At 41.9% G+C, this 71,603-nt stretch overlaps 5 protein-coding genes across 11 annotated transcripts in view; 1 reads left to right on the forward strand and 4 right to left on the reverse strand.

Moving 5' to 3' along the window:
• Positions 1-3,663: 3,663 nt before the first annotated feature.
• Positions 3,664-20,092, reverse strand: LOC111272095 (uncharacterized). 2 transcript variants are annotated; one of them, XM_022853308.1, is made up of 8 exons: positions 20,023-20,092; positions 10,165-10,197; positions 8,732-8,953; positions 8,055-8,429; positions 7,427-7,629; positions 5,180-5,472; positions 4,376-4,492; positions 3,664-3,910 (listed from the first exon to the last, which is right to left on the reverse strand). In XM_022853308.1, exons 2-8 carry the CDS (start codon positions 10,177-10,179, stop codon positions 3,849-3,851), a joined length of 1,287 nt encoding a protein of 428 aa, XP_022709043.1. In that variant the 5' UTR covers positions 10,180-10,197; positions 20,023-20,092; the 3' UTR covers positions 3,664-3,848. The 2 variants fall into 2 exon arrangements, with proteins under 2 accessions (XP_022709043.1, XP_022709044.1); XM_022853309.2 differs by lacking the exon at positions 20,023-20,092 and adding an exon at positions 13,535-13,756.
• Positions 20,088-48,473, forward strand: LOC111272096 (centrin-1). Of its 6 annotated transcripts, XR_002687315.2 has the most exons (7): positions 20,090-20,314; positions 21,275-21,518; positions 21,653-21,703; positions 22,669-22,771; positions 23,171-23,423; positions 45,079-45,227; positions 47,407-48,473. XR_002687315.2 is itself a non-coding variant. In XM_022853314.2 (5 exons), the coding sequence occupies exons 2-5, from the start codon at positions 21,336-21,338 to the stop codon at positions 23,332-23,334; spliced, it is 501 nt and encodes a 166-aa protein (XP_022709049.1). In that variant the 5' UTR covers positions 20,088-20,222; positions 21,313-21,335; the 3' UTR covers positions 23,335-24,489. The 6 variants fall into 6 exon arrangements, 4 of the variants coding, with proteins under 4 accessions (XP_022709049.1, XP_022709045.1, XP_022709046.1 ...); XR_015315606.1 differs by lacking the exon at positions 47,407-48,473 and having other exon boundaries at positions 45,079-45,468; XM_022853314.2 differs by lacking the exons at positions 45,079-45,227; positions 47,407-48,473 and having other exon boundaries at positions 20,088-20,222; positions 21,313-21,518; positions 23,171-24,489.
• Positions 24,797-51,799, reverse strand: LOC111272094 (uncharacterized). The gene is made up of 3 exons (XM_022853307.2): positions 49,345-51,799; positions 30,306-31,029; positions 24,797-29,893 (listed from the first exon to the last, which is right to left on the reverse strand). The coding sequence occupies exons 1-3, from the start codon at positions 49,705-49,707 to the stop codon at positions 28,833-28,835; spliced, it is 2,148 nt and encodes a 715-aa protein (XP_022709042.1). The 5' UTR covers positions 49,708-51,799; the 3' UTR covers positions 24,797-28,832.
• Positions 51,800-54,200: 2,401 nt separating this feature from the next.
• Positions 54,201-71,603, reverse strand: part of LOC111272093 (uncharacterized) — a gene marked incomplete at its 5' end in the record, with an annotated part of 22,834 nt that continues 5,431 nt past the window's right edge. The window contains 17 exon segments of the mRNA XM_022853305.1: positions 54,201-56,026; positions 56,228-56,377; positions 56,623-56,850; positions 57,115-57,194; positions 57,320-57,441; positions 57,660-57,788; positions 57,999-58,222; positions 58,630-58,818; positions 59,066-59,269; positions 59,821-62,151; positions 62,400-62,439; positions 62,659-62,760; positions 62,920-63,079; positions 63,351-63,519; positions 64,059-64,133; positions 65,786-65,954; positions 66,247-66,442. Coding sequence (XP_022709040.1) covers positions 55,908-56,026; positions 56,228-56,377; positions 56,623-56,850; positions 57,115-57,194; positions 57,320-57,441; positions 57,660-57,788; positions 57,999-58,222; positions 58,630-58,818; positions 59,066-59,269; positions 59,821-62,151; positions 62,400-62,439; positions 62,659-62,760; positions 62,920-63,079; positions 63,351-63,519; positions 64,059-64,133; positions 65,786-65,954; positions 66,247-66,442 — 4,687 coding nt within the window.
• Positions 69,690-70,832, reverse strand: LOC147751898 (mitochondrial pyruvate carrier 2-like). The gene has a single exon (XM_086973161.1). The coding sequence runs from the start codon at positions 70,682-70,684 to the stop codon at positions 70,307-70,309; it is 378 nt and encodes a 125-aa protein (XP_086829287.1). The 5' UTR covers positions 70,685-70,832; the 3' UTR covers positions 69,690-70,306.

The following is a 71,603-nucleotide window of genomic DNA, read 5'->3' on the forward strand; positions in this document are numbered from 1 at the left end:
AGCGCGCTTCGTTAACCTTACTTACAGGCTAGGAAAGCTAAATTGTTTCATGTAAGACCACCATTAAACACAGTGGATTCTACAAAAAGGCATATATAATATCTATTATATAGTATCTACCAAACATTATACAATACCGACGTTATATGTATATATCTTGTGACGATCCAATTTAGAGACAGAGATATAGTGATACTGAAGATATGAAGAGCTGTACGACCCTTAGACCGATATGCTCGTTCTGGTATGGTAGTTTTTGCGCTTGCGACAGGTATGACGATCCATTCTTGAAGTCATTACTGCAGCGTATGGCTATAATTGTCAGAAACACGAAAAATACCACTAAAATGCCTAAATAGTTAGGAAAAATAGGGGGCCATAAAGCGAGATCAACGTAGGCCAACCGCAATTTGCTGTGAATTGTTATGTAGTAATGTGTATCATGCTTTTTTTTTTTTTTTAATTTTACTGGTGTTCCTTAAAACGCGTTATACGAAGCAACGCCTGTGATGACGACTGCGATCGCGAAGAATTATACGTTTTCCTCTATTGACTGAAAATTAAAAGTCCCTCACGTAAATTGGGAACAGGCCAGTGCAACGTCACTACCGGCAAAATAATCGGACTTAATCCATGAATGAGTGCAGGGGGTTGGGAAAGGCTGCCGCACATCTATAGCGATGAACTGGACACTTGCACTGGCCAGCGCGGTCGGCCTTAGGTAAATTTACAGACTAAGACGAAATAAATGTCATTATACTTTCAAAATTATGAATAATGATATTAAGTACAATTATAGTGTCATTTTATGACTTCGAAGTTTTTTTACAACAAGACACACTTGGTGACACAACTTTTTTTGAGTTCGACTGTAGAGCTTGTCTTGAGAGTGAACTAACCTCTAAGTTGTTCTCATAACCGACTAGTTTACGTTGGCAGCGAAAATGAAATCTGTAAAAACGTTTTATATACACTACTAATTTGATTATTAAACGTTAATATAATTCGTCAGTACTCCCAGTCAGAAGCCCAACTGTTACCGTTATTACGGTATACAGCTGGGCTTCGTGTCATCTGCTGCAAGTGCTCTGAACACGAATGAAGGCAGCTTTCCGGTACATAATGGGCTGACGGGCCGCTGGGTCGCGACGACATCTTTATCGTTAGCACTGGCTTTGTCTCTCGGGTATTTTCGGGAAGCGAACTCGCGGTCGCCTCGGGTCTGCGACTTAACGTCCCTCAACTGTCTGCTTTTATCGTATACGAACGAAAAAAAGGATAAACCAGCATTCACTTAGGAACTGAATGCCAATATTCAAACAGAGACAGGGTGGTACGTTTCAATCTGTTGGTGAAAATTCTTTAGCATTTAGAAAATTTTTTTGTGCCAACTAAGCTTACGAACGGACAAAGTGGGTCGAAATTGTAACTCACACGCAAACGAGAAGAGACCAGTGAGAAACAATCCGTTCATTTCCTTAAGGGCAAAATAAGTACAACTGAGAATATTGGAATACTTCATAGAATATAGAGTATTAATGTGTGTATAGGGCTCAAATCAATAGGCTTCATTTTCAAATACAATTAAATTGATTTTTAATATATTTACAACTTAGCTTCTGTCTAGTTAAGTATGCTATTTAGTGGTTAATGAAGAACTTACACCTTATCTATATAATTAATTAGAATATCAAAAATCAGCCTAAAAGCGGTATAAACACAACTAGCGTTCCAGTTGGATATTATGGACAATCCTTCGAGTTTTTAGATATATTTTATAAGCGAAACAAAAAAACCTGAGCGGTACTAGATTGAGGTTACAATTTGCAGGAGGAATGACGGGGCGTTCATGGTATCATAGCCGTAAACACTGACGATCGATAATATGCTCGTTTGCTCACTTGAAGAAGGCTCTTTTTATATACAACTTCCGTGAACGTTTTAGCTTCGCAGACAGACAAAAGTTTCAATGTGAAACTCGTATGTAATCGTCTTAATAACACTATAACGTGGCCCAATCTGATTTTGGTCGCTCATAATAATACGTTCTACTCGGAAACTTAGCTCTGTGCTGTGACGATTCGGGTACAAAAAATCTAGTAATTAATAAAGTGGCTTTTAAAACTTGCTAGAATATATGGAAAAAAAAAGCCGAATATGTTAGGAATCAATAGTTGAATGCGCCAGAAATCATAAAAAATAATCAACAGTGTCTCTAGAATTTAGAAAAGTCCTTATACGACCAGCAGATATTGACTGGTCACATTTGCCTCTCTACTTCACCACAGAATGGCGGGAAAAACAATGAAAATATTTGAATATTTGGTGTATACATGATACGCGCGAGAATATATGAACCTTAAAAACTTACCATACATATACATATACATATAACTTCAAAGTTTAACGAGTGAAGGGCATATTTCTCACATCACTAAATAGTCCACGATCGACTATCAATCGTATCAACTGATCGCAGGGACGTGTTTTAATGACAAATAATTAAAGTTTATTCATAGCAATGTCCGTCAGGTATCTCTACAGGGGCGACCACAATTTCATATTTGTTGCTGCGGATCTTATTGTTTCATCGGTATTTGTTTCATGATATAAATCAGTTCTTCTATTTGAACGTACGAAATGGTCGAAGTATGTTCTTCAGTGCTGCTCACTTAATCGAAGTGAGATTTATCATTACAAGCCTTACATCAGCCATCTACTTCACTTACTTGGAGTGGTTCTGCCACAACTGATACGAGACACGTCCAACGCAGGAACAGAAGTTTTAGAACGTATTGGTTAATCAGAACTTCTCTTTTCGCACTAACTTCACAAGTTGGTGCCATTGGTTATACTGAGGATAGTCCTAGCCCTTAAAGGTTACGAACGAATCATGTTTTCAAATAGACATTTAGTTTGCTGGTTGACTTTAACACTTCACTCTGCTTCGAGTAACTTTCTATCATTTATCGGATTTTATTCGCTTTAAAAGTAACAACAAAAAAAAAAGCTGTAAAACAATATAATCGTCAGAGCAAGCTGCCTAACGATAATGGCAGCTGGCGTGCGTAATTTAGACCAAGAAAATGACTCTGCGTACATACATTTCGAGAAAAGGTCTAGCCGTTAGCAAGATAAGGCTCGTTCTAGTAAACGCAAAATTTCTAGGGTATATCGTATAGCAGTTGTGTTGATAAAGCGCTTTTCGCCGTGACGTTTGAAGCGAAACTTTTTCAATAGATTCCCGTATTAAATATTTCTGCAATTGTTCTTCGTTTAGGTCAAACTGGTCTCATCCTAGCTAATTTCGCACAGTTATAACATGCTTTGAGGCACAGTGATATCTCTGGACTCCATTGTACACGATCACTGCGAGGACAGCAAACAAATCAACTATCTGAAATCTACCTGCTATGCGTTTCTGCTGAGTAAACGATTCCCCTTCAAATACGCTCTTCTGACAAACGTATGAAACGCTTGCCTTCGGTATAAGGAAGTTGATTATGGTATCGGCCCACCCCGTGACCATGACTCCTGCACGATACTATGTAACTTGTATAGGAATAATCGAAAATATGGGGTGATGTAACAAATCTCATGATGAGGTTTCTTCGCCAGTAACACGATAGATTTTTAAGGTTGATGGAAATGAAGAGAACTGAGTCGCGGGTAGCATTTGGAGAAAATTTCATCGCCCAATAACCTTTATTTGTCGATTTCCGCAAAATACAGGAAAATAACGGGCTATATCTATGTTCTTTTCAGTGAGGCATTCTTATATATCAAAGGCACACACATTGTTGTGAACAATAGTCTCCATTAGGCAATCGCTCTGGGGTGATTCGTTTTCAGATAGTGGGTCCATCACCGTTTCCACGAAACCACGCGTTTTTGACCGGCTGCGCCAGCTCTAAAATATTATATATATATACATATATATTACTATGTAAAACACGAATCAAGTAATACTGTTTACAAGTTACATAAAAAAACTTGCTCTTAGGCCTTTTTGTTTACATTTTTATTAGAATACTCTTTCCATTAACACCCTAGACATCTAAACCTATCAAAATGACAGTATCGGATAAAAACAAAACAGTAGATGTACACTAAAAAGTATATGAAAGATTTTTTTTGTAATACCAAAGTGATTTACTATTTATCGGTATGTTTTTTTTTTTTTTTAATGAAAAGCCGTTGTTTTCTGTTTAGAATGAACGAAGTTATTTCTTTTTTTAATCGTTTTGTGGTACGTTCAATTCGCTAAATATGACGCACAATCACCGATTTGTTCGAGTTTATCGGCCCAGACTTTATATCAGGTTTGATAGCACGTAAACCGAAAATAAAGGTGTGATAAATAAGCAGTACGTACCGTAATGATCAGTCAAAGGCGTAGCATCGCCAAGGTCGACTATAAGGTGCTGAGAACGATCGCCTGATAATATCAACGGTTTTTCGCTGATCACCATTGGCAGCGGAAGGGAATGACCTGCAGAAAATAGGCCGACGACCGAAAGTGGCGACAAAGTATTAATTAGCTTGAGTGAATAAATTACGGAAATTAATTCGAATAATTTCCGATAGAATTGTAAAAAATACCTTATAACAGGACGAAAACTTATAAGTTTTCGTCCTGTTTTTTACAACGAGAAAATGACTGAAGATATGACTTATAAGTCATATCTTCAGTCATTTTCTCGTTAAAGAAACATATCTTGAAATAGTAACTGAAACAGTGATGTTCTACCCTCAACCAACAGCCCTCATACCCAGCACAAAATATCAAATACGTTAATATTTCAAACCTCAGATCAATCGGGGCAATCTGAAGCCCATTCTGAGTTTAAAAATTCCGTTTGATTATTCGTGTGAAGGCAATCTAGGGTAAAGGCAATGGCACTCCTTCTTCTTATCTTCACCATATCTTCTATCTTCATAATAATAACGAATGTGTTTAAATAATTCTCCCAAGCGTTTTCAGGTTTGCAATATACGGAATGTACTTCCTAATAAATAAGTGATAATTTATGCCTGCATCATGTATTGTATGACTTCTAATATAGGTTGACCTTCCTAACTTTAGGCACAGTTTTTCCATTATACCTTATTAAACGAATCCATTATACCTTGGTATGTTACCCCAAATGTTTTACATTGTCTGTAATTAAAGACTTACTGTATTCTCCATGCATATCATTCGTAAGTTTCACAGGTTTGCCGACTACAATGTTCCTGTGTTTGTGGCTCATAGCACCATGATGCAAAATACCATGACCAGGAAGATGGCCGCTATGCCTTTGTACGGCCAGAAGGTGATAGTCAACCAAAGGATGATGGTGTTCATGTTTCATGGTACGGACAGGCAGGTGATCATGTCCTATCTGGCCTTTACGATGAGTTCCATGATGCGTCTGCGTTCTATGCTGTCGTTGCGGGCGGGCGTGTCGAACGACGTGACGAGGGCGGTGCCTAACAATACAACACATGGGAAGAAAAAACATTCGACGCCGTAAAACAGATATATAATAAAGATAGGTGGGAAAAGCATTTGTTCATAGGGCTAATCGATAACCCATTGTATTTGAAAAAATATTTTTGATAAAAAGCGAGGATATATTTTTATAACTGAATGAGTAAGTTTATCGAGTCTAATTTGAGACACCTTCTGCTTCCAGACAAATATTATAGTATATATCAGATCTCTTCCCCACCTATCTAAACAAATTGATCACTTCGCAAATAATAACCATACCATTACTGTGGATAAAACTTCACTAACTTATGGAACTATAACAGCTCACAGTTTGGTATATTCGGACTAATCATTGTATCTGCATAAGATAATAGTTACGGTTAACCGTCATGCACACTGTACCGTATCCATTTACATATTTTGCAAAAATTAAATTAGATGAGAACGTCCCACAAGTAGTTTTCGAGAAGCATGCATGAGCCATCCATGATAATTATCCGCGGTCAGTTCAAGTTAATATGTTTAATCATAGCTCTCTTTATATAACTCTACACCCTTTTCCAAGTCCCCATACTGCGTTATGCTATAATATATTACGCTTTGTATAATAATACTTATCGCTGTGGTTGTCATCATTATATATATACTATTTCACTAGAGTTATGTTATAGAATCGCGAAGTTGGAAAATTATCTTTCGAAAAGGCCTGGCTTTTAGTGCATATCTTCCCTGGACCTTTGTATTTGTAACGATTTCCGATTCTTTTCCTCTTCATTTTCTCTTTAGCCTTGCTCTGCTTCAACAACCTTTTTAAAGGAAACAATAGCCGACACAAAAAGAAATTCACGCGAAAAAATTGTTTGAAACAGTGGCTTTTCATCGGCCTTCTATCGACCTGCTAGATTCACTGATACAGGCTGGTGGAAAATCCAGACAAAGATAGACAATCCTTTGATGTATGATAGATCGATGACCTAAATTGCGCCATGCTCCCCGCTACAGCAGTGTTCTTGCCAACAGCTAACTTAACTGCTATAGTAATGGTGGTACCTTTCCATGCAAACCCTTCTCGTGTCCTGCTATCCATTATAGTAGTAGGCTGCGACTTATCTGATTAGGGAAAAAAACCTCTGAATAACGCTTGCGTAGCCCCATTCGCTGCAGCAAATCGACGTTGCTCATGGAACAAATATCGAAAGAGGGCTGTCTTTAGCAATACGCGTAGTATATATATATATATGTATAGATTACGAACAGAGCAGAAACAAACATCTACGCGGGCGTCTAGGTGACTGAAAGGTGAAAAAAAAAAACTACCAAACAGAAACAACTCAAGTATAAAGTTTGCAACAAGTCACGTTTGGAAAAGGGATCTTCTTCAGAATTCGTTGACCGGTATAATGGTCATCCCCAACAACACTCAGCGCAGAACGAATTGTGACCAAAATTCACCGGCAGATTGGTGTTCCCTGTTCATTAGGTAAGTTAAATGATCCACACAATCCATAACTCAGATGAGAAGACTGCATAGTGAAAAGATTACAAAGAACTAACCAATACAAATTAATGTATAGATGGAACTTTTTTTTGTCTAAAATGATACCGAGGTAAAACTATCGTCTTATTTTTAGAATCATTTTAATAATGTAAAACGTAGGCGAAAATAATTCCAGTTCATCGGCACGTCATAGCAGCGACAGCATTAAAAAAGTGTCAATGAATCCTTCCATTGATATGCTCCCTTGCAAAACATTGTATAAGAAAGGCTTTATAAACGTCGTGGAAAAGCAATTACAATATATTAGCCACAGATGCATACTATACATGAGCGTATATGTAGAAGCATCCATTTCCAACTTTCATAAAATTTTAAAAACATTGTTTGTTTCTACAAGAAATATGTAAACTAAAGGTGAATTGTGAGAACTAAATCTCTTAGGTAAAGCTCACCCTTGATGGTAGCCACGATGCTTGCCATGATCACCATGGTAAGGTCCCTCATATCCACTTGTTCTATGAGAATCGTCTTTTTCATGTCCTCCACAATGGTTGAAGACGCCAGAAGGCCCAGCGTCATGGTCTTCGTCGCCATAAATACCATCGCTATGTCGAGGTCCTTCATGATGACCTCCACCATCCATCCGATAAAGATGCTTTTCATATCAGTTTAAACAACATACATTTGTGTAGATAAATCTTAACTGATGAAACTCATCGCTACGATAGATTTTTGTACAGCACTAGAGGCTAAATAATGAGATTTGTGCAATGACAAAGAGCTGTATTAGTTGATTTACTTTTTCAAACGTATCTTACGCCAATACTAAATAAACCCAGAATTTTCAACTTTGTAATTCTATTAAATGGCAACTAGATTCCTCTGGCGAACCATAAGACTAAGTATTCAAACACAGTCAATTTATCCGTAGGGTTGAGATCGCACTAATCTAGTTTTGGCAAAGGAAATGACTCTGTCCTACCAGGGATAGTGACTCCTCTGACACAAAATTTAATTAATAGTATCGGCTACTTGAATCAGTTTTAGAAAAGATTCTTCGTCCTCCTAAAGAAAACGCACCTCATTAGAGTTACCGCCATAAGCTCGATGTGGTGCATCGTAGTAGTCGTTATAATCGATTTCATTGGGGATGTCGTATCTGTGGTCTCCATCCGGTCTTGGTCCATAATCAGCTTCGTGGGGCTCTGAAGGCCCGTATGGTTCTTCTTCCGCATGTCCTTCGTCATGGCCAACCAGATCAGGGTTCCCCGAAGCTCCATCGTCTCTTCCGTGATGCCCACTTGTTCGCCGATTGTAGTACACGCGGTAGGCGCGATCATTTTCATGATCACCGTCATTTCCTGAACCTCTTGGACTTCCGTGGGGTTCTACTGCACCCTGGTGAACGCGATGTTTTGACCTATCATCTATGGAGATCTCCCCGTTGTCGCTCACCTAAAAAGTAAGTACGAAGTGCCACCAGACTTCACAAACATCCTAACCTAACCTAACCTAAATTCCTCTGATAGTTGTCGCCTAAGATTTGGTTGTTCAATTTCTTAACCTAATTCAACATAGCAATTATATATACATATATATATATATACATATACAAAAGATAGCTCTATGGTAAAGAAAAGGTTTCGACTCATTATTTTTCTAGAAAGGCTTTGTCAATTCAGAATTGTTGTATTCTTACGCATTCGTATATATGGCTATGTCGAGACGCGAACGAAGATGCAATCTTTAAAACCTACGTAATTGGTACACGGTCCATCGCTGTGGTGGGCTGCGCGCAGGGGTATTTGTGGATGTGCATACCGCTGCCTTTGTGTCCCAAAAGAGCCTATGTAAGCGGGACTTTTATATGGAAGTATATGTCTGGGCTTATGATTTGGGCTTGAGATCATTAAGGCCCCATGATCTCCGTAAACCCTATGCTGGCTAAGTACAGCGTAGGGATGCGACAGGAGCACCACCTGATCACCAGAGAAAGAAACGAATGTTTGCCTAATATTTGTTATATTATTTTTTAACTATTATTTCGTATCGAAGTTGATTATGGAACCGATTTGATCAAAAAAATGTAAAAAGGCAATATGCCTACAAAGTTCCATTGGGAATGATGCTGTTTTAACGATAAAACTCCATAACGTATCAATAGCTTATGTATACCGATTTCAGGTAATAATCCATATTCTACACAAATACATACCCATTAGGTTACTGAAATTTAATTTGTAATATGTTCGTTCACCAGTTACGCTTTTTAGGGCATGGGAAGCTCTATAATCACACGGATTTAGATCGGGAGAGTGGACAGATTGAAGCCAACGTTGGATATTCCTTTGCACAATTTAGGGAGTAACTGACGTCATTTATGGCATCATTTAGATGGGGCGTTGTAATTAAGTAACCATATTTTAGATTTCCATGTCAACGGTTGGCGAGTATCTCATACCAGCAGATGCCCCTGATGTCCACTGCAAGTACTATAGTTAGCCTTCGCAGAACAACGACTTAACGATGATTTACGAGACTAAAAGAGGGTTCTTATTATTCTTCTAAACGCATTTCTCCTCGAGTGAACTGAATCAAACAAATTTCTAGAATAACCATATTTCGTCTGCTAGCTCGAAGGTCATTTAATTTCAAAATACGCCGAATTCACTTGTGACAGCCTAATGATATAAACCGAAAATACAAAAAAAATCTTCGAACTGATTAAAAATAGCTGCTCGATAAGCTGGATATTAGAAATTCAAATAGATCAAAAAATAATTGGATATCGTAGATCTTTAGAATCTGCTAATCATAAGTATCGCACACTTCTCATCCTGGTACAGCAGTAACTAAAAATTGCTTCGAATAATTTTACTAAAATGCACATATATATCTAAATGCGTGTGTACGTCTTGCTTCACCCTGAAGCGCACATAGAACTCTGTTGAGTAAGTATGAAGTCAACAATTACCCAAAAAGTAAGGCAATATTCTGACAAACCTCAGCTTTCTAGACACCAAACATTGAAACGTTTTTTTCTTTTAAACTTTTCTCATAGAGACATTTAACGCGTATTTAAGAACAGTACGTCGATAAGAAGCAAACAATACCAACAGCTAACTGAATCTTATCACGTTTTTAGAACCTTCGAAAATTTTTAAAAATTCTTTTCATATCCTGCCCTTACCGAGAGAGCGAACATCACGAAGAAGGTCAAGAGCTGAAATTGGCAAAGAAAACATGAGATTAGACATACTTTTTCTATTGCTTCCATAACACAACCTGATGTATGGGTAATTTGACAAGGATAGGTGTAGAAATGTGTCAAAAGTTAGCCATTACAACTTCATTACATTACGTATATTGTCAATGAAAGGTAGTTTCAATAATTTTTTAAGCATACACAGGATGCGACACAGAATACGTTTGCATTGGGGTTCTGCTAACACGTTAGCTAACGTCAATAATAATTTCAATATTAATGATAACAATAAAATATAAGCACAAACTGTTGGAGTTGAAATAGATACCAAATGGCTCATTTTCGTTAAACTACAACACGACACATATATATATATATATATATATACACATTGTCTTTAAGTAGAAAAAATATAAGTTCCCGATTTAATTACGCCTAATAAATTTATTTAGTAAAAAAAAAAAGCAAGAAAAACTGGATTTCCAACGAATCTCAACCGCATCCTACAAAATGATGGATCGAAAGGCAGGCATCCGCGCTATTTACGAAAGATACCCAATCATATCGGTGTACCTGACTCAGCCATGTCCCATTATTAGTTCAATAGGAATGTATAAATCGAATTAAAAGAAGGCTTTAACTCGCAGCTGGGTCTTAGCCTTTATCTTCCGTATATTAAATCCGCTCGAATTTGATCAATACCGTATTACTACGGGAGCCACGGTATAACTGGGCCGACTTTAGTCACTGGCCAAAACTCAAGAAGAGCAGGCGCAGTGTCAAGCCCGATGTGAAGTAATATATGCCAGGTTCCTTGCCATCGGTCACCCGGCCTGTTGTATCAGTGGGATGGAAGCCACTTTGCATGTACCCCTTATGGACGACAACGTGTTTACGTTCATAGGGTGCACGGGTGCCTTGTTTGATTCAGTAGTTACGATTGTTGCTATTACTAGACGTGTGTAGTTTCATACATCAAAGTGCGATAGAAAAAAGGTTCAAAAGAATAATATGGCCATGCCAGATACTTATATATTGACATCATTGATTTCCCAAGATATCTGAACAACCGTGTTGTAAATATTAACTAATGCAATCACCAAAACCAGACATTGCGGTTGCATCTTTGTCATCTAGCTGATTCCTTGTTTCGATTTCGAAGTTCGGAAGACAGACATAACCGCACTAGATGTATCAACTCGAGCAAATGAAACCTCTAGAAGGACACGTTCATTTTTTCAATCGCTCTGTTGATACGCTATAACTATATAAAGTTGGTCTCAATGATGAAGTTGAAACAAACCTGATTCGGCCTCTGTCTAGGACCTCATTAGGAGTGTTTAAATTATTGCCAAGTTTCTTCAAGTCAGGCCGGAATCTTACGGGTTGAATACAGGTCATCCGTCCAGCTAGTCCGCTACTCGCTATTGCATCCCCAAAGTAATAGCGAAATCACGAAACACCTATTTAGCCAACGGGAAGCTGATATTGCTTATACGATAATTCGCGCAAAACTTAGCATAAAACGTGACGCTATGTTGCACAATAGGATCGTACGACGATGGGTTTTGGCCGGCTAACAACAAAACCCCTAACATCTGCTAGCGAATATTTGGAGCCCCTTCCTAATAGGAGCTGTTTGTAAGCGTTGAAAACTTCCCACCTCAGGGCATACTAGCGAGAAGGAAAACACCAGAGAAATAACAGTATCTAGCAGTACGATGCAAGATGAAGCTGCACACATCAAAACTGTCATCAGTGTCATATTCGGATGTGCTCCGCACCGTTAAAAGTTGGGGCCGTTTTGGGACACTGGGCGCTGCTGTTTTAATAACCGAATACCAGTTAATATCAGTCTATACCCTATTTGTCGACTCTGCAAAAGACATAATGCAGTTGCTTCCAGCCAAAGTCAAATCTGATGATGAAAATACCTGTTACTGCCAATCTGAGAACTGGACTCGGAATCAATAGGCTTTCCCTGAATCTCTTCGAAAATGGCAAATTTGGTCATCGTGATTTGGCTAGACAAAAGAGTACTTTTGAGTGCAAACATTTTCTCTTCGCCAGCATTTCAAGAATGTACAACAAACGATCTTCATAACACTGCATATATACGACACAGATTGTAAACCCGGGATCCTAAGCTCATATAAGCCTCATCGGTCCTTAAAATAAGGCCAGCTCAAAAAACCTGTTTAACGTCTGGTGTGAGCGTTGGCTTGTTGGAAAAATTGCCGAGATTATTATTTATTTATGGCAGTGCGCACGAAGTACCGTAAAACACCTAAGCGACAAAAATTTAAGGAAAGCAACCATCTTATAACGATTGATTGTAATTCTATCACGATCGGCTAACTAGCTGTTAACATATAACGGTTTAAAATAAGGAAAGAGCTTGTGCACCTTCCAAATACATCCAGACAAACCATAGAGTGTAGTCAATGTTTGACCCAAAACGAATCACAGGCATTATCTAATATGGTCCAATCAAAGGAGGTTAGGTTGCGAACAAGTAAATGGAAGAACATCAAGTGTGCACGCAATCGTGAACCCGGCCCCCGTCATTTTTCTCCGTCAAAACTTCAAAAAGTTCATCATATTGTTCTATGACGATTGCTTTGAACTTTAAACTTGTCGGTTTTGTGAGCACCAATTTCTATAGCAACTACAGCCATGGACTAAGGTGTATAAAATGACCAAAAGCGTCGAATGTAGAAATAGCTTTCTCCAAGTTGATGCATTTAAATACAACTCACATATAACTTCCAATATATAGGCGCACGCTCTATATTTAATTTATTCACCCAAAGGCCTACACATCTTGCCAAGAGATATGTAACCCTTTGACTTATTCCAGTAACAATATACTCATAAATGAGAACACAAGAAACATGTCGTAGGATTGGAACTTGGAAAAGCTACTTGTTCGTAGACATCTGAGAGTTTTAGTTTATGAACGTTTAAAGGAACTATATGTTACTACGCTTCTTAAACCGTGGCGATTCTTATATGAAAATATGTCGACGGACACCAACGTATGAATCCTTCGTGAGTCCTGCCGCGTTAAAATGTTTTCATCCTCATGAGGTTCCTTTTCTTTAATGCGGCCTTAATTAGCTTTTAATTGTCGTGTGATAAGATATAGCAAATTCCTGAAGTACATATAGACAATTTATGTTCTCTTCTTAAACTAAGGGGCTCCATATAATAAAAAGAAAAAAATGACTTTAATTTAATAGCAATAAGGCTAGATTTAATATTTTGTGAAAAATATATCATACGGTATAAACCATGCAAAAGATATAGAAGCAAAACAAAAGCATCTTTTAGAGTAGGATGATAATCAACTTACCTCCAATATCTATTTTAACTCCAATCAAAACTTTCGGTTCGAAGCTGGACTATCACTGACTTTTTCAGATCAAGAGAACTGCGACATCTTTTTAAGGTTGTATAAGGAAATGTCGACTAGCGTAACCTAAATCGTTTACATCGAGCAAGTGGCACATGGACGATATTGGGCAACGGGTGGAGAAGCATCTAGCTTCAACGCGCTCTTTCCCGACTCCATTGATTCACCATCTAAACTTCATATGTTATTATTGTTCAATACCACAACAAATGAATCAATATACAGTGTTACCTACAAATGAACTTTCTTCCTCCAAAGGCCGCTGACGATTCTTAGTTGTTTCTGATTGATACTGCTATTGCCACTCGTTATTACCTCCTACTACGCTTCAATATGTTGGAGTTCGTTGGCAGCGTTACTAACAATCATACTGTAAAAATTAGTTTACAGGTCATACAGTTCACACCGAGATACCAAAGGCACTAAGTCGGTGTGTCTCCTTTATGTTTACTGATTTGCTTTAGCGTACGACGCAAATATATATGGTATTAAAAACGTACAACGTTGTATGTATGTATGTTGATCTTGCATGCCATTTTTTTTTTGTCCTCAGAATAACCGCCTGTTATCATTCAGTTTTTATATTTGGAGCAACGATAGGCTTCCTGAATGCCGAACATGATTTTACTGTGTTTTGCTATTTCCATGAATAGGAGAATCGAGTAACTATAAGTATCTTAGCTTAAAAAAAAAAAAACATAAGTTAAAGAGAATGTGTCTCTAGTGTATCTAATATGTTACAGGTTTTTAAAAAGCGGTTTCGAAAAATGAACAGGTTTTTCGCTTCATCGGTGATCGTACTGAATGCGCATTTGCTGAGCTAAACGTTTTTCCTGTCCAGTGTTTTTTCTTCTGATGGCAAATGCATTAATAGGATGCCATTGGACTGTTAACATCCAGATAGGCCTTATGACAGGTCAGACGCTATTCTGTTTATATATAAATGCTCGTCGGTAGCAAAAAAAAGGGGTGGCTAACAAATCTGTATAATGAAGGAAACGAATTGAACAGCTTAAGACGTTTAAGTAGCTTTACCTAGGGGGTACCTAGGGGGTACCTAGGGGGTACCTAGGGTAAACCTAAACAATCGCTCTTCGTCAGTGTCTTCTTAACGGCATGCGCATCTTTGCCCCTTTGTGACTGAGGCACATGGGGCAGTTGGTGCTGGCGCTGTTACATACACAATCGAGTCTGACACCTTTTTAGCGGAAAGAACGCTTTGAAAAAAATATTTTTATGAACCTGAAACTTACGACTGCTTCAGAAAGCCTCCTGTATTTTGATGACATTTTGCCAATATCGAACCACCAGTGCCGCTAACACATGCTGCTATTATAATCTGACAAAGCAATTACTTCTGGAGAGCAAACCCCCCTAGATACACAAGCGGGAAATTCTAACTCTGGTCTTTGTCACTCAGATTTAACAAAAAAAAATCAATAAACTACAAGGTTCACGAGAGTCGTTGAACGTTTTAGTCATTGTTTCTATCAACCATACTTAAATTAACTTGGTCGGCACAAAATAGCGTACATTTGAGGCAGAATCTCCGTAAATTTTCTTAAAGTGTGTTTTTTTAAGACAGAACTCATTTAGTATACGAGAGGAGTGAGTGTAAATGTGTGCAATTCTGCTTTCAACTAACTTAACTTAGCAAGTTTCCTTTCCGTACTAGCCCGAAAACGAGGTCAGTAGCCGGATATTTAAAGTTCGATAAAAACAGATTTGATACCTTTTAGATGAAAGACTTTAGTAGCATCAGTAATTTGTATCAATACAACTTGTCAAGTGAAGCGTACATTCAGTGATCGACACCTAGACGTTTTTGGAATATCTCTACTTATTTATGAAACGAAACATTTTCCTGTCACCCTACGTTTAATTTAACTTTACATCTGTCCTTCCGTTGCGCGTTGATTGAAACCTTATAGGGAATCCTAAAAATACCTTCAACTGTTTGCGTATCCCTGTGGAGTTCTCCCTATGTTTTTGAGCACGCCATTTTTTTAATTGGGCATGGTCCCAGCTCTGCGAACGGACGGCCTACCGGTACGTACCAGTTCAAATATGGATTCTGTATCCGTCTATATAGTCACTATTATTACTAGAGTTCTTTAGTTAATGCACAAAGCCTTTACTCCTTGGTAAAGTCACCAGGTCTGCAGGTCGCCAGAAGATGTTACCACGTATATTATTTGCGTGTTTGAGTACCATTATTGTTTAATAAGTTTGCCACTAGATAGAATTTTATTGAGTTAAGAACTTATCAACTTGGTAGCACAAGTTTCACCTTTTCGCATAAAAATTTCTACAGGTCCTACTAAACGACTACAAAGATAGGGCGTTCTATGCGTTTGTAGCGATTGCTCTACATCGACAAGTGCTTAAAAAGTTGACACTGCTATCTTCATAGGATATCCGTAATCGGATTGATGTTTAGCAAGATTATGTATACTCTAAAGCAAGCTTAAACTATAAAACTATTGTGAGAAGTGCTTTACAGCTTTTACAAGACCCACGTATCGGTCTGACACTTGCATATCAGACGTGAGCTGCTTAAATCGCACCGTCCATCTATGTTACTTGGCCGTCTGATGGAGAGTCGAAAGTTTCCCTGGGTAAGAAGGCAGAGTCTAGCGCTGGCTTCGTCACAAAGCGATCTGAAACTGCCCTAGTGGTGCAGCCGTAATTCCCCCTTGCCTAACTGACCGTACGCGCTGACCGACGAAGATGATGGTTTTGTATTAGCTCGTTTCTTTTTTTTTTTTTGTTTGATACTTATTTTTTAGGAAATTGGCCAATGTTGTAGACAGTTTGTCCACCTCAATACTCGTTTGTCTGCTATTGAATATTTCTACGAGGTCGGCTAAACTATGCTGAGCGTCCAAAAGAGCAGCGTTGCTGTTGAAAGTGCTACCTTAGACTCGTAGCGTTTCAAAGCGACGTAATGGTCCAGGTTCGAGTCTGAGCATAGACACCTTTCGTTTCGTGCTGGAAGCCAGCTCTCTAATGAAACGCTGAACGACGATGTCAACGGTGAAAAAAATCGAATAATCGAAAATAGAATTTCTTGACGAATTCAAAAAGCCATCGATTTTCTTTAGAGTTCTCGTACAACCTTATTGTCATACCTCGTTGATCTTATTTAAAATATCAGTTTGCAATGAAATAAAAGACCAAGCTGCCAAAAGAAGAAACAGTAGCACGCATCTCTTATACGCAATGTACTGAAATTACAGCCGCAAATTAAGGAAATATCATTCACTCATAGGTCTTAACCCAAGGAGAAAATTATTGCTGTATATATCGGCTGGTGGGCTTCTATATGTGGGGCGGACTGTCGAATGTGCTTAAATTTCGGCCAAGAACATGGATATCGTATCAATACGATGTTAGCTTTCGCTACCAGTTGTTATTGGAAACGTTTCACACTGCCTCCAATCAGCCTAGAGGATTTGTTGAAGCTACATGAAACTACTTACGGATTGAACTAGTTCTAGATTGAACTAGGACTCTTTAGTAACCAGGGCGATGGCAAACGTGAATGCCCACATCGTGCCTAGCCATTGTCACCGTTCAGACCCGCAGGTTAGGAGGGAACTGAGGGCCACTGCTGAACGTGGCAAATTTTTTTTTTTTTTTTTTATGAAATCGCTCATTGCCGTAATCGACGCAAAATACTACATGTTGAAACAAGAAGCCGGTTTTTACTTTGGCTGTCAACGGTGCCATCTGTTGTTTTTTTTCATTGTCTGCGCTAGCAGGGACTCCTTCGGTAATGGCAAAACTGGCATTGCTTTCGGCATTTTTGTTTTAGCTGGAGGACGGAGCCGAGAACCACTTTATTTGTATATGACTTCGCATGAGATTGCGTCGGTCGCTACTGTCGGTACCACCGTCATCGCGTGCGTGACCCGTTGTGATTAATGCACTTCTCATCGGTAAAGGCGCGGGGGGGGGCGGGGGGGGTGCGATACTTCGTCGGTTTCAGGCAGGGCAAGAATAAACAGTGGAGCTTAGATCGAATAACGTTGACGTCAGCAACTAATCCCACAGAAGTAACTAACTGGTCTTGTTGTAGTGTTTTTGGAAAACGAAACAACCGCGGTGTATACTCGGGCATGAAGAAAGTGTTTTTTTCTGTCATTGTTAGCAATTGATGACGATCAAATCATGGAGCGAATCGCTTTGTGAAATCTAGGACTGCGAGTGCCCTAAATTATGCCTTTTACATATGGGACAGCTAGAAAATTGCCGTGCGCCCTGCTGAGAGACAGCAGACTCACAACTGCGAATAGATTTACGGAAAGCAAAACATAATTTATCCCAGGCAGAAAACTATTTTCTGATAATCATGTAGTTCGTTTGAGAGCTAAAAATGGCAAATGATCACCTATAGTTGGCCATAAAAATGGCCATATAACATATGAATTACCATTTCTCGAAACCGGCATGCCTCTTCTTACCACACGGACATCTAAAAATGACTTCATAATACACGTTTACGGCGGAAAAATTGCTAAGATAGAACTGCGCAATTTGTGCCATAACATCATTCTGAAACAAATAGATTTGTTATAGTAGTGAACGGTAACTGAAGACTCACTCATTCAACACGTAGTTGACACACGATAAAACACGGAAACCTGACAATTAACTACATAATCCTAACAATATAGGGTCTGTGTCACGCTTTTAGTTTGGCTTATTTTAATGCTCTAGTACCTCAGAGGGGCAGAACGTGCAGTAATAAGTGCTCGGAATGAACCAGTCTACGAACCGAGCAACGGAAGCAAGATCGTCTTGGCCTTCGATGTTTTTTCGATGATTCGATAGATTCCACCATCTCTCTGATTCAAACGTATATTTTTTAAAGTGGTCGACTTGTTAATATATATATTACCCTATATATATTGTATATATATATATATATACACCTTATAAGTGATTGTTAAACGTCGTCGCAGAGACGTCGACGATGCGTTGCTTATGAAGTGCTTTGGCTGTGTCGGTGCTGGAATCAGGAATTTTTTTTTTATCTTCTCGATTGTTCTTGTTCTGAAAAGCTAAGAAAAACCAATCAGACGTCTTTGCCAGCACATCAATATACTGACATTTCTTGACAGCTGTGTTGTTTTGATTGATCGTTTTAGCAAGTGGCTGGTCCCTGGGAGAAGTCCTTAGAAGTGGGCCTCTAGACTTCCGTTACGACGATGAACTGCACGTATGTATATCTATCTAATGAGGTGTTCTACCGCACGACCATGGAACTTGTGAAGCGCGGGCGGTAAACGCGCGGACGGTTAACGTGAAGTTCGCTATCCATCTACAATCACGCATCAGCTGCAACCGTGTGAAAGTTCGATTCGACCGAATTATTGTGAGCAAAACAAAAATAAAAAAGAAATTTATCATCTTCGACGTCGCAACCGCCAGGCAAACTTATTCATCACCCGTTACGTTTGTGCCAATATGCCGGGTAATTGCTTGGCAGACATTATTGCCAACGTACGATGTGATGAATTAGCTGAAAGTGTGTAGTACTGAAGTTTTTACGATGTCATAGACACGTTACTATAACAAATATCCTTGTAAATATGGAGCCATCGTCTTTCTAAGATCAAAATGGGCATCTAGTAGAGTTTTCATTGGAGTTAATGATCGTACTAATTGTGTACAAATCTATATCCAGCTAACGTGATCGCTAATGGCGAACTGCTACATTCCGACTCGTGACGGGACAAAGCTACACGGCAATAGGTGTTAAATTATACTTTGAATCACTTTACCGCAAATACGCTTCAGAATAATTTAGAAATCCTGTATTTCTACTTATTAGAATAAACTTAGGGCATGCTTTTCTACTCTATTGCGGCACACTAACAGTAAGAACGGTGTATACCGCACGTAGTGAACTACCATACCGAGCCAGTGTGTGAAACATGTTTAGAAGAGACGAAAGGTCAACGCTGTGAAACAAATATTAATAAAACGCATATAGATTACCTCGTACGTTAAATCGGTCCTCAAGTACAGACATTTTTTCGAATATTTTGTGCAATCGAAATGACTCAGACTAATACAATTGTATCTATCCTATATATAACTTAAAGACAGTTCATCAACAACTTCCGTAATTGTGTTCTCCTATCCAAATTATCTCCTACACCTATCCCGAACACTAGTTCACTTCCCTAATAAAGTTATTCATTTGAAAAGTATATTAACCGGATATATTTAGCTTTGTACATATGAAGTTCTTTTAATTTTTCGCTTAGCGTGACCACGCTTTCGTTTTCGAACCCCCGTTAAACTCTGCTCAGCCAGATTTCGATCGTTTTGCCAAAGGGAGAGGGCAAATCGAGAAGAGTGGAAGGTAAGCCCCGAGAAAAACATCATTCGTAGCGAATAAGAACCCTTTCGCTTACCTGCGAATCGGCTGGTAGAATGTGACGAGGTTGACCTCGGCCGTTTCGAAAGGAAAGCAAGCATATCGTGTTCGTGTACACTTGTTGGCCTAATTTGAGACCGCTCACACAGCTGTCTCTCTTCAGCTGCTGGTTTCTATTTTGTCATTCCCTCAGTGATCTGTGTTATTAATAACAAGCCGGCGATCCTCGAAACAGCTGTGAGCAACATGTGCACATGATTTTTTTCAACTGAAAAGATTAGAAACCAGCAAAACCTCAGCTGTAATACGTCCAGTGACGTTTCAAACAGGTATTAATATGCTAGGACAACTCGGTTGCTGTAGCTATCAAGCTTCCAGGATTTTGAGACCTTATGTTCCGACTGATATTCTCGAGCCTTGTGTCAATTAGTAAACTAAATAAATAATCAGTGCAGAAAAACCCTTGTACCAAGCGCACTATGCGATTTGTCCTCAGTGCTCTGGTTGATGTGTGAGGATTGGTCGCTTTTGGAGATGTAGCCTATGTGTGGTCGAGTGGAACAAAAAAATCCTTTCAACTTTCAGTTCCGTAGTATCTGTCCGAAGCACTGCTATGGACTGTGTAAACAGCGATCAATACCCATGATGTGATGGAAATCAATGGCTAGCAATAGACACTTAAAAATTGTACTGCTCCGGGGCGAGACGAAACCTCACCCGATGCTCAATGACCATCACAAGACCCAATAGGGTACTCATTGGCCTTATTTTGAATGATAACGTGATCATTGTAACGCGTCAAAGCTCAATTCGGTGAAGCTATTGCCGTAGCTACGTTACAGGTCTTTTGTGTCCAGCCTGCCAACTACGAAATGTTAGTGAAAAGTGAATGCAGGCAAAGTTACTTTGGTATCTAAACTCCTCCCTAACAGAACTTGTAAAACGTGCGCAAGGAACAATTGATACTCGGTTGATACATAACTCGGTTACGACAAATCACCAAGATCCACGATGTGACATTTAACCGGTAGAAAAAGTTCGATCTTAGAAAAAAAATAGCCTAGTTTCCGTGTATAGGACGATGCTTCGCTGAGAACAACGACAGAGTAAATGCCAGCGATTAGTATCTTTTAATATCATTGCGTTCCTTCTATATATCTTACTCATGAATCCGCAGGTCCTAATAGTTGAACCAAGTATTTTGCAAGCATGGTGGAGATGGAACTTGATTTCCGCCTAGTCAACTAGAAAGAAAACTGAAACCTTTCCATACCTTATTCCGCTTGCAGAAAGCAGACTTAAATCGTCATGTTTTTTTACCCGGTAGATCGAGTGGGGCTGTCGTACAGTATGGAGAAGATGGTCGAAGACAGTGATGGCTTGGAACGAAAAAAGTCGTTAGAAAGGACAAGCGTTGTACCTGAGGAGATACGCGCTACCTTCGCGATGTTTGACCGCAATGGCGATGGTCTGCCTGCGAAGGAGCTTAAGTTTGCCATGCGAGCCCTCGGTTTAGAGCCACGCAAAGAAGAGGTAATAGAAAAAAAAAACGCTTGGAGTAAATGCGAACCTTGCTAGAAAAATAACCGCCTAGCAGTGAATGAAAATTTCGAGTGATGCTTGATGGAATAATGAAATTGCACCATGTTCGTTTTTTTTTACGATAGGTAAAAAAGCTGCTGACGGAACTTGGAAAACAAGACTCACCGCAAGCAAGGGTACGTTATGTAACCACTGAGCAGTACGCGTTGCTGAAGAGACTTTGCTAATTAATTCAGTTTCGCCCACGAGACATGTTTCTACCAAGCCATACTGCTTCCCAGTTGAGATAGATTGGTGATCCTTCGTCAATGTGTTAGCGATCGATACTTCAAAAAACTGTGAAATTACGTTTCATTTGTGTATTTGTGTATGTACCTCAAATACATATACGGTGCGAATTCTCGTCCCGGATGAACAGCTCAATTCGAGTTGATCTATACTCATATAGTTTTTCTGCATAATAGGATGCCAGAAGAAATTTGACATATATTAAGCTAAGATCAGGTTTGCCGCTTGCCAGTTACTGCTGCCTATGCCGGCTATAGCTACGGCTTGATCGGTATTGTATACAAGGAGAAACTATATAGAATCTCTGCGACTGCTGAAGCTCCGTTTTATTTGCTCGTAAAATGTATTTACAGCGTAAGCAATCTTTAACTGTAATTTTCTAGTTCACAACATTATATGTCACGATAAGTTTATGGCGGTACCCCTATTATGAAACAGGAAAAACACATTAATAATAGGCTTACATATTTTATTGAACTACTTCCTTTCCGAAAAAAACGTCTCGAGTTGAACGACTTCAAGTTTTCATTTCGCTTAAAACATATTTACAGCTTATTTGAAAAGAAACACCCAAGAAAACGTAAGTCATTCCTGCGTGAAACGCTTGTATATACGAAGGATCGTATAGAAGTTCATTGATCCCGCTTTTTAATTCCTATTGTTTATAAGGTCAACAAAGAGCCGTGAAATAAATGCCTCAGTAATGAAACTGAAACAAGAAGGTGCATCTTAGGCTGCATGTCACGTATGTACCAAATAAGGTATAATAAAATATCGCTTTTATGGTCAGGGAACTAATTTTGCTCCCATCTAAAAGTAAATTAATATAAACGTTTTTTTTCATCCATTGCAGTTAACATTGACCGAATTTGAGGAGGTGATACGGACTCGTTTACGCGAGGATCCCAACGATGAGACGTTAAAGGCTTTCAAACTATTCGACGAACGCAATACAGGCAAGGATGTTTACCGATCCAGGGGCCTCACACATAGGTTGTTGGCAGAGTCTACTACTACAACATACATAAAGGCTCTAAAGCTTTCAATTTGTCTAGACCTCGTATTTATACACTAGCTGGATGCAAGGAATGGTTGCAATGTTTGAAGAGCATTCGGCTTGTTATAGATGCGGTCTTGCTTTAACAAGCTGAAATATTTACATTTTGTGTGAGTCCTTCATTCGTTGTAGACAATTATCTTCATTACTCGTTAGCTAATGACCTTAAACCTTAACAGCGTAATTCTAACGATTTTCATGGGAAACGTAGCATGAGAAAGTCCGATGCTTATATGTATAAACCCTAAGCTGCATTCAATCTCATCGCGTGACCCTCACTGGTGTATATGGTGAGCAGGAATGATCTCATTGGAAGACCTTCAACGAGTTGCTAATGAACTGGGCGCTGAGATATCGGAGGAAGAACTTCGGCAGATGATCGAAGAAGCCGACAACGATGGCGATGGATTGGTCAGCGAGATGGAGTTCCTACGTATCATGAAACGGACCTGCCTCTACTGATACAATACGAACGCGATCATCATCATCGACAACAACGACGCTGTCACTGTTTGACTTCAGCCAACTGGAAGCCTGACATAATTATTGTGGTAAGGTACAACAAAATCAAGAGTTTATAGTTGTTGGATGTTCAGGGCTGTCTTGCGACAACATTCGAATCGAAACTAATAAGACAAAGTAAAGCTGCTGATGTTAGGGATGTGCACTCAGTATTTAACCTGACTTTATTGCTAATACTTTGTTGACACCTTGTTGCTCACAGGATTTTGAAATACATCTCTGTAAGTTTTAGTGTAACTTACTTTCTACTTTGTACCAAGCCATCCTAAATAAAATAGTATCACAGCTGTATTTGCTGGCTCCTTGTGTGTAACCTGCCGAATTGGAACTGATCTCGTTTAAAGGTCACTATTATCATTGTCTCTATAGTATCCATGACCTACAACCTGAAGTAGCGTCTGATGCTCCAGCAGTCAATATAGGTAGTACGGACGTTTTGCTTAAGAGATACTGCTCACCTCAGGATATATTTATGATAGCGCAACGAGTAACTCAAATTTTAGCTTCTCCGATCGTTCTCTGACTATCTGGTAAAGGATCACTACGTTATTTTAAATGTTCGATGTTGTCTGATATTTTATCCAGCCGTCGGACTGAATCGGAAGATCAAACTTCCACAAGGTTCCTAGTACGATCGGAATCACTAGTGTCCAGTACCTTGTCTTGTTTACGTGCATAAATCGTGCAAGCAAAACACGCACATCAGAGTCTGTTAAATGTATCTACTCGAATTTTATCGAAGGCGGAAAACTTCACGGAGTGACTTAAGTCAAATTGTTCTATTACTTTTGATTACTTAACAGAAGTTGCTGACGTTTGGCTCTACCCAGTTTTAGTCACCTTATTCTTACTGACATTGGTGCCGATCCGACATCCGACAATTGTCGTAATTGACTTGTTAGTTAAAATGTTCACTCTAACTATTAAGTGAAAAAAGATCTATGTGTTTATTAAATTATTCTGAAAAAAAAAACAAAAAAAAAAGACGCTATTCAAACGATCTCTAAGTTTAAGAATATTCAGTCTATTGAATCCGAATGCAGATAAAAGAGTACGATGCAACGTTATGATGAAATAAAGCTATATTTCTATTTATTACGTGTGTTTTCTAGAATCTCTCTCATTCGAAATTGACCGCCAAAACCATAGTTGCTCCTTCTATTAAGTCGTTTAAATAGCTTTTTGAATCAAATTACGCATCGGAAATTCTGTGTCTTTTCCCTTCAACCCTGTCGCATTCGTATTATTGCAGAAAAAACCTAGATTTTATCTCAGTTTTTCAAATACGAAACACATAGCATACCTGTCTTTGACGATATCTTAGAACAACAGTTATTACGGCCATATTCATGTAGCAGCAAACACTCCTAGAGGATTAGAATAGAGGAAAAACACGCCATCATTTTATAAAAATATATATACGTAAATGCATTTTGAGCATTTATTTACATGTCGAAGTTCACATCGTTCATTACACCATGTAATCGTTGTATCATTATTTCTTGTCGAAACTGCAAGCGTTTAGTTGTTTCTCGTTCTTACATTCGATCGAAATACGTCGATTCCAACACACGTTGGACGCTCGAAATCCCACCCGTATCCTTCATTGCGCAGGTACCCGAAATCCCTCTGATTCAATTAATTTTTACGCCATTTCATGTATCTGCTTTTTTCTAATCACTGTTGATGGCCGTTGACGTAAAGGCTACAGATGCGTTTAGCGCTTTTAAATATTATGATGGAATCCAGGGAAATTATCGGTATGCTTTAAGTCACCTAAGACTTGTCTGACATTTGTTCGTTACTGCCTAACGAAAATCCACCGCTCCCATCACAAGACAACAAAATTTCTCAAACTAGGTTGACGTTTAGGTATACAGATTGGCCTTAGCGTGGCTAGAAAAATCCAGCAATTTTGTTATTACTGTTGTTATCCATGTCCGTGTTGATGTTACGCAGTTTTTTTTTTTTTTTTTTTCGTTTTTCTGTTTCGAAATGTGTGTCCCTTGTCTGCGTCAAAAGACATCGATAATCACGCTGCGTGTAATCGTTTGTGCATTGATTCAACTGTCACCTGTCGCATTGCAATCACATTAACATAGATATAGGGTTACGGAACACTTCTCATAATATCCCTTTGGTGTGGCCTGTATAGATTCATTTTCTTCTACAGCCTTGTTGCATTCGGTAATAGTCGTTTAGAGCTGAAGTAGTCTGCTCTTGAATGGTTCATTTGTTCGCCTTTTCGTAGATTACTCGTTGGGCCATAAACACCTATGATAATTTAAAAGTATCTGAGATCAATTTTTCGAGTTCAAATAAATTGTGGGAAAAATCATCTCTCCCCAATAAATGCTATTCAAGTAGTCTCTAAAAGAGCGCATTCCTACAGGTCTCACCCCACAGTAGCATGACGACAATAATACGATATTAATAATACTATTTGGCTGTAATACCTTCAGTAATAATAATAATAATAATAATAACTATTATTATCGTTATTATAATAACAACTCCAGACCACGCGAAAAAAACGGTCGTGTATTCTAGTAGATGTCACAGTATCAACTTGATCTCTGAATAGCTCGTAAAGGATTCTATTAATCTTATGTGCACGGCGGGTAGCGAAGATTGCTGTTTTTTTCAATGGCAAGAATCGTCAAAAGAAGCTGCGCCGCAGTGAAAACATGAGTCGCTTTTCATTTGATCGTATAGCACAAACGAGCAATTGTAACGCCATTGTTGCCACCCGCCTGTGTGGTTCTGCTTAAGTATTAATGTGCCTGCTAAATAGAGAAGTTCCCTTGGAAATGTGTCACACACTCCGGCCGTCCAGCTATTAGTCGATGCAGAGAACGGCCACAGACCTACTATAGATTAATGTGTCAATCTTTGTAGCGCCTGTTAAATTACTGGAATAAAGGTCCACCGAAGAGAGGACCCTTTTGAGAAGCAAGGAAATTTACTGTGTTCGATTGCATCGAAGGAATCAAAGCCGAACATGGTCTCACTGGCGTATATCCGTTTGGGCTAACGTCAACTCGCATCGTTGCAAAATAATCATATGTTTGACAATAGCTCTGCTCGGTGAGGTATACATTGATTCGTGGTCGCTGGAAGTCATCTCAATACCGATCGTACGATTCGGCAAGTTTTTCGCGCCATATTCAAATTTAAAATTCTCATGAGGATTGTCGTGGCGCTGTTGGCGCTTTTAAATTATGTCGGATAGCACTATTTACGTCGCCATCTCACTGCAAGTTACCTCCTGAAATTTTTCTACATTATTCAATGTGACTTGTACAATGGATTGGAAACAATATTGAGCAAAGCGGTTGTCAGTACTAATAATGCCCTCAGTAGGAGTAACATATTTTCAATAAACCAATAATAATCACCATCATCATGATCGATCAATCAATTAATTAATTAATCGGCTATTTAAAAACCGTGCGACATCTAGGTTATATATAAGTATGTTTATAGTGTTGTTGTTGTTGTTGTTGTTGTTGTACTTGTTACAGCACGATAGCATGATTGACACGCTGGTCCATTGATTATTAGTGTTGTTTTTATTACTTCTGCTGTGCCAACTTCGTTCGTAGTGTCACCGCACGAGTCTGGTCCTCTATCTGGTACAACGCTATAATCAATGTCTACCATCAAAAGTGATCGAATAGAGACAATGCTACAACTATGATCATTTACGCTATTTCTGCTCAGGTGTGGAATCCTGCAGACTGAAGATGTTCGATGGTCATTATCTGGAAGGCACGCTTTGATATGCTTTGATACGCTGAAAGTCTGCCGACAATTGCAATTTTCTCAGACCATTTATTTATCATTATGATCCTTATTATTATTATTCCTCAAGAGCCTTTGGTCGAACAGAGTAACCGTTACTCTGTCTCCGTATAACGCCTCATTAGCAACGGAGGCTTCTAATGTGAAATCGGTTCTCAACGATGGATCCATGGAGCTGATATCTACTTGTTATGGCAGTGTGTTGCAGCGTTTTGACCATTACTAGATAATAATATGCCTTACGGAAACCGGCAGACGCGCGTCGCTAGACAGCATTTGTTGGAAGAACTGGTATTTTGTCGGAAGACATTAGTTCCTCACTCCGGAGCTCGCTTGCTATAACAGCCGAACCTCCAGATAGTTACAAATTAGGAATTACTATAAGGACACTGCCTGCTTCCGGAACGCAGCGCGCGAAGTGGCCTCGAAAGTGTTATATAATGTTAACGCAAGCACTTGCTTATATCTGCAACAGCCACGGCGCACAATGTATAATTCCTGCAGTCTATATATATATATATATATATATATATATATATATATATATATATATATGTTGTTCTATCAATATGCTCATCGATTGTGAAGACCTTACAGGCGTTTCGCTGTTTCAAAGTGAGATATACAGAATATCTTGAGCCAGCTCCTCACTGACAAAAAATAGCAGGTTGCTGAATTTGTGCCATTAGCCGTGATCAACCAGCTCATGATTACGAGTGGTCTTCGTCTCGTATGACTCGTCATTACCGCATCTTGCTGATAAAATGTGAAAAGGCTCCCATTACTGTGAAAGCGCTGATGAATATTTGTTGAACGTAGACTCGTGGGAAGCTTGAGGGAACGTTGCTATTTACGTCGAAACTAGTGGATTTGCCAGAACATCATCTCTTGTTAATAGTGGTCGCGCGATTGAGTGCGTGGCGAACGAAGAATCATCGTTTACTTGTCGGCAAACAAATGATTTGTAACAAGTAGTTGCTTGTTATATGACCAGTATCCCTTCGTCAGATTTAGCTTGTCCTGACTAGTGTGGTCGAGTGTAAAAGTCCGCTTAGTCCATCAGCTTGTATTTGGCAACCTCAAAGTGAAAATTAGGTTGGAATGATTGATTCCTTTTTTCGTAGCCAAAGTAGAACTAACTGTATCTGTCGAGATGACTCGGAGCGGGCAGATGTGTCGATGCATTTCCTCGTTGACATGCAATAATCACCTCACTATATGTAGATCTTATTGTTATGTACACTTTGGACTATTCACGAACTATTCACAGTTTCTGCTTATTTGTTATTTAGCCACGTTTAACCACGCACATGTCGAACAAAATGATTGTACACAGCAAGGATATGTATGATGGTCGAGGCCAGACGCTTTCTTTCACCGTATTCGTCAATTACCCTTCCCATTTCTTCAAACCACCATGTCTTCTATAGAGAAGCGAGAAACAGGAAGAAAATTGTGTACTCACGGTTTTCTGCAATCTGGATAACTGTGGCCAACACGCAATATTTGATGCTCATTTACATCTCATTTTGAGATCTCGACTGACCTCGGACAAGGTTGATCCTTTCCGTTGCAAACAGATTCGCTGTCTTGGCAACTTCAGCAGCTCCGGTAGTAGTTCACTACCGAGCAGCCTAGACGGCGCCATCTGTAGGATCATGTGCTCCATGGGGCAGGTGAGAAGGAATTGGGCCCATTGGCAGTTTATCACTACCGGAAGGTGGACCGTAGTCAAGCCAAGATGCTGGAGGTCCTCCGCCACTGTGGGGTCCTCCAGGACTCGCCTGGCCGGTCGTGTCCAGCTGAACGCCGCTTTGGTGAAGAGCTACTCCTGGTCCCGCGCCCTGCAATGCAGCCGCCAATTGCTGTTGCTGTTCCTGCTGTGGGCGTGGAAGTTCGTCGTGACTCCTGTCGTCCTCGCGACGCTTTAAGCAGGCCACTTTCGGGTTGAGATTGCGTTCGCGCACCTGCTGCTCGAGCGTCGTGATCACCTGTACCGCCTGGTGCAATATTCCAAGCTTGGTCTGGGCCTTGTCTGTTTTCAAATGTATCTGGCACATCCTTCCGAGTTCCTTGAAAGCGCCGTTGATATCTCGAACGCGGATGCGTTCGCGTGCGTTGTTCGCTTGTCGCCTCTCGCGTTCTCGTTCTGCTTTTGTTTCGGGATCGTCATCTGCTCCATCGTCGGATACTGAGAAGGCGTCGGCCGAATTTGAACCCCCGCCAAGACCCATTGCGGGCGCTGGTCCTGGCAATGGTAGGGCTGGATTACCGTGCGTAACCTGATTAACGGCCGCGCCGGGCCATGCCGGGTTGGCCAACGCGGCTGCGGTGAGAGGCTTCCCGCTGTAGGGCGCTGGTCGTTGATTGCGTTTCGCCGATTTAGCAACAAGTGTCGGTGATCTCGATGGTGCCACCGCGGGACTTGAAGTCTTTGACCTTTTCGCCGATTCGTCCTTTACCTCAACTTTCAACGGAGGCGGAGGGTTTGGGTATGAGTTCATCTTGAGCTCGGCAGGACTTCCCGCCTGACCATAACCTGGACTGAGAGGGTACTGCGGTGTCGGTGGAACCGCATTTGATGGACTAGCCGCTTCGGCGTGGACGCGTAAGATGTTCACTGCATCGTCCAACCTCTCCTCCATGACGCCAACACTGTGACTCGATATTAAGTCACCACCGCCTCCTTGATGAGCTGTAATTAGTCCAGCAAATCATTAATGATACGACTTATAGGAAAGCGAACTTTGGGAATCACCCTTTGGATGAATTATTGCTTCTCTATAATAGTAGTATATATATATATTTCTTTTTTTCACATTATCTATACAAATGACTGCAGTAGCTTATCATCATATCAGTTCAAGCGGATTCAGAATATAGTTTCTCTAGACGTATGTTAAACTATGTCAAGTTCACACACCTTTACTGATAACGCTACGCAATGCGGTCATAAATGACCCGAGTGAATATCATAACGATGTTCTCTTGTTTATGCTACTAGGCTACTTCTTTACTACACTCTACAGAAGCTCCAATGTTGGAAGGCTTTAGCCTTTACAAGAAGACTGTTTAGAATAACATCGTACAACATTATTCACTCGTACCTGCTGTCGTGTAAGATAACTGTAACCGCTGATCCTGTTGTTGCTGCTGAGAGGTAGGCGGGCCTTGTTGATGCTGCTGGGAGCCCTGTTGTTGTTGTGGTGAGGCCTGCGCCGGCGGTGCTGGCTGCGACCAGCTCTGGGGGGGCGACGAGCTCGCAACCGGTGAGGGTCCATAATCACCATAGAGTTTGTTTGCTAGAGCGACACTGGCAGAAATCGGATCCGCCGCTAGCGTCGTACTAGTTGAAAGTTGTTGTACTTGTTGTTGTTCTCCGTTCAGGCCAGACCCAATCCCAGCGACTCCCCCAACCCCAACACCTCCCATCGTTGTAGCGGGTGGTGGCGGTGGCGGCGTTGAGTAATCACTCACGAAGCTTGACATCGGCGGTAATGTCGAAAAATGTTGTTGTGGAGCGCCCACACCTGTGCCCATAACCCCCGTCAACTGTGAGGTCTGCTGTTGCGTCTGCTGTTGATGCTGTGGTGATTGCTGTTGGTTGAGTCCCTGACTATGCTGTGGAGCGATTTGCAAAGACGGAGGTGCTGAAGGCTCGTGGTGCAGGGGCGGCGGCGGCGGTAAATTGCTGACGCCACTGTAGTACTTGGTAGGTACCGTCGTCCGCGGGCCGTTCCACGGCTCGCTTGGTCCGGCGACGGGATCGAAGTATTCACCGCTGGATACGCAATACGTAGTTTTGGATAACGGTCCGAAGTCATTATAGCTCTGAAAGGATAGAAGTGCGAAATAAAACGTGTGGGATAGTAAGTTAATATCGAATAGTAACTGCTGAATGAAAGTCTACGTGAGAAAGGCAGCATTTATGCCTACCTGGCTCAGGGCATGGTCTGAATATCAAATTTTCAATATACGCATCCCAAAGTCCTTTTCTATAGTAGCCATAGATAACACACTTATCGACCGCTGTTGATTCATATCTCAGCGTTGGTGAAATGATAACAAAGGATTTATTGAAAAGTAAGAACAAATTAAAAGGTACGGCAAAAGAGCAACAACTGGAAGGAGTGTTAATGGGATTAGCTTGCCAAATCATAAGTCTGTTACAGAAATTCCTTATAATTCCAGCAAAACCAATTTAGGCAGTTTTGAAGGCCAGATTAGCACGTGACTCCCAGGCCTTGATATAAAAGAGCAAATGAAAGTTAGGTTAAGATACGCACGCATACTTAATTCTCTTAGTTTTTACTAAAAAACTTGGAATGTCTAAAGCTTTGTAGTCAAGTTACTTTATAACATGATCTTATGCATTTAACTCTTCATCGAGCAAATAGGAACAAATTTAGACACGCTTTGCTATCATTGCATCAGGAGTCCCTAATTAAGCACTGCGCAATTATTTACCCTTCCTACGGACAATGTTGATTTCAGTCCCATATTGAGTTGAAGGCGGTCCCCATTTTCTTTTTTTTTTCGACTTTTTTTTTTTGACTTCTGCAAGGCCAAATTACCTTGGCTCGATTATGTTAAGGTGCGTTTCGTTGTTGAAAACGCCACAGTTTTAGTCTTCTTTGATGTGCCACAGCCTTTGACTGATGAGATAATGCTATCCTGACATTGCTCTCGATGTGAAGTTCGAGCTGTTGGTAGGCGTCCAAAAACCATGCAGCTTCGTCAGAGGTTTCTCTGAGCACCACGATACTGGTCCGAAGGCAAAAAGTAGCCTGTAGCTGATAATTTTCACTCGCTAATTATCATCATGCTCTAATAATGTCAGAATGTCTACTGCTCACTAGGACTAGTACTCAAGATTAAAAAATAGTAGTGATTTTTTTAAAAATCCTCAACCTCTTCTTTTTTAATGTCTTAATAGTTTATCGATTCTGTCCCCTTACGCTGTAATTCCTTTTGGTAGTTCAGCGTCAGTCGGCGTTCTTCTTCAGAATGTTCATGTGTACACTCTACGTTCCCACACTTTGAGATTAATGGTCTTTTTCGTGAAAGAGTAGCAGATTAGATACTAAATTGCTGGCCGTTCGTCTTATATGCCAGAATATGCTAGTGGGATGCAGTGAGGGGGAGCCGGCGGTCATTGTAACGTTAAGCAACTTCAAGTTTTGCGCCTTGCAAGTTACGTGGTCCGTTTACGTACCGTCAGTCGTTGCTCCTTTGTGTTAAGCTGTTCGACCTTATTGGCCGAGAATATTAATTATACATATTTGAATGCGTTCTGGTTCGAACCGGGGCTCCACGCTATTTTTTTCAATGTCGCTTTTGCAATGTGTTTTTATTTGCAGCGAAAAGCTGGAAGCACGTAATTAAATAATCTATTGTTGAACTTAATGTAATTGTACCTAACGAAAGCCTTATTGATCTTTGTTGGTACCTATAAATAACGGATTAACTACTAAGAAACTAAAGTATGAATAAAATGCTTCAATGAACGCGAATTATTTTGAGCGCTCGTACTCCTTTAATGAAACTTCAATAAGAACGGTTCTCGTTCCGGAGTTGTCCTGCCTTGATGACGTCATCTTTTAACTTTTTTTGTGTTGGCTCCGAAACGATTATTTAGAACTGCTTTGAGCATCTACCGATATCTATAACCCAACATGTAGTGTTTGGTCGAATAGAAGTCTAGTTACATAAAAATTGACTAGTTACTTAGAACCCATACCTATCCCACAGGAGTACTAAAAGATGTGCACGTTAAATTATCCTAACGTAAAACCCGTTCTTTCAAAGAACTGATCCACCCCTAAGTGACCTACAATGACTAAATTCGACTTTGACAGATAGCTATACTTAATATGAGATTAGGGCATTAGCGAATAATTATGGAACGAGTTAAATTCTAGCCGGCTCTTCGGGGGTCAATTTTTACTAGATAAGGCGTTTCGTGGCGTATTTTTGTCGCTTTCGTTAATTTCACCTTCTTTTTTCCCGGCGATTTATTCTCGGCGAGAAAGGTAGCCTCCAATCGATCGGAAGCGGCCGCCTCCTCGACGACCCTGTAGAATGGTACGTCTTCGGTCCGTGTTCCATCTGCTGCCTGTTTAACCTGACTTGGGTAGGGTGACTTGAGCCTTTCAGATTCTAGCCCCGGTGCGATCGACCCGCAGGCCGGGGCCAGATGTTTCTGTGATCAATGTCTCAACAACCTGAGATAATGGTGGAGATTGCCGAGCGATCACCACGACCTCTAGTCAATCCACCGAGTGCTGAGATTTCGTTAGGGGCTCCCACCAGGCAATCGGTTCTAACGGCAGGTTTGGCGCGTGTGTGGACGCGTGCTCCACCAAGCACAAGTCGTTTCTATAGCGGCGTCACAACGGCAACACAAATCTTAGAATTCTCGCAGAAGTTTTATTGTGTTTTAGTATAGGCAACAGCTAACATGTATTTCTGATAGAACCCAAAGTCCTGCAGGGAAAAGGCACAAAAGCGATAGGCATACCGCAGGTCTTTGTTGAGTAAAAATTACAGATCGGCATGTTGTGCTCGATCTATGTATGCTTCTAGCCAAACCACTATTCCACATAAGTACTAATGGAGGATAGCTGCAGATAGAACACTAGGAATCGAAGCAGGATATCACTGTACGTACGCTATATACTGCAATGTGGGCGGTGTAATGTATATAGATAGAGATGATCGATCAGTTAGGTAATTCGGTTTTGTTCTTAGCTTTCGGGTTAAGCGGTCGACGTAGACATAGAGGTGGCCTATCTGCTCATAGCTAATCTCATAGCTTTAATGGTGGCACTTGTTGGATAGACTTATTACATTGTTCGAATTGGTAACAAGCTTAACAATGTATTTTTAATGAGAGTATGAGAGAATTTTTCCAAGATACATCGAAAAAGCTTTCAAAAACCCTCCGAGAAATGAATATGCTGTAAAAACTTTTGCTTGATTTCCTTTAAGGACTTTTCATGTATGTTCTCGCGATACGCGTGCTTGAGCCAACATCGATCCGTTGTGCTTAGGGTCATGTTTTTAAAGCAGCACAACTACATCAATCTTATCAGGACGATATATTCTGTTTCACTCCCCGCAATCTAATTGGTCAAAGTAGTTCTTACGATAAGTTTTGGCAGCCTGCGATAGATCCAAACTGCTCGCGGGGTTTTGAACAGTAGTTTGTCGACCTTTGATATTAACGAAAGCTATTAAGGCATCGATAAACTTTATCGAACTCTCTGATGCCCTTCACGACTGTAGTAGCGCTTATGCTCTGCTTCTTTTTTTTTGCCGATATACATTTATCAAGTCGGTCTTAGGCGCTTGCTTTTGTTCCAGTTGTAATATCCATACATCAGATTAGTCCATATCCATAGATTAGCACAAACTTAAACTTTGTACTTTATCAGTTTTTGGCAAAAACATAAACACCATATAATTTTAGTTTTTGGAAAAAAAATGTTGATATTTATTTCCATTTATTAGCTTCTATTTATTTTAACGTTAGTGACCAACTGAAGACTATTTTCACCCCCCCCCCCCCCAATATCAGTTTCTTCTTCTACTGTATTATAACAGCCAAACAATCTTTAGTGCTCTCAATAATAGCCAACAGCCAGTCAACCTATCGGCCCCTTAACGACACGATAATGTTTCAAATTTTGCGTCTCCCCAATATGTTACCAATACAGGTTCGCTGACTGCTTTATGTATTGACTGACGCTCTCGAAATAGCTCTGCGAGCGCTCTTATCATCAGCTGCGATTTGGCAACCGCAGCATCGTCACTAGCGCTTCTTGCCGTCGCTTAAAACTGCGGTGTTATTACAGTTATTTTTGTCGGAAGGTGTGAGGGGCCGCCGCCACTGCCAGGCAGCACCGAAGTGACTCGTGGCAGGCCATTCGGATCTCACTTCGCCGTTTTCAGGGGGGGGCTAGATCTGGTCAGACCAACACTCTGTCACATGCGGAGTCATCAACATCAAGAACAGCCCCCAACTACGCACATGTTTGTTGCCTCAACTTGGCTTCTGCTGGGTGACTAGTGTCACGGCAATGGCGGAAACGATGCAGGCGTCTGGTCCAGACAACGACAACGCCAACGCTGCGACACAAAGAAAGGCAAAGAGCAATCTTTTTGATGCTACTGTTGCTGGCGAAGTTCTGTTAGCCAGCAAGCGCAGCATCTAATCCTGGCAAGCCACTGTGAGAGCCCGAAGATCGCCGCTTCAGCCGAGACCACTCGACTGAGCCGCTCTTGGTTTTGTCTAGTGCCGCTGCTGCCGCCAGTGCGGCTCGTTCCACCGCCAATGGAGTCGATGGCGATGTCGACCGTCGTCGTTCTTCAGCAAAGTTCAGGAGGAGCTGCTTTATTCTTGATGGCATTGAGCATCAGACGTCATCGGGATAGGCCAGCAGGCATCAGGCAGGCAAGCGAGCAGGTAGGTAGTTCTCCAGGCCGCAGTATAGGGCAAATATACATACGTTATGTACGCCCTGCTGATGCCGGCGGCTCGCCTGACGGAGCCTGATGCAACTGCTGTCCGTTCTACTCAAGTCATTTTCATCTTCGTTGTGGTTCCTGATGTTGCTGCTGCCACTGCCGCTGCCTTAAGTTCAATTGTCGGTCGATGGGTTAGTGCGACGCAGACCTGAAAAAGGCCGATCTCTTCGCTGTTCTTTGAGTAAATCGGATGCTCGCTCGCTCATTCGGCCGATGCTTCGTTCCCGTCTCAGTGACGCCCGTGTCGCTTCTACTCCTAGGGAGGTTGCCGCCGCTGTTGCTATCGGCGTCACCAATGTCGATATCGTCCTCGTCGTTGCTGTTCGCTGCCATTGTCTCCAGCGACTCTTTGTCAGTTCTCTTCTTTTTCGACTTCTCCATTTTCGGATGCTGCTACCCCCCTTGCTTTTTGGCCGCATTTCGTAGGGGGCGACCATCTGTTCGCAGAAGAAACGAAACCTTCGCCGTTTCCCCGTTATTGTCTTCGTTGTAGCTGTTCTCCGCTCCGCCTGCTTCAGATGCCGCCGCCGCCGCCGCGGTTCGTGTAGTCGTGCTCTTTGTACCAGCATCGAGTGTTCGATGCTCGTGGTTGACTGGGTTCTTCGGCTCGTCTTCCCAGCTCTGGCCTGACCGGGTTCGCTTGAATCCGGCAGCGACCCTCTCGATAGTAGCCCGTTCGCTAGCTGGTCGTCCCTGGGCTCACCACAATGTGCTTCGCTTCTCCGGTAACTCCGCTGCCGGCTGCTGCGACGTGCTGCGCTTCTACTGGTAGACATGCAGTCGGAGCTCGTCCCGGTAGAGCGGGGCTACCTGGCTGGCTGGCTGGCTGACTGGCTCGCCGAATCGCTCTCCAGCTAACAGGCAGTTTTTTCGGCACCAGCAAGAGCAGAAGCGGCGCTCCAGCCTTCCTGGTGACTCTAGTGGCATTGGTGATGGCGACGGGCGCTGCTGGGCCGTTTGACTTAACGCTTTAGTTGTTGCCGGTGTTTCGTTGCCGGCGCCGCTGGCTATGGAGGGCCGAGCGCTCCCGGGCGGTCGGTGGTGTCGACGCTGTAACGACGAAGACGACGAGGATGATTACACCGCATCGTCAACGACCGTAGCGACTATCACTGTCCAGGCTGCTGCTGCTACTGCCACAGCAGAACCGCCATTGAATGAACACAAGCAAGGCTCACTAGGCCCGTTAGGGTAACTACAACGCAACAAGTAGAACCTGAGCCTGCAGCAACGGATGCCCAAGCAACAGTTCAATCTTCATCTCCTTCAATTACTCGTATATGATCAGTAGGCAACAAAAGGCGTTGTTTGGTTACAGAATTGAATGGCAAAAACAACAGCACGGCCACCATTACCACACACCACAACAGGGCATCAGCAAAGACGTCAATATGAGCAGCAGAAATACGGACGTTGCAACGGCAATCGTGGTACGAAGGCTCGCGCCACGGTTCAATAGGAACAGAGATTCTCGTTCTGTTTCCACTGTTGTTTAACTGCTGCATGATTTTGCCCGACGTGTGTGTAGTCGACTGGACTGTTTGATACCGCTGCTTCACAACAACAGCAGCAGCAGCAAATACACACGCACACACACACAAACAAACAAACAACCGCGCACACCCATCAAGCGTCGTCGTAGGGACGTTCCAAACCATATCTATCTCAAAAAAGAGGGACGCTGAGACAGTTTGGCTGCCTCAAGAAACTTAGCTAGGAGGAAGCTGGGCGTGTTTACGGTTCTGGCTTTTGTGTCTCAATTTTTGCCTGTGTGTTCTAAAACTATAAGTTTATGTACAGTTCAAAGCAGCAGAACACTAGCGACAATTGCCGAGGTTATAATACTCCGGCTTAGCAAATTGATCAGAGGGACGAACGGCCGCCGGACGAACAGCCACAATCGCAGAATCGAAGCAAACGCTTTAGACTAAAGTACGATGAAGCAACGAGCACTCGCTAGCAAAGGGAACTGCGCCATCGGATCAGGACAACAGGGCCCCCCTTCGCCCTTCGTCGCCTCCGACATCATCGAACGCTGCGTGGTCCAACGTCAGGCTACGACTACTGAGCGTTGTTTTCAGTTATGTTACACAGCAATATATGGCAGCAGCAGCGACAGAAAACATGACAATAACATTAGAAACAGCAACAGCAGTAACGGCAGCATCATTAGGCAATGATGCTGCCGTTGCTGCTAGGGTACGGGCGGCCCATGGCAGGCCTGCGAAAGGCTGTTTTGTGTTCAGGACGACTCAAACGAGGAACAAACAAGCGTATTTATACAGAGGACCCTTGAAAAACTTTACATCTCAAACTACTAACTAAGCTGAAAATGACGCCAATGAATAACTGTATAGAGTGAACGGCGACTATTGAAAATAGTAGCCGAAAATGTAATGAGTAATGAGCCATTATAAGAACAACCTTAGATATAATAGCATATAAAACAACACTGCATGTACGCCCAAGCCGAAATAAAAAGATAAGGTTTACGTTCCACGCCTGTGATGAAAAAGCGGTCAGAAGGCGGGGAAAAAGGGGTGGGAGATGTAAATTTCCCGCCACCCAGGCTACGCACTTGCAAAGCTTTTGATCAGCAGTGAGCCGTTGAAATGTGCTTTTCACGCTTCTGAAGATGACGCCGCTGTTGTAAACAAAAAGCCTGATCTGTGGGTAGCGTCTGCAAAGGCGGTAGCAAATTGCTACTTAGCTTGCTTTCGGCGGATGATACCTCGCAGTCGTACTGCGTGTGCTTGTTTTTAGCAGGAATCTGTCCGAAATGGTACAATACATGGCTGGATCGAAAGAGAGCAGAGGGAGCTCTGTATGCAATACAATTCTTTGTTCGTTGGCCAACATCGCTTTTCGTCCGCGGCCGTGTGTACCTGCCGAGTAATGCACCTTGTCGATTCACCATGAGTAGCAATGTGGGCGACTTCAGCATGCCGCGAAGCTTCCACATGTAGTAACAGTAGCGGTAGGAGTTTCCTGTAGTGATAAAAGCATACAACGCATACTTCTATCATTCTCGGGCAGTGAACAAGATGAAACCCTGATAAAACAGGTAAGTTGGCCTGTCTTCAAACGGCATATCTCTTATCCGAGACCAGGCTTGGTGAGGGCGACCTCTCAATCTTTGCTCAGCTGGGCCTCGGTCCATCTCTCGCATCAGCGAAACGAGATCGACCGCCATTGCTGTTGCTGGGAAATTGCTGTGAATTTGCCCGTGACGATTGTGGAGCGTACGTTGCGCGATGCCACCGTATAGCACTATATGATGATCACCCGCTGAGATCCGCGACCGAGAAGCGGCCCTTGTTGTCGTTCAAAATAGGTAGGCAGGTGCAAGCAAACCTTTTTCTCACCTCGGCACATATTCGAACCCGAACAGATTTACGCGAGCGGTCACCGTAGGATTTTTAACCAACGCAAAATACTCGTCCGTGGCACCGATGCCTGCCACCGTCGCCAGAACGAACCAAGAGATCTGGTTCGACCATCGTCCGATGCTCGAGAGATGAAGACGAGAAGCATTAGTTTAAAATGAATATGACCTATGGCTTTACCCACGCGAAACAACAGGTTTCAAAGAGGGCGTTAAAGAGGTAGATGTTAGGACAATAGAAGATAACAACACAGTATAGCCCTGCATCTCTAAACAGAGGGTAATTGCAGAAGTATTCTCGGTAGTTTTATAGTCACAGATATCTAGAACGGGTCGTATGATGTTTCACTAAATATTCATCTTAGGATAATGATTACTTATACGGTTAATTTTGGCTCGTTGTATTATGTAGTTGACTATTCCTGTGATGCTGAAGACTCGTTCGACAATGGTTAGATAATGGAATATCATGATGGGTCTGACGATAATTATAAGCCTATAGTTTATCGCTCTTTTTACCGTACTGTGTACCAGTAGATTTTATTGTCACGGCATAACTGAGATTTCCAACAAGGATGCTCCCTCCGGCCTCGTACTCCGAAACAACAGCAACAGCAGCGGTAGCGGCAGCGGCATACGGTAAAATCTGACTGTAACAATACGACATATTAACCGTGACACGCCAGCAAACCCATACGTGTGTCTACGCAAAACTCCTAATAGAATAGCGATAGCAATGCAAGAATCTGCAAGTCCAATGCTATTAAACGCAAAAAGCTCTATATCTACTGTAGAGCTGAACTGGTGCAGTGAGCAAAAGTATACAATATACGGCATTAATTCAGGTTACAGGCAAGGGATGCACCATATTAGATGTATACGTAGATACGTAATCAACTCGTATTTAATCAAAGATAACGGTTCTGCTCTCAGAATATAGACATACAAGGTGTCAGTTCGGGGCAAAGAGCTCTCTTCTGCTTTATACTTCACAAACGAGATCCAACCCGATGACAGATCGTCATCTGCCATTTGCAATTTGCTTTTTTGCCCCATCAGTCGCAGGCCATGGCTCATCCGGTACAGGAAATAAATGTCCGCTATCGTTAATTGCCTACTGACTATGAACTCGGCCGGCGCTAATTCAATGCACGATCTGCGCAATACATATGAGAAATGACGCAATTGACCAGTAGTCTCCATTTGTTCTTGTGCTGGGCGACGAATTGTTTCTGCATAAACATATATTTGGTACTCAGTTACTTTCTTGACTGCGCCAGTACCTTGTCAGGACGAATAGCTTGTTTCTAAGGAGCCGCGCTTCCACGATCGAATCTTTTAAACATGAGCTACAAGTATAACCGAGAATCTAGTTGTTCGTGTAAATAAATACATACACATTTATATGTACATGTGTGTTTTCGAGTTAGCGCCAGAAGTTCTAACAATGTGCTTTGTCTCTTTCTAGCTCCAACTTTCGCCTTGTCTGACATTTCGATACGGTCGCGCATAAATCACTTTTGTTTACTATAGGATGCGCATGCACATACGTCTAGTTGTGACCAATGCATTTATCTACTGAGTATCTGTTTGTTTTTCGTTTACACGTTCGCCCTATTCGGCGCACGACGTCATTGCGAGACGCGAACAGCTTCTACAGTAGCTGCTGGGATCAGTCGCGTCAATCGACTCTGATGCTCCTCGATAAAAGTAAGGCCATTTACACATATATCTTTTTCGTTTACAATATCTTGATGTCGTTCTATCCGCGGGAACATTTACGTCCTGTAAGAATAATGCGCATGATTGAAAGCCTCTATAGGTACATGGCCGACAGAAAGAGAAATGGCTAATCACACTTCCTTTGAGACGCCTGCTAATCAGGGGAGTATTTTTCTAGAAAAAAGAAAAATGGAGCGTATTGCTGCACCCCAAAAATTATCAACAAAAGAGACAATCACAAAGATGTGACGAAAAATTCCCTCGAAAAATGATTCTGCCCCTGCCAGTCCTAAATGCAGTGCTCGGCTGCTGCAAGAGGGTGCTATCGCTTCTGGAGGCATCACTTCTGTGTACTAGGATTCTACGAGAAATGAGCGCATGCCCGTGCTAACTTTCTTGGTTGCTGTCAGCGCCGCCGTCGATGATATTGTCGCGGCCTAAACGGTCCATTTGCTAAAAATGGCCTGTACAATAGGTTTGCCTAATTTGCCCAGAACTTTTTAAACGTATCACTGTGGTGCAACGATGTATGTATTATGCTTAGGAGTAAACGGTCGGGCGGACGGAACTAGTTTTTGTATGTAATTCTATTATGTTTGTTGTGCTCGTCTGGAGCCAACGCAAGCATGGAACATACGCAACCCACGATCTCCGTACCGTTTCACACACAAGATTTAGATTTTGTCGGTTTTTATACAATCCTGTGTACGTATAGGTAACACTAGTCAAATGTAGCTCTTCTCTTCGCATGATACCACTCCTTCAATATGTTGTTGGCGGTAAACCAAGACCTGCTCGCTTTGAACGTAACTGATCGATCTAAAAGCCGTACCTTTCATCCATCGTTTACAAGGAAACCGGTATTACGAAAGGACGACTCGGGCAGCGTCAGTAACCCCAGTCGACCCAATCCCCTTCAACTGACCAAACAGTTCCCTGGAACAGCAACTCGTTTTTTCGTCGATTTTAAACCTTGCCGCCACAGCCGCAGCCGCCGGGGGTTAGCGAAGCGGCGGACCAACGGTCGGTCGTTGCGTTGCCGCTAATTGCCATCGTAAGCCAATGGTATTCGGGAATCTTCTGATTCTTCTATAACCGTTGAGAGAACATAGCCACTCTGCTAAGTACATGATCAGGATAAGAACAAATTGTCCTAACCGAATTCTAGCCCAACAGCTACGGCGCTAGTCGAAGCGGATGTGCTTGCCCCACCGATTGCTGTCACTGCGGTGCCCGTTGGCCAGTTGTGATGCTTTACAAATATGCCTAGTAGCCTTTAAACAATTAAATTATATAGAAGCGGTTCACCAGTTGGGCTAAAAAGAGGACTTCTGAGTGTTCGCTTGTGAGACGCGCAGTTGAGTACACTTTCTTATTGTGTACAAAAATCTAGCTTCTGATGCCTGTTTCAAGTGAAGACCAATCGTATAAGGAACCAAAATTGAGTTTACAAACAAACAATGGAAAGAACAAAGCTGGAGAAATGAGGACCCCTTATTACAATTGCGTTTAGTATTCGTGACATTGTTCGGGTTAGCGAAGAAAATTGATCAAATTTATTTATACAGCAACACCGATTCTAACATGATACAGTATGCTAATTAACATTGGACAATTAAAAACGTTCTTAGTAAGCATCGTCATTAACAAACGCTGCTTATGTAATATAAATATGTGCAATAGCTGAATTATATGGATCGTACATTCAATGAGTAACCGGAAGAAGATCAGTAACACGGAAATAAAGTCAATGACACATTGGATTCTTATAGGATCCAAAGAAAGAAACGGTTTATTGCTAGGGTTGTCTCACGAATAATATTTTCTTTCACAGCGGCTGAGATCGTCAAAGGCAATCTGAACAATCGAGGTTGTCGATAACGATTTCATTTTCTAAAATCAACACACATTTACAATAAACATTGTATAGCTTTTTATCATTTGTAAAATTTTTCCCCAGGCGCTTAAGCATTCGATGTAGCTACCCTATTATCGTTAAGATGCTGCTATTGCCTTCAGCAATGGCGGCAACAGCAGCGCCAGCGTTTGTAAAACATATCGAGACATCTCTAGCAAAAGACAGAGCGACCCATCGCTTGAAGGTCGTTGAAACGTAGTCTTAGCGTGGATAACACAATATATCTCAACTTCTCGCGCTTTTTGGTTATATGTACTTTTAACTTTCGGTCCCTTCGTCATCGTTCCTTCACTGTATATGCCTCGTTAATTAACTTACATTTGGTCTCAAGTCGCTTACATAACCCCGTACGTACTCACACATATCATCGGACCGTCTAGTTCACTATGCTAATACCAATCATGCTGTACTACCGCGACGATATGCCACATGTGTAGCTTCGTTAAATTAATACTAGCATCCTATCTCAATTCAAATTCGAGCTTATTTTCTAGCTAATACAATTGTATGTTTCTAATTCTGTCCAGTGTTGACTCCTTGCTTGCCTGGCCTTCGTTTTTACCGTATTCTATTGACTTCTTTTAGTTTCAACAGTTCCTGGGATCGGCCTTTTCCTCTTCATGTCACCTTACCCCTTGGTCCGCTCGTATTATCGACATGCCTTATCTGTCGCCACTCCGTCTAGTTACATTGTCATTACCGTCAAACCCCGCTTGATCAGGTCTGTCCGATTGCGTCCGATAACATCCAATCTACGCGATTCCTCCTGTGGCCGCAGACGGGGTGGTTTCGCCTCCGACTCCCGATTGAAGCTGAGACCAAAACGTCATCAGCATCGCTGTCGTCTTCGACGTCATCTCCGTCTCCGCGTTCAGAAATACGTTCTCCGACATCGCCACCGTTCGTTAGCTTGCCTATTCGAATGGCCTGTCCACCGTCCCTGTATTGGCACTGCCTCGCAGGCGTATTGCCTGTACAGACAGCAGTCCCGTTCACTCACTGCTCACCTTTCGCTAGTGGCCATCTTTAACAACACTGTTACCTCCCAGGCGAAATCAACGATCGCCCGCCATTGCCAGCGCCAGCGCACCGCGCTGTGGACACTGGATAACTTGTGTGACAGAATCGTCTGCCGGAGATAATAGTGTTGGTAGTAGCGACGTTACTGCGACGCTTACGGCGACAGTAATAGCAGTGGCTAAGGTACAAACGGCAGGAGCCGTAACATCAGTGGCGATACGACGATCCGATCCGAGCCTGAGCTGATGCTGCTGGCGGCCGTGGAGACGCTCCCTGGCGACAACGCCAGGTGTTTGTCGCTTCTCGCTTCCCTCCGCTGCTGCTGCTGCTGCTGACGTTGTTTCTGTAGTTGCCGTTTTTGTATTGCCGTAGTTGTTAGCGATCGGCGCTCGCTCGACGGACTCTTTCGGACTTGTCGAAGGCAGCGACGTCAACAGCGGCAGCGTATCGGTAGGGCAGGGTAGACTCGTCATCATTGCATTGGATCGGACGGTTTTATGGCATCGTCCGCTTGTTCGTCTGACTGTTCAGAAATGGCGGCGTTACAGCGCAGCTACTCCATGGCGGCGCTGACTCTCGGCGTAAGTCCGTTCATTAGTCGCTGGTTTGCTTGCCTGACGCTGACAGAGCACACTTAGCTAAGATTCAACAGATTAGTTCCAAGTTAGATAGCAGCGGCTGGATACAAGAGACAATGATGTCGAGTCGAGTGCCACTGCATGGCAATACGAGGTCGGGGGCTGTACGCAGAGTAGTATTCGTATAGCTAACTAGATTGGCGTCTGAAGCGACCAGGGCAACGGCAGGTGGACGGATACATAGATCGGGGATCTCTCGGGCATGGCTGTGGCAATTACGTGCCTCTATTACAACTGGCAGCGTTGTTGCTAAAAGTAATGTAGCATAAGCTATATATAACGTTTAATGAACATTTTTTGTTCGAATTCTCTAGTTGGTTGATATATGCAGAGAAGACACTTCCTTCTGTAATATATATATATATATATATATATATCATAAGATTCTTTGAACTAAAATAAAGCTAACATCGGTTTTATTGATTTTTTCATTAGGCGAAATTCATGAAAAGCTATGTGAACTTACTTGCCGACACAGAATAGCTAGACCCTAGCTAAGTTTATTATATATGGGAATACGGGTGATGATCCTCCCTTGGTGGCTTAATCCTTTTTAACATTTAAATTGGATTTAATGAATATTGAATTATTTCGTTATAGATATTTTTAGCCTTCATTAGCACACTGGTATAGAGGAATACATGTCGATCATGCCTGATCTCTTTCAGACGTTTCTTTTTATCACGATTCGTCATAAGCGCCTAGAAGAAGCCCGTCACAGTCTACTTAGATATTCGAAGTCTTTTCTCGTCACGTGGACACGTCAATACCAAATCAGCCTGCCACTTTATCCCGCATGCCTCGAAACAATCCCAAGGTAATTGTGGTCAAAATATCTATGGCAAAAGTAACACCTAGGTCTATGTGAAACTGGCTTCGAAATTTCCCACCGTGTAACTAAAAGCCCACAAATGGGTTGCGATGCATAACAGATCAGAAAATACCTTTTAGTGGAGAATGGCGAAAAAATTTTGTTTGATTTTCTCAAAGATGTTCTTGATTCAGCAGCTTAAACATTTTTCTACTGCAAACTAAAAATAAATTTATGCTTGACACCGTACTGCTCTATTTATTGAATTGACTATATATCTGAACATCCCATCCTTCCGAAGCAGTTTCGTTGTGCCCCAATCTGCAGCAGAACATGTTGCCTTATATATTGGATAACTAGGCCACTTGGAAGCTGGACCGCAAGCTAAATGTGATCAATGAAATCCCTCAGTTAACCTGTGAAAGCCTATGCGCGTGTGTAGGTAGCAAATTAACACTAGTGTATCCAACAGGTCAGTTCTGACTACCCAGCTGAGTCTTTGCATGTACCTGAGGCATGCGGCGGTAGCCAGTGGCCGATCGGTCTATTTGTCGGTCGTGAGGTAGCCAAATAGCAATTAGCTGCAAATAGACCGAGAAACAGCGGGAAACAAACTAGTGCTCTCATCACTGCGACAGTTGATATGTCTGCAGTTTCTGTGCATCTCACCGACAACCCTGCCTTGCGACTTCCGTTAGGAACAACGACTACCAACACTTTAGCTAACTGGCTGAAATTGAGTCCTCACGTTTCTTTCGATTGATCACCCGGTACTGTCTTACCCAGCATATGTGGCTGTTCTCCAATGCGGTAACGAGCGTCTTCGACTGACTGGCCTGCATGGCTTGCAGAGTTTGTTTTTTACTCACACTATGCCGCTGCCGTTATTATTTTTGTTGAAGCCGAAGCTTTGCTTTCCTATCTATCTTTGTTCATTTGGAGAGACTTTCCATGCCAGTTTTCATGGCAAACTGGCTGTTACAGGAAACAGAGGAAACCGTCCTCGGCGTTCACCTCTGCCTTCAGAGCAGGACAGTATTTCCAGTATGCACTCCAAACGTACAGGAACGGCAGCAATTGGACCGGGCAGCATCCGACTAAACAGGTCCCGCGCCTGGCTAGAATGACGCAGTCCAGGTGGAACTCCACTTCGTCATCAGACCATTTTGAACATCTCCTTTAACTAGTCTGTATATGTGTGGCTGGGACGTGTGGAGGTGTATATTTAGAAATCGACTTTTCGGCATAGGTAAGGGACCTGGATAGCGCGATGATATGGTCTCAGAGTACGTAACTCCTTTTCTTACAGTAAGTCACATGTGGAGAGCGCGAGGTAACAGCTAACACGTTCTCTGGCGTTCTGCCATTATTCTGCAGTTATCAGAAGACGAAGACAGTTGTATACTGTTATTGACCTCTAGCTAGAGTATAAATTACTGGTCTGCTGCACCCGAAAACTAGTTCTTTAACAGCTAAGTTTGTATCAGCACTGATAGTTATATTAAAACAGGATGCATCAAGGAAGATCAAGGAAAGTTAACTTGTTGGTCGCCGAAATCCTTGCCTCTTTATTCACTTTCTATGCAATATGCGGTTAGCTAACGAAAGATGAAGATAACAACCGGCAGGACATACCAAGGGGCCTGAACGGACTGGATTCGTGATGATAGCCCCTGTGAGTCAGAGGTGATTATCCGACATTGGATAGCAAATAGTTTGCTTTTTTTTCCGCATATCTCATGTTATCTTGCTTGTGCATAGCACGAGCCATAGCTCTCGCAGCATAGATGCCCCTGCAACGACTCGTGTACAGTTATGTAACGCTGGACGGGCGCAACAGCTTAATTCAGAGCGCTGTAACGACGTTACCAGCCTGGCAGCCACCGGCCAGCCGTGAATGGCAGCGGCGTTATTGACAACATGAACTTCGCATAACGCCAGATGACCTACTTCTAACGGCATATAGAGAAATTGACAAGACAATATTGTGCAACAGCTCTCAACTCACTTGCCCGCGCGCAGGTAGCAGGCCGCGTATCTTCTATTTTTGTCGAACGTATGATTCCCGCCTTCTCTGCGTGCGTCTCTGTGCGAATCCAGTTGTCCGTCAGTGGTGCGTGCCTGCTTAGGTATGAACACTGCGTCGAAATGACAATCTGTTCCTTTGTGTTCTGCCCTCTTCCAGGATTGGACAAGGATCACCAGGAGGACAGGCATGACGCAAAGGCGGCCGCCAGCCTCGACACCACTTTTGCCTCTAATACTATTACTGCCGCTCGATATGTAAGCTGCAAGCGCCAAATAGAGACGGCCCTGTAGCCATGGCTGGATCCTGCTAGCGGCAGCGGACTCCTCTTGTTTCACGTAAGCTATCTGTCGACGAGCAATGAAGCGTTGCTGGCAGATAATTGTTGCATGCACCAGCGCAAAACGCATAAGGTGGCCCACAAGCGGCAAACAGGGTAATCTCAGCGCCAGTAACTTCAACGACAGCAGTCAATGGTATTAGAGCAAGCATCTGTCGATTGGTTGGTGTGCGTTACTTCCTACTATAATTATTGATGGATCGAGCCTGACCCTGACTGGGGAGAATCGTATTCTCATAGCAATACAATGATCTATGATAATAATTCTAAAGTGTTGATGTGTGAAAAAAACCTCTATAGGAAGTTGGCTGGGAAACGGTAACTTCTTAGCGATAGATGGAACTTATAGGGCTCTGGACTGTTGCTTCATGAAGGAAATTATTGTCACTACTGTAATATATGTAGCCGAAAATCATTTAGGTATACAGCGGTAGCCTCCTAGTTTCTCAACTGACTTTGAACTTGTTTTGAGATAATCTGCACGTATTAAAGTGTACGACATTTTTAAACCTCTCATATTTTACGTGGGTTTTTATAATAGAGCCCATAATATTAATGAGTATTTTGCGAAGCTTTTGATTGTACAAGCGAGGACTATGTTTGGTGGTAGATCATGGGATGGCTTTATATGTAAAATGTTGCTGAAACTCATCATTCATAATTAAGCATCACCATCTAATAATAGAGCGAAATATGCATCGTATGCTCATTGTGTTAAGGCAGTGTCACAAGAACACAATCTTCATATAAGACGGTAGCCACAATAATGCCATGCAATTTATATATTTAATTATTTGTATTAATTATCTCCTTTAACATGACCAACGGTACGTAACATGGCGAAATTAAGAACCAGTCCAAATACAACGCTCTTTAAAAAAGTCAATTTATTACTCCGTCGTTAATTCTATGTAATGGAATACGCAAGACTCTCAATACAAGTTCTGTTCGTGAGAAACATTCAATGTATTCGTTTAGTTATATGAGCAGCCTGCTTCTGGAACCCCATAAAGACTGAGCCACTATTATAGTATAGTATTGTTTTAACATCCTAGCGCCCAAAATCAGAAGCTTTTCTGTCTATCTAACATCTGGATCTATGTTATTTTCATATATAGGAACTTACGCCTTAAAATATATCAGTTAAGTTCACTGCCTTGAAGAGTATCTGGTATCGTACATGTGACGATTCCAATAGTCGTTTCCGGCAAGCCAAAAGAGACAAGGTGTACCATAGAACAGTTGTGATATCGGCAGCAATGGCTATCGGAGACGAAATTTTTTAATAACTGCAAAACGTTTACGGACACCGTCGAATAAGGACAATTGGAACGCAGTTTTGTGGGTTAAGGATTTGGGCTGACTGGCGTATGGCCACTGATACCGTCGCAAAGCCGATAAACAAGCCGTTTCCATTACAAAATTAAGCATATGATGGGAATCCAGCCCAAGCACTCAAGTGAAGACTTTGTTAGTTAAGTGTGCTTAAGTTCGCACTGTGCAGATTAAAGCCACGCGCAGTAACTTAGACAAACAACTCGCTGTCATCATTTCGAAACGACGTTTAAAAAGTTTACGCCCAACAACTTTAACGGTTAAACAAAAAAAATCCCTTGGAACTAGTAGTGATGCTTTGCAGAGACACATGCACACTATGCATTTTTAAACACTCAGAAATATGATGATAATAATTATTATTATTATTATCACTGCAGTTAATTAAGTGAACGAAGAATAAGCGTTTGTTAAAAACGTACCGCATTTTGTGGTCCCGAACTGGTCGAACTTGGTGGACCCGTGGGTGCCGTAACATACTCGTTGAAGAATCCTGAGAGTAAAGTGGTGGTGGCCATGTCAGTGCTAGGCGCAACAGTCTGTTGAAGTTGCTGCCCGCCGCTAGTCAGTGGGGGCAAAGTTATGCCGGATCCAGGACCTACCCCCATAGGGTGCAGGCCACCCCCAGGCTGAAGCGATACGGCTATCGACGACGCCGACATTAAGCTGTTATTGTTGTTGTTGTTGTTACTACTATTGTTGTTGTTGTTGTTGTTTGAGATAGTGGATATAGGCTGTAGGGGCGGTAAAGGTGGCAGATCCATGGGAGTGCCAAGACGATGCATGGCAAGCAGCTATCGGCTAGCTACTGACACCTACACTTTTGCTTTCGCCAGCTAAGTCGGAGGCCGGGTAACGGCCAGCCGCCTGCGGTCAGCAACACAGGACAACCCCACCCTGCATGGGGACGGCCCGCTTGCTAGAGAGAGATTTGTGAACGAGTCCTCTTTTGTTGAAAAGAGTGAGGCTAAATAGATCAAAGATACTGCTTCAGTTCTAGGTTTGAAAGAAACAAACTTCCTTTTGGAAGCGAAACAAAGCCGCAATGTCGAGCCTGGCGTCAGCAGGTTAAAAAGGCAATAACGGCAATGTTCACCGTACAAACACGAACCCAACATGGGCTAAAATAACGGGAAGCAGTAATATAATAGCAGAAGTGCACGATGGGCTTCGAGACCGCTAGTGTTTGGATTATAACGCGGGCTATGACTCGTTGCGATGGCTTGTTTTATCGTCAAGCTCTTAGCGGCATTTAAAATGTTTCATGCTAAAAATTCTCACATGCATTTTGTATATTATCGCACACAAGATAGGAGTTTAAGTAGAACAAAAAGTAAATCCAGGTAGACTGTCGGTTCATAGCAATTTACAATTTCAAACACTAAGAGTTTATCGTTGTGTTCTTTTGTCGCTCATTTCCTTTACCTCAACACACTTTAATACACACACATTGATCCTGGCAATATCGTGTTGCGGTTCCAGACCTATGGCAAGATGAATATTTTTCTCGAACTTCTTCACGATGATGTATGATACTTCCAGCCGAAAACGAACTACAATCTGTGAATTACCCTTGTCTAACTGATTTTACCCGCCGTCTACTCAGCGACTAATTTCCAATTAACGACAGTTCTACATTGTATCGTCAGCTATTAAGCCACGAAATGTCGTGCATCCACAATGCTTCAAGTTTTCAGGTATTAAAGGCGACAGGTAACCAAATCCAACTAAGACTTCAATCAACTTTAAGCTACCATTTTTATTCGTCGGAGACTAGGCTCCGTAACCGTATTTTCTTTCACGCGGATATACACTTTTATCAAACACTTCTATTCTTTTCGTCTGTCCACGTCCACTTGTATTATTCCATTGGCGATCGCACCTATCTCGTGTGGCAGCCCCCGCTGCTGCCGTTAGCTCCAAGCACCATTGTTTCAATGTGCACGACCAGCATCACCGCCAGTATTGCTATTCAATGGCAGTAGATCGCACTTCGGGGGTATTCCTGGCTCATTGTCTGCTTGTCTGTCCAACTCGCTAGCTTCGCGAACCTCACTATCAGCGACACACTACGAGCTTCCCGCGCTGTGCCGCGCCGCGCCGCTTGCACTTGTTTTGTGTTGGCTCGGGGGTTGTTGTTGGCTGTTGGGTCGCTGTTCGCTGGGCTGATGTTGGTTGAACGATGAGGCGAGTTGAGGAGGACTGAAGCCGCTGGCTTCGTTAAGCTTCGTGCGTCGTTACAATATTCGCCTTTCTCACTATCCGTCTGAGCCGTAGTCGCGACTGGGGCCGCTGTCGGTGTCGTTATTGTTGTCGTGGCTCTTGTTGTTGTTGTTGCTGCTGCTGCTCCCGTCGTCGTCGTTGTTCTCACTACGACCGCTTCGTCTGCTGCTGCTGCTGCTGCTGCTAGTGTCGCTCACGCAGTAGCAGCAGCGGCTGCAAAAGGCGGCTATCTCCTACCGTTCTTTGCCAGCAATGGCTGCATAGCAAACGGACTCGTTGAGCGACACGGTCGTTTCCCTCTTCCCCTTGTGTTGAGGAATTTCGAAGGATCTTTAGAGAAAAAGAGCCTTAAAGGACTAGCCAGCCAGTTCCTCTTCCTGATGAGTTGTATTTAGTGCTGTGGTGGGCCAAAAACGCAAGGTAAAATCGTCAGCGGTAACAACAGCGTCGAGCGCCAGCGGCTCAGCTCACGGCGCACACACTGGCGAAAAAAGGACCACAGACACGGGGCCGGGTCGCCAGGCACAGCGGCACTCGAACGGGCCGCTGCCAAGCACAGAGCTAGTAAATGTGGTCGCCGTCAGTGTCGTAGTAGCTAGCAGCACGCGAGACGACGGACGGTTGGCGAAACGAACAGAGGGAAAGAGTCTGACACTCCGATAGAAAGAGGGAGAAAGTGAAAGAACGAGCACAACATGAACAGCAACTCCTTCTCGCTCAATTCGGCTTTCGCACTCGTTCACCCGCCGTAGTGCGTTGCTTGTGCGATGCTGCGAGCACCGGAGCACCTCCCGCTGAAGTGGAGAGGAGGAAGAGGAGGAGGCGGACGACGATGCTAACGACAACCACAACCGGCTGCTGTTGCTGGAAGAGCGGGAGGAAGAGCAAAATAAGAGAGGGCGCCACGGCCGACGAGTACACACAGTACGCCGCGCCGCCATAAGACGCTCTACCGGTAGAAATAGGCGCTGAGAGAAAGAGAAGGTGAGCTGCACGTTTGGCGGACTAGGGCCCACCAAAACCCGCGCACTTTGACTGAAACTATACTAGGTACAATGACTGAAGGTAGATGTAGGCCAAGTGTAAGCAAAGCGACCGTGCGAGGTTGCCTACCCGTTTGTAGTGTTAGGACGCTCAGAAGTTGAAAAACTGTTATGGGAAATAATGGCACGGAAGGATATGTGGCGACGAGGAGTTGCCAATGGGAATTGGAACTGCGTGGAAAAAACAAAAAAGTTTCATGAGCCGGGATATATACACATATAGACATTGGTAGAAACGTATACGAATCCGACAGGATGGAATACCGGAGCTGGCGGGCACGTTGCTTCATCGGCTGCTTCGAAGCGCCTCGCGTTCAGGCAAGGCGAATGATCAGAGGTTCTTAAACGCCGACTGTCGGAAAAATGGTTGGGGGTGGTTGGCCTGTATAGAACAAAGACCATGAAGAATTCGTAGGTTTAAAAAGCGGGAGAAAAGCAACCCCAAATAAAAGCAGTAGCTATACTCGAGCACAAATACTCCAGTCACCTACACCTGTCTAGATTGTCAACGTGCCTGTTGCGCAGCAATCTGGCTGTAAATTTAAGCCAATGTTTGTCGTTCACAAGGGTGGCATTCGTGAATACGTGATGACCTGCTTCAAGTCCTGCAGCTAGTTCTAACCACTAAGTTTATTTGGAAGAATGTCGAAAAGGCAGGTTATAATTCGGAGTTAAAACACACTGTCACTACGTTACAGACGAGCTGCATATACCTTTGACTGAATTGTTCATGGCTGGCTGTATAAGAATTAAATTTTAGATATTTTTTTCAAATCGTCTCAAAAAGCAACCTAGATTTTTTGTTTTCTAGAAAAAGAATCGAAACAGTGTTGCATCGTATATTGGCATTTCCGATTAAAACAGACTTTCGATCCTCCAAACCTTGACCCGTTATTCGCGCTGTCGCTTTCAGCAAGCTCCTTTAAACAACTCCAGCTCTACTTTCAGAAAAACTTCTCGTAAAAATATCACGCAAATAACGACAAATGAAAAAAAAACCGAAAACGACAGCGTAAACCGTAACTCAAAAAGACACCTTTGAGTTGCGGGGCGGGAGAATGTCGAAGAAACCGTTGTGGGGGGCCTACAAAGGTGTGTGTCTGTGTATGGGGTTCTTTTAGAGAAGGGAATTAAAGGGAGAGAACTCTTGGGCGAAGAATCTCTGTTGGGAAGCTACTCTATTGGTGGCCACGATGGTACAGCAACGACGACGACGGCAACAATTTTTGGATGTAATGATAGAGTTTGTTGTTTGCTCAAGCAACGTGCGTCCTATTTAGTATTCGTGGTAGCTTGAATATTGCATGAGCGGTGCATTTCGTCTGGCAACCCTGGGCCTGAAGCGGAGAGGGCGGTGCAGGCGGTGGGGTTCTTAAAGGAAAGGGTCGCAGAGTATAAGCGGCAGATTGATCAACCATCGCATCAGGTGGGACGCGTTTCGGAAACGTTGTCGAATCGAAACTTGGTTTTTAGCATGTGCTCGTTGCTCATCAATAAAATAAGACAGTGGAAATAGCAGAACGACAGGTCAACATGACAAGCCGAATATTTCAGCTAGTTACGGAACTGGCTTATGGCAATTATATAAAGGGAAATAAATCATTAATATGCCGATCGTATAGCTCGTTCGTCACTGCATAGACATTTGCATTTTATTCAGGTTTTCATAACATGTTTTGATGGTTTCGCTCATATCCAATATTGAAAAGTATTGTTTGATCCCAGCGAAAAATCTGAACTAGCATCTGCAAGGTGAGTTAAAGACTGCTGGCTGCTTTTCTTGCTAGCTTTTTCTCCCTTGAGACGAATGTATTAAACTACTCTATAAATATTCCAAGCACAGAGTAAGCGGAAGCACTTCGGATATCACTTACGTTCGAGTATGCCAATACCGAGCCATTGTATGCTAACACACACTTTTTCAACGTGCGATTATTTTTGACGGTCGTGCTATCAGGTTTTCGAAGACCATCTGTGCTTCGTATCCAAAAAATATAAAAAATATATATATATATATGTTTAAGCATATTGCATATTTTATTGATTTTGCTTCGGTAGTAAAAAGGAAATGCAAGTCCCCGCCGTAATCATACCTAGCAATGTATAATACCGGTCAACCAAGTTGCTGCGGTGCGTTTCATTCCTTTATATATATATATATATATTTACCATTATTCGGCTATATCTCGCTTGAGCTCCCTGTTTACCCAAGGCGTCATTATCAAATGTACAAATGTCAGTAAACTAGTAATTATTACTACTAATTTTAAAATAAATAGTACTGTAAAACACGCATCAGCAGCGAATCGTGCCTGCCGTTTTAAATGAGAGTTTTCCTAGCTAGATGTTTATCATTTTTGACCAGATTAGAGACATGTAGATGGTAATTAACTCTTCAAGCAATGGATCAAGGGCGTTATACTAGGTTTATAAGTGTTAGTACGAGAAGTCTGATAGTCACACTTAAGGTCGCAGTGGATTAAACCCGAACCGTCCATATATGTCCTAAGCTAGGCAATACAGCATGTTCCTCTCGCTACTTCGACTGGAAGTCCATTCTTACCCCTTACCTAACCTGTGCTTCATTTTTTTTGATTTAACTACGAAAACAGGTAGTTGCTTATTCACCCTTTCCTTTTTGCCCCTACATGCTGCATGATTCTACAGTGTTATCTCACGCCTTTCGGGTCAATTTATCATGCACTAATTGGTGTTCGCGACATAACTTACGCTAATTAACATTTCATTTATAATAGCTTCAATAAATCGTTGTTTTTAGTTTCCATGTCATTTGTGTGTTTTTCGGTATTGTTTACGTGTCTGGTACATTTTTCTGTCTATGTGCATAACAATTTTCGAAATCAGCATTTTGTGTAAATAATGTATAGTATATTTCGATAATATGATCTATTATATATATGTATAGCTGCTATCGTTTCACCCGTGTATAATACAACGGGCACCCCGTCCTTTTATGACCGGACCAGTCTAGATCGTTTGTGATGTCGTATTCCAATTCAATCGGAACACAGTTCGCATCTATCTTTGTTGTTACCTAGACAATATACAGTGTTAACACAGTTTACTATTTACATGTACAATTGATCTGTTAATCTCAGAAACCAGCAACACATGCTACTGCTAATAAATATATACGATAGCAAGGTCGAATCCGGCAAACATCACACCTAGGTTACAAGAAAATAAGAACTACAAAAATATTACAAGTATTATATTATAAGTAACCTTGCAAACTTTTCCGCAACTCGTCGCCAACTTAAGACCTTAAAAATTTCGGCTCTTTTAGCCAGACCTACATAGATCATGATCGTCGTCAACATTTGTGAGCGAGTTTAGCCATCCTAGGCTCAAGAAGGATTTGTGCTATTTAGCATACCTTGGACTGAAGTTTTGTAGGCTTGTGCTGGTACACGATACTCTCGATAATTTTCCACCGACTTCCAAAATTGTTAGATTAAATATAGAAATCGGGTCGAAGCGAAACAAAGGATATTTAGTACGTTTTGTTGAAACCGTCTTGAAAAAGATGCCCCAACCTCGATCCGTTCTCTCTGCAGTTGAGAAATTCGGTTGGATTTAGAAGTTTAACGGCTATTGCAGGACCGATGACGGCTCGTCGCAAGGTCATGGATACGTGGTTCATCTGTTCCATATAATTTGATGCAGGACACACGAGGCTTCACTGGTTACGTCTCACTCTATCGACAAGTCTGGATACAATGTACACCGATTGCGGTACAGGTACAGACCTTACAATGCTCGGTTAACTCGGTAACGACTTCATTAACGCGATAGAATTTGCCGTAGATGTTGCAACCTAAACAGAAGCGGAGTTAGGCAGATTGCTGTTACGCGTGTGAAGATCGCGCGAATTCAATCAGTAAAGAAAGCTGATTTGCTGAAACCACATAGAATATCCAGGACCGTTACCTCGCTATGCTAGTCCGGTATATAATCAGTTGATCCTTAACAAATAAGATTGATAAGCGTTTTCAGTTGGTCACTTGTCATCACTAACCAGATACTTTGACGAGGTTCCAAGCACCATTTAAAGTTAGCAGAGGCTGTAATTTTTGCCCACCATCGAGGTCAATGTCACTTGGCCGTGAGATTGATGCCGTGGAGCTCGGCATCACAGTTGTAAACACATTCTCGTCACGAAGGGCAGCTGTTGCACATAGGAAACATCTTGAGATTAGATAATTGTTATATTTGGAAGAAAACTATATAATGAAGCTTAGATGTGTCATAATTACTATGCACTTTAACCTCATTTGCGTTTAGCAGACGTTTAGCTCGCATACAACTGCTCCTTTCCACTAAATCTAACAGGAACCCTTGCTGAATTAAATATTGGATGATTATTGCTAACTCTTAATCTAGGTATCGTCGATTTTGCGGAAGAAAACCAACCCGGTGTAGGTGTTCTTCGGCTTGAAGAGCTGGTTATACTATGTGACGCGTGCCTGTCCCTGTTGAAGTCTGACAGCCGGTTTGTTGACAAAGCAGAAGCTTGTGGTGGGTCTTTTTTGAAGAACGATCGAATAAACGGAATGTCTGTAATAGCTGAAAACACACCTCCCCCACTTCCCCCACTGTTGCTTGATGGAGTCGCGGCAGTAGTCGTTGTTGACACAGGACCTATGTGCACAGGACGAAAATATATACTTCCTTCTAATAATAATTGTATAATTTATCAGAAACTGATTTCCATAGGACTAATAAGGATTGAAAAAGTCTTTTATCCCCATAACTTTTCCATCATCACCAGAGAACAAACTATCTTACCACTATTGTGAAGCATGTTACTAGGCCGATGCATAACACGCAGCTAGGCACGCGATAAACGGCTATTCATTAACGCTGGGAACTAACAAAGCTAGAGAAACTGTAAAGTTAACCTACTTGATGCATGTTGAAATAATGCAAGGGTCGCTGTAGGCATTGTCGTGAATTCGCCACTTCCTGGAAGCTTATTACTGAACCTGGAATGTTATAATAAAATATGTTTCTGTAAATACAACAACAATTCTTAACAGAGCATCCAAAACACTTCGCAATAGCATTTAAGTACGACCTTGATCCGTAAGGTCAATGGTGAATGACTCACGTATTTGATGTGGCAGAAATCTCGTTTTCTAAGGACAGAGCCGTCTGCCTTGTGACACTTGACGGGCTGCTAACTTTTGGCGAAACATCCACTGACGTAGGCGACGTGATTGTACTGGCCATCTTAAAATGAAAATAAAGAATTACATTCTGTTAGTAAAAAATTTCCAGTCATTGTTATTTTTCAACGACCACAAGATGCGTCCTGCAGGACATGGCAGAAGCATGGAACATGCCTTATTTTTGGAAACTCGGTTAATGTGAAAGTTATTGAAAAAAACTTTCTTTATTTAAAGGGTTAATCTTAGATACGGTTTTTCAAGATAGTTGAGTGTAAATACCTGCTGGGGGGAGGGTGTGGAACGCGGAGGCGGGGTGTCCCGTCTAGGTCCTGGAAAGAACGGATTGTACGACGGCGACGGGAGGGGACGGGTTTTCTTCCAGTTGGATGAACCTCCACGACGAAGTCCCTAAAAACAGAGGGCGGCTGGGCTTTAGTTCCAGATCAGTCTAAATGAGAAAATACTTTGTCGAAAATAAAAATATTTTGGTAACTAAAATATCTCTAAATTGGTGCATTCGAATTCTGAGTTGCTAGTAGCTGGTTTGGCAAGTTGGCAGAATAACTTGAAAGCCAATATGTTTTTTTCAAACGTGTGTTCAAGACGAAATTACCGTACCTGTTGCGACATCGTGGAGGAAGAGCGTTCGTGGTTGCTACTGCCTTTGCTCGAACTGCTTTGGTAAGTTGAATGTTGATGAAGTAAAAGCAAGCGCTGATCTCCTTGAGGTGCCATCAAAATGTCAATGTGCGGCACGAATTTCGGGTGATTGGGCTGATGAAAGCCGTCGTCTAAGGTTGAGCCTGGCATCACTGACGGAGGAAGGGTTACCGATTCGGGTCCTATCGAATTAAAAGGAAAGTCATTGACAAAGCCAACCAAGAGATAGTATGTTTCTGAGTGGTTAGTTTTTAACCATGATGACCAAGAACACTATAATTCACACAGCTGATATCGAACTGGGGTCCTAGGGTATCTGCCGCATATACCAGTCATTAGGTAGGTATCCTTCTAATTATGTTTAGATAAATAATGTCCTTTGACAGAATTTAGACATTATGTTACAGCAAATCGTTTTGCAAGCACGAAAAAATGAGTCGCAAAATAATCGACTTCCGGAATTATATTATATCTGGTATTGTGTAATAGCATTCACTTGTATACGTGTCGATGAACGTCGGAGTATTTGGCTGCGAAATTTACGAGCAGACGATCGGCTATTGAATAATAAACAATGTACAATACTTACTGCAAGTGTAACGCGGACAGCAGGATCCCGGTAGAGGTTCGGCACGACAATCGGATCCGGGAGGAGGCGGACAGCGCCGCACTGCACAGAGTTCTTCGCCGAAGTAGCAACGACATAGTTCGCATGCGTCGGTTTTCGGAATAACTTCACCATCGGCGTATGTAACTCCGCCGATAAAACAATTCGAGCCTATGAAGGATCGAATGATACGCTTTTAAAGGCGAAAGCCGAAGTAATAGTAACAATACTGATAGCAATATGCAGACAGAAAAGCACAGAAAAATCTTCAGTCAGCAATCACATAATTTATCGTAGAGATATCGCAGACAGCTGAAAAACGTCTCCACAGAGGATTTAAAGCAAACGTTGGCTAATACGAATGAGTTGGGATACTATTACCGTCAGACCGATCAGCGACATTTTCATTTCAAAGTACCTTTTTTCAATGATGTTGTTTTTTTGTTATTCTGAGGCTGGCTGGTCGATTTCTTTTTGCCGGATGCGCTTCCAGATAGCACTAACAGAGGATTGGCAATTGGCCTAAATACGGCATCATCCGCCAAGAAAGGCACTACACGTTGTCCTCCGTTTCCGACGCTTAAAGGCCCTATTGGACTTTTGGCAATCACACCGGCGGTTACTGCCAAACAAGATTTGAGTACGAGTGAGGATTGATAAGTAAAGAACAAAGACCTTACATCGTGATATCAGTAAACTCCCTATTTAGGAAGATAGCTATTACTACCTAGAGTAATTACCGCAAACGGAAATATGCAGTTTCCGTATGGCGTACAAAAATTTAGGATCCTGTCTAAGGCGGCTGGAGGACATAAAAAATGTTAACTCTGCATAATATTCGGAATGATAATAGTAAAGTCAATATAAATAAATATCTTAGATAAAATGTTGAATGCTGCAATTTATCAGATAGGTTGGGGCACTCATTTTACCGTCTGCAGTGACAACAAGCGATAGCAAATTATCAGTAAAACTTTGCATCTGCCATGTTCCGCTAAGTCCCTCAAATATATATATATATATATATATATATATATATATATATATATATATATGTATTGTTTTTTTAATTTTCTCTTTTTTATTTATTAATTTTTCAGCTTAAATAAATGTATTATGACAATATGTAATCGCTATTATGCCGGCGATTACCATTCACTAACGCCTTCATACCGTGTTGTCTATTGAATCCAGCTGGCTTCGAAGTCACACTGCTCGCTGTTGTAGCTTCCGTCGTCTCTTTTACTGAAAGCCTTGTGCTCAAAGTAGTTTCAGTAGTGCTTGGTCCTTGAGTAACATTGCCAATAGTAACATTCGCACTCGGTGGAGTCGGGCGGTGTGACGTCGATTGAGTGTGAGTTCGCCCTCTGTTTGTAAAGTTCAACAGAGGGTCATCGATATAATATAGCTGTGGAGAACCTCCGTCATGTCGATCCTGCTTTTGTGGTTGATGATAGTGATATGACTGTTTATGGGGGAGTCGAACTTCATTGGCGTGCTGCTCAAAGTTCGGTATAGGATGTGCTGTCACCGGAATGGGTATTGGACTTGAAAACTGGTTCAACTGGGGCTCACCTATTACGGGCCGATGCGAATCGAATTCTACTGCAGATGGGGGGTGCAACGGCGGCCTTTGGTGTCGCTTCTCCAAATTAGAAGGATTCACTGTCGATGGGGATGTGGCACTGTTCGGTGTTAGCGAGGAAATTTGTGGGGAAATCTGGGTCGAACTCGTGGGTTCCCTCCGGTTACCCATTGCCAAGCCGCTCAACAGCAGAGTTGAGAATAATTTCACGCCTTCAGCGAAATCAATCCTACCGCTATTTGATGCGTGCGTCGATGATCCAATTGCACCGTTACCAAGGGAGGAAGAAGTAGCTCCTATAGCATTGTCCTTTCGCCTGTGTTTTTCGATGTGATCCTTGATTAGCTGATTAAGTTGTTGTGAGTCTATGGATTCAACCTCGTGGCCAAGGTCTCGGTAGACGATACTGGCCGTTGTCGATGTGGGCTGTCCTAATGGTTCTAAATGCTCGGCCTGACTGCTCATCTGTAAAGTTGTAATTTGAATCGGCTTTGTAGATTTAGTCATTGTCGTGCTTGCGCTTGTTGTCTTCTTAAAGTCATGTTGTAATGGGTCTTGAGTACGAAGTCTGTACTTGCTATTGATAATGTCGGAGGGAGTGCTCGTACTGGACGATGCCTCACTTTCCCTGCCCGTTGCGTACTGTATCTCGGCTTTAAGCAGATTTGAAGGTGCGGACTTAATGAAACCAGGAGTAATTGTGACATCATCACTCTGTTTTTTAGTAAGTTTCACTGTTACCTCTGACTCGGTCGGTGTCAGATGCTCTTCGTGATGCCGCCTTTGTTGCAGTGTGAAGACGTGTCCACTCGGCCTTGGCAGTTCAGTGGTTGTGCGCGTTGCTGATGGCGTAACCCATGGTGACGATGGTCCTTCGTTAAAGTCGGTATTTTCTTGGATCGCATCTAAAACTAGGGACGCATGTGGGGGCAGCTGTGTTGTCGTGATAAAACGCCGAAGCGTTAGGTCCTGATCGAATGCAGGGCCTTTGGCGGTGGTGATCCTGCTTTCCGGTGTCAGCTTTCCCGAGTTGTACGCCACAGTCATATGAGATCCGAGATCGACGGCAAATGTAGATTTTTTGCTATTTGACGTTCGTGAACGTTTCGCATCAACGTCAACTGGATACTCCGTGTATGTGGCCAGTGTGGGGAACGAGTCTTCTTTGAGATCAATGGATTCTGTCGTTATTGAGCCACCATTTATATCTGACCCTGTGATATTTTCACTACTGCCTTCCGCCGCAATTGTTGTTCCATGACGGTCACTAATCTTCAATATATCACTGCTTTTTCCGATGAAAATATTTTGCACCCTTGATAAGGCGGGACTTGACGCCTCGGAAAGATACGCGGGTACGGTATATTTCGGTACCTCAGTGGTGTACAATACTCGTTTTAGCGGTGTGGTATACTGCGACTGAGGTAGGATTTCAGTGTCGCCCGTAAGGATTGGCCTAATAGTGGGGGCTTTATCGCGATGGCCGGGAATACGATCTACCTTTTCCTCGGCAACATATATAGGCTGATGTTGATGTAAAAGTAAGTTGTCCGGGCTCTGATTATCCGCCTTCGTTCGGAAATCGATCAAGTCAAGATTGAGTACCAAATGATTGTTCTTTGTCACCTTTGCTAATGAACCCTCATTTATGCCGTGTGATGGGTTCGTACGTCGACTTTCCTTACTAATCGTTTGATGCTCCGGGGCAAACTTGATCAATGTGTTCAAACTGATCGGAGAAGCTTCGGTCGCTGTTGTTATTTGCAGAGGATCCGTCGAAGCAGCCTCGGTGCTTGTTAACGGCTCATTCGAGGACACCGCCAACTTCTCAGCGGTGAATGAATGTATCTGCTCGGCTGTATCGATGGTACGGTTTGACTCTAAAAGAACTTCGGGCGTATAGAATAAACTGAGTGTATCTGAAAACGACATTGTAGGGTTAATGTATAATCTGTTCCTGTGTGCTAGAATCCACTGTGCTAGATAGTCTCTCAAGATACGCTTATCTAATAAATATGAAAAGTAATATATATCTAAAAAAGAATAAGAACACAACCGGCATCGCCGTGATCGCCTACTGTTTAAATGATAGCCTATATCTTATTTGCTAACTAAGATAATAATCAAACCAAATAAAGTGTTTGTTCTGGACGAAGTGGCTACTGACCATTGCTTGAGGGGTCAAGGTGACTAGCATCGACGTTAACCTGTGCAAAAACAGTAATGATCGTTCCTTCAGTTGCTAATACGAGAATCATTCTAGTGAACAGAAAATTGAAGAAGGAATTTTTATGGTTCTACGTACTTACGTTTTTATAGTATACACGCGAGGAACATTCAAATTGAACACATAATTTTCCTTACTGCTTGAATTATACGGTCTTACGTTCGCGTGCTCACTCAACCGGTTGTAATAGCATTCTTACTTTGTTTGAGGCAAGTTTCCATTCGTGCAGTTCCTGGCTAGAATTAATGTTTGGCTTTTTCTCCAGTTGAACTTCAGATGGGAGCAATCGTTTGTTTTTTTCCTGGGTAGAGAATCGATGTTTTTAGCATGATTTTATTATAATTCCTTCTTGCATTCATATATAACGGGTCTATACACTTCAATCAAGTTGGTATACATATGTTGTTGTGATATCCGTGAGATCATTGATGTACGTTCGCGAATTCAAGCTCCTGCGTACCTGATCATTAGGATTTAGAGATTGGCTGCTGCCTTTAGAAGATGAAAACGTTTTTTCAGCGCGATTGTCGCTCTCCTTTACTATAGAAGAGGCTTCATTTGATAGGTCAGTAGCTTCTTGAGACCGAAATGACTCGGTTGATGAAGTCGGCGTGGCGGAACTGTTTCAGTAGAGACGTTAAACATTATTAGCTAGATATCTTGTGTCATTCGAAAGCGGCTCACAATGCTATTTATATCGCGTAAGATGCTATTCTATTGTAATGTAACAATGTAAAGGGCCGCTGTGGATTGCAATATAGGTTATTTTGTTCGAAGAACGTAAACCTCTGGGCAATTTTAGTCTGATTAACATTTGAAAACAAATTGGAATTGGATGAGAGAAGCCTACAATCGTTATTCAACATGCGAAACCATTTCATCTGTATTTACCTGAACGAGGACGTTCTTTCTTGATCCTTCGATAAGATTTCCGTAACATTCGGCAGAAATGCATCGTCTTCAAGTTTACGAAACAAGTGTGTTTCTTTGAACGAACCGGGCCTGGGGTCCGGTATGATCTTCAATTGCTCTGTTTCGTTTTGTGTGTTACGGATTGTGTCTGTTCAAGCAAAGTATAAAACAGTATTCAGTGTTTACTACTGAATTATTGGGCTTTTCGGATAAACCTTTTCATTACATTAATTAAGATCAACGGTACCGGGATACGATTTGCTGGCTCAAGGGCATAAATGTAGTATTTCGATTCAATCCAAATCGAAAATTGCTAGCTTAATTACCGCAAATGTACTCAATAGGACAGCAGTGTCCAGGAGGGGTGACGCCTACACATTCAGGAGCTGCAAGAGGACACTCAACAGGCGAACAAACAAGACCCTCCGGCGAACAGATGCAAGTACGACATGGCTCTTTAGTAGATAAAACAGTACCGATCGCAGATACACGACCGTTTTGAAGACACCCTTAAATATTAAATGTACGGTATTGATTTACGTTAGATTACCTAACAATGAACATGCATTATGTGGGCACACTGTCTAGATCTGTATTTTATAAAGACTACACCTCTACTGATAACGACGTTCTTACATAATCTGAACGCGTTCCAGCAGAAACACTGTGTAGGTGTACTCGTCTCACCTGCGATAGGAACGGGCACCTGTTGAGCGCCGATAATCGGGGCTGTTGTCGTAGCTGAACCTTCAGTTAAAATAGCTGAAAAATCAATAAAAGAATGCTTGTAAAACGATGCTTGATAATAGTTGCAGTTAGTCTAGTAACACTGTGAACTGCCCCATTTTTGTTATCCGAACACCGATGTTAGGTGCCAAATAAAGTCATGTATTAATAACGTTGGCCACCTATCTTGACGAGCAAAATCATGCTTACACAAGGATACTACTCGAGACTGTATATTCATTCGACTGCTAGATCGGTTGAATAAATGTATTCATAACAATGGTTCTTGTTCACCTCCGTCAGACCCTTCGACAGCCGACGCATTCCGCTTTCCGCTGCAATTGTACGCTGCTGGACAACAATCGTTTGGATGAGCGTAACGTGGGGTGCAGCCTGGAACTCGAAGGGCACAGCGTGGCCTTACACAGCGCCTCCGGCCCCGCAAGCAATAGCAGAAAGAACATCCTTGAAAGATGATATTCGAAGTTAAGTTGGCGTCACCGTTCGCAGTACGGCGAGGTGGTAGCATGGCCGAACCTTCCATGAACCAGGCACCGTCCGAATGGCACGCTGTTGAAGTGCAATGAATGACCAAGATGGTCGGGGAACACGGAACATCAGGCGCCGGCGGAGGTGGTGCAGATGGATTGAGCAGCAATCAGATAGGCACAAGCGAATAACGCATGCAGCAAAAGACGCAATTTAAACAAATGCATGAATTAAAATTTTCATAGATGAAACTTTGCAAGATGGCCATACCACATATGGTGCTCGTGGCTCGAAGAAGACAGACGTATAAGAAAAAGATTGGGATCAAAATATGTCGGGAGTGTAACATTCGGATTCGATGTTCCTTGTACATAGCATACGAGGATGAGAATATAACACTTTTGTTTCCATTTCTACTGCTCTGTCAAAATGTCAATAAGTCCAGCTGGGAATTCGCAAGCAATACCGGCACTAACTTTTGTGCTTCAGGCAAAATAAGCAAACCTTCATGTTCTTTGCATTGTGCTTATTATTAATACATGCAGGGTGAAGGCCTTTATGCAGCGCCGTATCTTATATACTGATTGGTTCGATGTTCATAAGGAGACTGATTCAATGGATCCTCATTTTTTTTAATGCAACAAAGGCAGACCTATGCAATAGCGATACATGCAATTAAGGCCAAAGCAAAAGCTATGAGCAATATAGATTCGCATCCAGTGGGATCGTGCGAGTTCAATTCATTTAGTCGACCGACGTTCGGCGTAAACCCCAAATGCTTCAAGGCTTTCGATGGCCATTATTCGCACCACGTGTCATAGATGAGCTCCGAGATAACTTATTGATAACTTTTCCTTGATTTCCTATCACTATTTGTTCCGATAATTTATAGTTTTCAAAGCTTTTTATCTCTAAACAAGGTTCAGGAAAGGGTAAGAACGGCAGCAAAAGTAGCGCACTGTAACAATTTCAATGGCTGACTTTTTATAAGTTTAGGTTTTTTTACAATTAAAAAAATCTATGGTAACATGGTGGTGTAATATGGTGGACCGAAACCACTTTCTACGGATAAAGTGTTAATAAAAATCATACACTCGAACTTGTTTCGAAAGACCAGACCGGCAGACTTTGACTGCAGCTAAAGTAGGCCTTGTGAGCACATTTAATTAAATGTCACGGAACTCGTTATGATGACGCACCTCCAGGAATCGACCTATTTTGAAGGGCTGCTTCAACGTCGGAAATAGATGTGAGCTCAAGAGATGATGTAACGACCAAAGGACTATCGTCGCGAGGCGCGACAGCCGATGCCACGGACCATTGAGAGGTACCGTTTTGATCGGTGTCTTGTGCCCAGTCCGATGCCATCTGAAACGTTATATAACTTGATTATCTTAATAATAAGGTTGGTTAGAATTTCGTGTAGTTGCATAATATTTGCCAACGTTTCGTGGCATTTTGTGTGGAGTAATTCTTAAGCTCAATCAATTCAATGATTATAACTATGAAAGTGTTGTGCTTAGTTACAGTAATCCTCTCATTATAACCCAACAAGTCGTGTAATATATGTAACAACGAAAGTTGGTAGAGCAATAGAGCTAGCTATGAGCAAACCAGCTTCTGTAAATCGTCTTATATAACGGTACATAAAGATACGCACCACTGTTACTAGGTGCTCATCAATGAGGGTATCGAAATCACGGGGTGTCGTTGTGTCGTCCGAAGCAGTTCTTAGAAGCGATTGTGAACTATCTCCTGTATTAGACGTATCCGAAGTTGAAGTTTCCTCACTGCTTCCGGCTACATGTGAAGTTGTTGGCAATTTATCCTGGCTTTCTTGTTTGTTGTCATTTTCACTAATCAAGGTGAACGAGGTAAGCAAAACACTTGTGATTTCAATGACTATTCACTTTATTTTATAATAGAACAATCCTTACATATATATATATATATATATATATATATAAACAGCCAGCTATTCTACATCGAAGTATAAATGATGAGTACATAACCTTACGTAGTCCATTCAATGAGAATATAAGTAAAACTATTGGCAGTCTTTAGCTGCAATGAATCGGTGACTGAATTTGGTGACGATAAAAATTACTTTGGGATCTGGTTCGGCACGAGTAGTAGGTTGGATTATTTGTAACTTGTCATTGGTCTTGGTTCATTTTTTTGATTTAGAAAATAAAGTAACAAAGGAGCACAATGATTAAATAAACCAAAAGCTAACTGTCAAAATCATTCAATTTTGCTGAAGTGAAATAGATTCCTTAAGCACTGCCGCGTTGTGAACCGGAAATTTCGTATAATATTTGGCATTTTCAGGCAGGCGAGAGGACCCAGTATGATGACACAAATTACCAGTTTCATTTGCTAGCACGGGCCTTACTGGGGTGGGTTCATTTGTCAAGTTCCCTTCAAAACGGTTCCCGAAGTGTAAATGATATCTAATATTTATACCTGGTTAGCACCATTTTGCGACTTTCTCATTTACGGCTTCGTTGAATCTTTTACATCGAACAAACGGTACCACCTAATCGTTCTTTTTTATTATTTATTACTGTAATTGTGCAAGACACAGCGTTAACTGTTGCTTTCATATTTTCGTTATAACATGTATGTGAGGTATGGCTCTATTAGCGTAGGCGTAGAAACCGATGTGTATATTTTTTTTAATCAATCTAGATATTATTCGTAGGCTTGAATATTATTTTATATGATCTAATTATTTCATTAAATGTGTGATTTATTTACATATTTATCGTAAAAATTAGCAAAAAAATACTTAGTTATTGTAGTAAAGAACGTTTACTTCTTTTAGGAACCACCGTAGCACGTTGCGCCATCAGCGTTTTAACTTGAAAGATAAATTTTATTATTTTTCATGTTTATTTTAATTTACAATTGAGTAAATACTATTTAAATGTTTCTTTATCATATTAAGATTTGAGCATTGTAAATTCTGTTATTTGACATTCCTTCTTTTCTGTATGTATATAGTTATAGGGACACCATAATTCACAGTATTTCTAGGTACAGTTCTTATTTAGTTCGTGGTAATTGTCGATTGTATGGTGTAGATAATAAAAGCTATGGGCTGTGTATCTATAATAGTTACGACACTTTTAGATATATTCATTAGTGACTACTTACCGCTTTCATATACTTGACGTTAACCTTAACAAATGTTCACAAGCTGTTAATATCTCGATGCATGGGGTAATGCGTGCTTTCTGCGAATGGACTAGCTAGTTCCTTGTTGACCGGCTAATACCTACAGTATTTTTCGGAAAGCCGTTCGATTCTTTCGATGGATCAAAAATTTAATTTTTGTCGGTACAGCTGGATACAACACGTTACCGTTGGTGCTATCTTCACCTGAACAAAATACGATGCCATTTTCGACAAGAACCGTTTTTGACTTTCTTTTCGAAACGCCAGAGGTAAAAAATTCGTGAGCTGTGGTTTTCCATGCGTGCTTCGAACGATTTCACGCTTGACATCAATGTGACTCCCAAATAGATGAGTCTGACAAAATGTGGTCATTTAAAGAGAAAGCATCCGACCTTTTTCACCGTAAATCACACCGTTAATTTCACCCTTTCTGTACTCCGTGTGTTCAGTATTTCAATACATCGTTCAATATTTGTGACGTAAAAGGCCAAATTCGATTAGCGCTTATTGCAGGTAAAGTCGGTTGCTAATATACAGCGTAAAATCATCCACGTACATAATGATCTTAATTTACTAATAATTGTTGTTAATTCCTGTGGGAAATTGGCGACCAGTGACGCGGCTAACAATGAGCCAAAATTGTATAAACTGAACAAAATCGCTCGTTTGGATAAAAGCTCGGTTTCTGGTGACTCTGTCAATATGATCGTATTGGATTGCAGTACCATATTAAAGGATTATTAGGATCTTTATCGGTACTTCAAAAAATATCAAATTTTGGAGTGCCTAAGTTCACGAGGCAGAACCAAATGCAACGTGCAAAACTATGAATAGACTATACGTAAATTACCCTTTCCCTATGTTCTCTCAACATTATCGAAAAATGTGAAGCACAGGGATAAGGTAAACCGCTTCATTCGTCCGACGGTTTTTTTTTCGACATGTTTGTTATAGAACTAGAGTTTGCTAAAACTCTATTTACACGGCAATGATGTATGCCCGTTACCCTTCAATCATAATGTGGTTACCTCACGCACCTTGCCAATACGTGAGCGACCCCATAACATATGCACACCGACTTATGCTGCCAACAGCATAGAAGCTTAATATGATAGAAGCGCTCGATTCCAGGCTTCGATGAAGACAATCGTATATATTCTTTCGAAAGCAAACACCCATAGGACTTCAACAGTTCCTTTGCATGATTTTTTGTACATCTTCCCGGTGGTGAGTAGGAGACTGTCTACATGCTGTAGAACGCTTAGCCCGTCATTAACGCTAAATTGCTCGTAATGTGAATGTATCGATTCGTACCGTCTATCCCTTGTGTATATCGCTGACTATATATGAGTAGTTTTGAAAGCACGGCGGCAGGAAAACACGTACAGGAAGATGAAACACATTGATGCAGCAGTAATATGGCTATGCGACGCCAGCGACAGTTGACATAATAGTTGAAAAAGCGTCTTCTCTTTAGCTAATTGTAAGCTCTTATCTTTTGTTTATGATACGTCGCATCATTCATTTTCAAAAATCTCAATCTTTTTCAAGTCCTACGATCGTATATATGTAGAACACTTCATAGGACTAAGATTTTTTTAAAAATGTCCCGTGCATTTAAAAAAAGCGGGGTTTTGTATTAACTATCCTGCTATTTAGCTATTCAAATTGTACAGATAATGTTTCTCGGTTTGCGTTATTACGATCGATGAAATGAAAGCAAGCCTGAGCATATACCTGGTATTTCCTACAAAATTTTCCTCGCATCTAACAGTTGGTGATGCAGCTTGAACAAGTATTTAAATATAACGAAATAACTTGCTTTTAACAGATATCCTCATTGCTTTCGGATTCAACTTAGTTAAGAACTAACTTTTGCATGCACAATAGCCGCGATTAAACACTACAGTATAGAAATAGGCCTTTTTTCATTCACTAAACGGCAGATTTTATTTATTTTTCTAGTATCGGTAACATATACAATAACCAAAAAGCAGCAGTTAAGCAATACAAAGTTGTTTACGTGTCCACAGAACATGTTTTCGGTCCTCCGCTTGAACATACTCCTGTGAGGCACGACGATAGGAAACTTTATGGGTATGATACATCGTTCGGCAATTTGTTTTATACGTTGTGATCTATTGTGCCATTGAAAGAAATCTGAGTTGATATTACAAAGTATATCGTGTTTTAAACGTTGAAGAATTTAAAACGTTACCTTATTATTAATTGATTCGGAAATATATTTCGCCACTATGTCGTAACCTTCAATCTGTCTTATCATCTGACAGGTCAAATTGTTTTTGTGAAACGCCTACGTCCGCGGACATAGCAGTCTCTACGCTCTTTAGAATCTTACGTGTCCTTACATGACACTTTGTCACTCGTCATTTATTCAACAGCGCCAGCGACGCTCTCGTAGAAGTTTTCCTTTTCCGGGAAGGAGCGAATACATCCAACACTTCGCTCTTGGAACTAGTTGGAGTTGAATGTTTCGTTGCCATAGAAAATTTCTTTACTATATCATGCCGTAGTATTATTCAGACGTTTTTTTGTTCGAGACCTGGCAGCTCCTTTCGCTTCTGACGGTAGTTCATGATTCTAAAAAGCTGATAAAGGCCAGTAGCAGCGACAAAGAGGTTGACTGAGAAAAGCGAATAGTTCTTCGGCTTAATCACCAATGAGTATCTGCTCCAGATAAGGCCCGTGGCAGCAAGAGCGGTGCTTTGTGTAGCTGATAACTTTTCAGCAGGCCGTTTTAGGTCGCCTAGACCGGCAATCACTAAACACCATTTGAATAGTGGTGCCCAGAAAAACACTGTCTTTGGGCCTGCAGGATGCTCCCAGAGTGGCCGGAATTTGGCAGGCACATACGGGTCAACTCGTCCTACCAACGCGCGATATGCAGCACTTGCCATAACGTAGCGTTATGCTACGGCAACCCTAGTTATATACCAGACAAGGCCGCTACGCAATTGCGGCTGCAGGTGGTGATATAACGGGTAACCTTATTCATACGACTGGCTGGAAAGTCATCCGCACCGAGCGAGGGGTTCGCAATCATAATAATAACAACAACGACGACAGTGGCGGAGAAGGCTAGGAGTATTCAAATTAACTGTTGGCGCCAAGCGGAACAACATCGTAGATTCGATGTAGACTGCCGTGTATCAGTCGTCTAAACATACCCTAATGGCTAGTTATAAATATATTGTGCATAAAATTTCATTGAAAATCCATCCGTTTTTCTTGCCAAGAGCTTAATAAAATTGATCTTGGGTGGGGAAGGGTCATAAAAGAGAGGGTTGAATATGATAAAGGGTAATATCGAAGCACTCCTTTCAGAATTGTCATGCGTGCGAGAAATTATCACAAATTTCTTTATTTGCAAATAATGAAAAGTTGGATTTTGATAGGTGTGAAAGCCGCTTTAAACGAACGTTAGATTAAGAAGAAAAGGCTTTTAGGTACAGGTCTCATTCACGTTTATGATGATTTCGCAAGTAGCAGGCAAAGATCATTGTTCTCCTTTGCCGCGCGCAAACTTTATCTAATAAGCAGGACACAAATGTTTCATTGTTTGTTCATTGTCCTAATGGCTAGCCATAAATATATGGAATTCGATGGATTTTGAAGACCCTCTTATTTTTTCTATCACAAACTTCGTAAGGTTAATTCAGTCACGAGAACATTTTTTTTACCCTGAACTTTTTTTGCTATGAACATTGCAAGCAAAATGCAACGTATCAGGTGCGATACTAATGTTTGCTTGCCAGGTAGTAAATCGTAGGTGAATCTAATCCTAGTAACATAATAATAAGCCGGTTTTTCTGGGCC

The sequence above is a fragment of the Varroa jacobsoni genome, unplaced genomic scaffold (assembly GCF_002532875.2).
Source record: "Varroa jacobsoni isolate VJ856 unplaced genomic scaffold, vjacob_1.0 contig01607, whole genome shotgun sequence".
Classification (NCBI taxonomy): Eukaryota; Metazoa; Arthropoda; class Arachnida; order Mesostigmata; family Varroidae; genus Varroa; species Varroa jacobsoni.

Bases quoted from the DNA above. Each gene is read 5' to 3' on its own strand.
- LOC147751898 (XM_086973161.1), bottom strand. From the start codon at position 70,684: ATGGCAAGTGCTGCATATCGCGCGTTGGTAGGACGAGTTGACCCGTAT.
- LOC111272094 (XM_022853307.2), bottom strand. From the start codon at position 49,707: ATGCATCGTCTTGGCACTCCCATGGATCTGCCACCTTTACCGCCCCTA. The intron at 31,030-49,344 runs GTACGTTTTTAA...CTATCCTTTCAG, and splicing joins GTTCGGGACCACAAAATGCG to AGCTATAATGACTTCGGACC. The intron at 29,894-30,305 runs GTACGAGTGAAT...GACTAATTACAG, and splicing joins GTTATCTTACACGACAGCAG to CTCATCAAGGAGGCGGTGGT.
- LOC111272095 (XM_022853308.1), bottom strand. The intron at 7,630-8,054 runs GTGCGTTTTCTT...TGATATGAAAAG, and splicing joins ATGGCGGTAACTCTAATGAG to CATCTTTATCGGATGGATGG. The intron at 4,493-5,179 runs GTAAGTCTTTAA...TATTTTCTGCAG, and splicing joins TGATATGCATGGAGAATACA to GTCATTCCCTTCCGCTGCCA.
- LOC111272096 (XM_022853310.2), top strand. From the start codon at position 21,294: ATGTTTTTTTACCCGGTAGATCGAGTGGGGCTGTCGTACAGTATGGAG. The intron at 21,704-22,668 runs GTACGTTATGTA...CATCCATTGCAG, and splicing joins AAGACTCACCGCAAGCAAGG to TTAACATTGACCGAATTTGA. The intron at 22,772-23,170 runs GCAAGGATGTTT...TATGGTGAGCAG, and splicing joins ATTCGACGAACGCAATACAG to GAATGATCTCATTGGAAGAC.